Source organism: Typopeltis vanoorti, chromosome 18 (assembly GCF_054136105.1).
Source record: "Typopeltis vanoorti isolate ZY-2024b chromosome 18, IOZ_Tvanoo_1.0, whole genome shotgun sequence".
NCBI classification, from domain to species: Eukaryota; Metazoa; Arthropoda; class Arachnida; order Uropygi; family Thelyphonidae; genus Typopeltis; species Typopeltis vanoorti.
The window spans coordinates 72,701,218-72,773,306 of NC_143566.1; the positions used below are offsets into that span (position 1 = coordinate 72,701,218).

Below are 72,089 nucleotides of genomic sequence, written 5' to 3' on the forward strand. Positions count from 1 at the left end.
GGGAAATCCATAAAAATAATTTCTTATTCGATTTGATTCTTTAATATAATAATATTATACTCATAATATTATTTTTCACACACACACACACACACACACACACACGGGATATCAAAAACTGTAGTAGGTTAAATGAAACGCTATAAATTCTTAACTGTAGACGTACTCTAAAAGAAGAAAGATGTTATACTTAACGTGATACAATATTGCATGCTACGTTACGTTGGTATTTTTTCTACGTTACGTTGGTATATATATATATATATATATATATATATATATTACGTAGATCATTGTAGGTAAATAAAGTTAGCGTTATCTTTTTTTTTTGCTTCCAAACGATCTGCTATACTTTTTATAATTTTTATTTACAGAGATATTAATCTGTTTAATTTATAGTTTAATCCATTCTGTGCATTAATGTTTAATGCACAGAATGGATGCTTTCTCAGAGTGTATATTATCCTGTTTTCACACGATGCCTCGAACGTTACTATTTTTTATGTGTGCATGATCTAAATTTTCAGTCGTCTGTGTAGTTTACTTGCTATTATCTGGAGTTTGATATGGATGACTGAAGATGATTGCGGATTCCAAATTCAACTGTGCACAACATTTTGATCGAGAGTTCTGGCCTTTGTAAATTGAATTTGCGATTTGTTCCCCACACGTAGACCGACGACCAAAAAATGTATCGAATTGATCACTGCAAGGACCAATTTCTTTTTGGACCCTCTGTCCAAAAAGAAATTTATTTCATTGGAAGCCGAATTATAGCGCCAAGAGTGACAGTGTGTTTTGACGAACGGTCGGTAGTTTTGTCGAAATCATTGGTTTCATTTAATAAATGAAACCAATGATTTTATAATTTCTTTTAAAAATAATTATTACTTATTTAAAAGAAAGTATAGCTTTTGTTATGAACATTTATAACAAGGATTGAATTTCGATAAATTATAACAGATTCTTGGTGCTATTCAGTTATACATTGTCAATTTTTGTACTCTCTATAAAAATCACAATCTTCCCTGCAAATAAAAGGAGAGCAGGGTACACATGAACCTGTTAATGAAATTACGCAATTATTAAAGATATCAATGAAATATTATACAATTTTAAATAGAAATGTATTTAAATTATAATAGAAATAAAAATCGTAAATAAAACTGAAACAAAAAACAACCTTGATTCTTTCTAAGATCATTAATTATGTTATTGAAGGTAATAAAGGTTACTTACTATTTCAGAATATAGTGACAACTTCTGATCAACGTTTTCTGAACATTTGAAAGGCGTACCTTATACATTTAAAAGTCATGTGCTATCATTCTTCGTTCACGCAACCAGTTTGGATGGAGCCAGTCTTAAAAGAAACTTTGACTGAAAAGTGCAGGTCTCTCTTATAACAAAGATTGTTGTATACAGGAAAGTTTCTTTTGCACGTGAATTATCTGATAAAGAAACCATTGAAAGAATAAAGTTAAACACTGTCGTGTATGGCGTATTCTGACGCACTACTGTATGATGTATTCTGATATATTTAAAGAACGATATATCAAGTGTTTGTTTATTTCACTATAAAGCTTTACAGCTATAAAGAACTCTGAAACACAGGAGGATAAAAAAATTATAGACCTATCTAAGTGATTTGCACTGCACTGGCTTGTGGAATAAGAAATAAAACATAATCTACCTTCTACCAGGTATACCAAATAGTCTTATAATTCGAAACATTTCGTTAGGTAGAGGATCGCCATTTGTCATTGATTTGGCAAACATCTAATTCTGTCTAAGTAGAAGACGAGAAAATTATATATACTTTTCAAATGAAGGTGAGGTAACATATGAAGCTAGCGATCACAAGTAGTTAATAATTATAATACTGGCGTCACAGTCTTTGTTACTTCTGCAGTAATTATAGTCATCAACAAAACCAAACTTCACATTCCAACAAAGCCAAGTTTATCAGAGCAGCATTTTTCATCTCTTTTTTATTATTTGCATACACATTTCCAGTTAAAACATTGAAATATTGAATGTAAAGTAGCGAATTTAAATTTCCAATATAAAAGGAATGATTATAAGCGAATAAGTCGTCATAACCTAGAATGAAAAATTTCTCTCTTTGGCATAACCGCGAACTATGTAAATGTTATATGTATAAATAATAATAAAGACAGTTAAATTATTATTAATCTCCTATTTACCATATCAAACATTTATAAATTAACTAACAAATTCTTCATTAGTGATGACCTATATTAAATAGAGAACATAGTTTGAGAAAACCAAATGCCGAAATGAATAACATAGTTTTTGTATGTATCCAATATTCTAGGTTATTTTAATACATTTACCAGTATTTCACCTGCTACTATCACTCCGAAAGATACATTAGAAAAAGAATAATGATGCCAACATGATGACTGAGCGTTGCTATGGTAACAACAGGAGCAAGAAGAAAAGTAATTCAAAACGATGGGAATAAAATAACTGAATATTGTGGAATTTCCTAAATTATCTACGTGGTGTGTTTATGTTATTAAGGATTCTGAAAATACACCATTTAACTGGATATCAGAATTAGGTTACTTAGATAACCTTGACGATCAAACGAAATAATGCCACCTAATGTTCAGATTGTGAAACTTGTATTTGGTTCCGAATGTTTCTGCAGTTCACTGGTATACAGTAAGGTACCATGTTTACATTTAGGAAATATTCAAATATATGTCTGAAATTTGCAAACTATTTTTAAATTCATATATTATTATTGTTATGTATGTACATAACATATATAGCATTATAATAGAGTACCATAACTTTGCAGTTCCTCTCCCTTATAGAATGTATCAAAGTTAATCCTGTAGAATATAAAAGAATAAAATCTTTTATATTCGCACATAGTCCGCATTTTTTATAAACAAAATAAATTTGTTTTGTTTGCGCTAGAAGGTTTTATGACAAACAATCTATAAATAATAAATACATATTATCTAAACACAATAATATTGAAATACGTTATATTTCTCTTTTGTTTTTATACACCACGTGATAATCAACGGTACCAATCAAGGGGCATTATTTTATAGTCCTATTTATTTACATATAATTACCAAAAGTGAATTTTTATTTGTAAAATGGTAGTAACAGTAACTATAATATTTTATTTAATAAAATCAGTTTGTTAGGTTACTGTATGAGTTTATTGCTTAATATATTTCAAAAAATTATGTGTTTTTTTTGAAAAAAAAAAAAGTAAAGAAGAAGAACTAGGGACTCGCATATTTGAGAAAAATTTAACAAAGGGCTGGGGCGAGCCCCTTATAGCTCACCACTGCTCATATGTGATCATTTTTTCTTCGAAAATATAACTAAAACCACTGCTATCAATAATGATCTGATTAGCAATACCCGGAAATTAAATAATTTTGGATGGCAGTTTATTTGCAGACACAAATCTTTCCATAGGTTCTATAAATTCACAGATCCTATTTATATTTCAAGATGCAAGTAAAGAAAATTACCGTATTTTTCGATAGATAACGCGCGCGTTGTCTATACAAAAAAAGTCTAAATTCGTTAAAAATGAACATGCGCGGTATATATTAGAAAGGTATGAGAGATAAATCAAATGTAATAACACACCTAAGGTAGAAGAATTACTTAATATTTATTGAACATTACACTATTCAAATCCAAAAAATTCTACATCAGACTCAGTATTGAAAAAATCAATTGCGTTAAAAATTTCGTTTGTTGTTTCGTCAGCTTACTTCAGCTAGGTTCAGAACTATATAAATACGCAGGAACAAGATTCAAAGAAAGAATCTTATTATTTTTAAATAAAATTTATTCAACTGGTATGCTCCCCGAATAGAATGGAAAAAAGCAATTGTGATTCCTATCTTTAAAAAAGGTAATAGAGACCACCCTAAAAACTATAGAGGTATCAGTATACTAAATTCCTCTTACAAAATATATAGCAGAATTTAAATAACGAAGTAATAAAATATTCCGAAAAGTTTATTTTATTTACCTAAAATTAATAATAGACAAAAGAAGGGAATACAATTTAGAAACACATGTTGCATTTATTAACTTCGAAAAAGCATTTGACAAAGTTAAAAGAAACATATTATTTAACGTATTAAAAGAGAGAAAAATACCAAATAATATCCTAAAAGCTATCACAAGTATATATGAAAATAATCAAATACAAATAAGATTAAATCACGAGCTATCATATACGAGAGAGATAAACCAAGGGGTCCGACAGGGATGTCCCCTCTCAGCAACCCTTTTTAATATTTCCTTAAATGAAATAATAATAAAATGGAATAAAAATTTACATCAAGGAATTAAACTTTCTCCTACAGTTATCTTAAACACTCTCCTCTTTGCCGACGAATAAATAATAATTACAAATTCTGAAGATAAACTACAGAAAGCTGTTTTAGATCTAAATGAGATATCCAAAGGTTATGGTATGATAATATCAACAGAAAAATAAAAAACTATGGCCTTTAAAGGACAAGATCCAGCTAGAACTAAAATAGTAATAGATAACAAGATCTTAGAACAGGTGAATTCATTTAACTACCTAGGATGTATGATCACAAATGAAAATGAAAAAGTTATAAACGTAAAAATTGCAAAATATTTAAAAATGACAGGTGTAATTAACTCTATATTTAAACGAAACCTAGTTTGAAAACAAACCAGACTAAAAGTATACAATACATTAGCCCTTGTCTTATTCTATGGAAGGGAAATCTGGACAATAAAACAAAAATACAAACAAAGAATTAATAAAAGCAGAAATGAAGTTTATGAGAAAAACTGCAAAGTATACCCTATTTGATCACAAAAGAAACGAAGAAATTATGAAAGAGTTAAACCAAGAACCAGTAATAGAAAAAAATAAAAAATATAAACATAAATGGATGGAACACGTTCAAAGAATGAAAACTGAAAGATTACCAAAACAAGCCTTAAAGTGCAAGCCATTAGGGAAAACAAAACCAGGACGTCCTCTTAAACGATCAACGATGACTTCTAAGCTCGGAACAGGCCACGCTAGTCCTAAATCCTTGATATGCATTGATGATGATGATGATGATTTCTTCAGCTTCATAAACATTGTCACCGGACACCACTGCATTCCCGCGTGCTTTAATGAAACCATTTCTAACTCACTTACAGCTGCCCATCTTTCTACAATCCGCGTAACTATATCATTATATGATGTTCTTTTCATCTGCCCTGTTTTGTTATATTCATGAATGCCATTCATCATCCAGTCTTCCCACTTAGTCTGCAAATTGTCTTTGAATGTTTTATTTACTGCGAGATCCTGAGCGCCCCCTTGATTTAAAAGTAGCCTGTGTATCTGCGTGGATGTGGCGTTTGCACACCATGGCGCTTGACCGCACGAAGCAAGACTTCTTGGTTTCGAATCTAGTCAGCGACTAGAGGAAATTTTTTTAAGCCTTTTTTCGACCGGTTCCCGAGATAGTCGATCTCTGGCACAGGTAAGCGGGTTTTTATCTCCCGGAAACTCGGATTTTGTTTCCCGTAAACTCAAGAAAATCGACCTAATCCCACACTATTTCAGACATTAAATATATTGTGTTAGGGTTAGGGACCACGAGATGGCGGCACTTGTTGAACCGTCTCTCTGCATGCGTGCCGCTTAATTAGTGGTAGCTTTGGGCCAGCTATCTCTGATCATAGAGATATGACCAGTGAAGATTGAACTGCCCACTCAATCTCCAAACGTTATATAGGGCTAAACGGCCTTTCCTACTCCCTATACGGGAATAAAAGGCGTTATCTTTTATTTTAATTGCAAGATCAAGGGGTTGGAGTTTTTTTGTTCAACCACCTGGAATGACGGTCAATTTTGAATATTTACAATTGTTTTAACTTCTGCTGTCGTGTGTGCCCTACACGGATACAACACTAGCAAAGATTTTGAGTTGAAAATTGCCATTTTTCTCTTTTGCCACACATTCTCCAACCAAAATTTCATAACCTCAGAATTTATCCAACCTTTATCATTAGCAGTAAGAATAATACCTTTGGAATCACAACCTTTAGGAACAGTCTTTCTTTTAAAAATCACTATCGGTGGCAGTTTGGAACCATCTGCAGTTATGCAGAGAACCACAGTAAAATTAGACTTTTCGTGCCCTGTTGTAACAACTGAAACTTCTTTTGCTCCCTTCAGATTCACGGTCTTAGAACTAGACATGCCAAAACTTATAGGAACCTCATCCATATTCCCAAAATGACAAGCATCGACCCCACGCAAGTTTTCTCTCAGAAACAAACGAAATTTAGCTACTTTCGCTTCCCAGTCGCATGTCAAATTTTGTACAACACTAGTGGAGGAGCGCACACTTAAATTGTTTCTCTTCATAAATCCAAAAACTCAAGACAGGTAGGCCTTGAAATCCTTTATATTATCTTTTTGTGCAATTCTTTTCGATTCCTGTAACACACATAGTAGATATTCTCATACCTTTAGCTCTTTTACTAACAACCCAATCAAACAGTTTTTTTCTCTATGGTTGCCCACAAGCACCTTCTAAACCTCATAGCCCGTTTCCTCATATACTGTATAAACATTTCAGGACGGTTTCAGCCTTTCGCCATTCACGAACATTATTTTCTCCGACAATGAACAATCTACCAGCTTCACGATTCCCTTTTTCCTTTGCTACTTCTATCACTTCAAGCTTGAACTGTGCTATGTAGAATTTTCTCTGAGAAGTACTTCTGTCCTCCATGGGTAATTCAGATCTAATAACAAAATATAAACAAATGATTTACTTTATGAAATATTTTAAAACAGGATGTATGGAATAATCGACCACTGCGACTAGCAATGCACGTGATTTTAAAGAATTCCCCCTTCTCTGTCTTTCCATTCTCTGTCTGTACTTCCTAACTCTACCGCTAGTTGATGTATGCACGTTATCTATACATCAAAAGGAGCGATGAAAATGTTGTGGGTGCGCGTTATACATTAGGTGCGTATTTTCTATCGAAAAATATGGTATTTGCCTCATTTTCTTCTTGTTGTACTGCACGTGAGTATATTTTTTCAATATTTCCTATTTTAGATAAAACATAATTTCCAAATGATGTTTTAAAGTAGCTATTTGGCTGTGGTTTGTCGAAGTACAGAAAGAATACTTTATTTGTAGACTCAATATCAATGTGTCCATTGACGCTGTCTACAAATGAAAAAGGACACATCTGCCAATGATGGCACATTTTGTCTTTGGTTCGAGTATAGAATTGTGGGTATTTGTTAGAGCATGGAATCCTGGGTAATGGTACGAGTATGGAATCCTAGGTAACGTTAGAGTATGGAATTCTGACAAAATTGAAATGTAGATAAGATAAGAATTAGATAAGTGACATCACGTTGTGTGTTTTGTTCGTGTGTGGAATTGTGGGTAAAAGTTTGCATATGGAATTCTGGGTAATGGTTAGAGTTTGGAATCCATGGAATTTCCCTGGGGAAAACATCTGTCAATGTCAATGACGTCATGTTATGTCTTTGGTTCGAGTGTGGAATTGTGGGAAATGGTTAGAGTTTGGAATTCTGACAAGATTGAGATATTGATATGATAAGAATTAGATGTGACGTCCCACTGTGTGTTTGATTCGATTGTGGAATTGTGAATAATGGTCAGAACGTGGAATTCTGGGATGCAGTGGTATTTGTCAGTGATGTAAGATGAGTTTTTGTTCACATGTGGCAATATGGGTAGTGATTAGAGATTAGAATTCTGGGAGGATATTTGGTAAAGTGATGCGGTATTTGGCTCAATTGTGGAATTATGGGAAAATATTTGTCAATAGGTACCAGTACACATTTTCTGAAGTAATTAACACTTTCATTGCCAAGCTGAAAATTGGAATTTCGTGTGGTGGCCAAATTTTTTTTTAAATTTAGTTAGCGACGTCCACGCGATAACGCGTGATCGGCAGTTTGGTGAGGGCTCGCATCGCGTGATCGCGCGATATCATTCATTGCCAAGCTGAAAATTGGAATTTCGTGTGGTGGCCAATTTTTTTTTATTTTTTTATTTAGTTAGCAACGTCAACGCGATAACGCGTGATCGGCCGTTTGGTGAGAACTCGCATCGCGCTATATCGCGTGATTGGCAATGAACGTGTTAAGTAATGGATATCAGTGGTATCCCAATACCCAAATACATGCGCGCGCGCGCACACACACACACACACACACAATTTTTTTCTTTCATGCTCACATTTTCTAAAACAATTAATTACTGGAATCTTAATTACTGGAATTCTAAAGTTGTTATTTTTTTAATCTATATTTGAATGGTTTTCTGTTTTCTTCATCCTTATTATGTTATGTATTTTTACCAAACAAATAAATAATTATTTATTATTATTTCAACTGAATATTAGGTCTGCTGCTGTGATTTTCAACTTCACACCTCTACTACAACATCCAAAGATTATATTTTAGAACTGCCGTATTTTTCTTTAGCATTCGTAATATCTGACCACACATTTCCAAGTGCGATAAGAGGGTTGGAGTGGATGCTGAATTCGTTATTCACTGCGAGAAATGGTGCATAGAGCATTGAAGTTATAACAGATATGAAAACCAGAAAATAACATAACAGACACAGTTGGCATCGTAGCATGTGTCATGTAGACTGACCTCATGCGAGGAGTCATAAAACTACCTTGCAGCTATGTTATAATAACAACAATAATGATATATTTTTTTACATATATAGATAAAGTAATAATTATAACACATTACAATTATGAATAACAGATACTATATAATACATTATATAATACATTATATAATGTAATATATAGTATTACATTATATAATGTATTATATCCTATATAATACAGGATATAATACATTATACAAAACAAAATAATAATTTTGTTTTGTATAATGTATTATATCCTTTCTTAGGGAGGCATTTCTGACTTCTTCCTTGAAACTTAGCAGAACTTATCTGAGGAAGGTAATGGATGATAGATAGCGGTGGTTTCATGGTTATGTTTCTATACTGGTAGCAAGCCAGGTGTTGAGTTTACTGTTTGTGGGTACGTGCTTGGAAGACTTCAACTGCTATTACAGTTTAACTTTTTTTTAAAGTAGGGTTGGATTTAGACATGGTGCGTTTGTTTCTTTGTGCTCTTGTAGTGATGGTTTTTGAGAGGGGAGTTTGTCATAGGTTTAGTGTGTGTATGTGTGTGTGTGTGTGTGTGTGTGTGTGTGTGTGTGCGTGCGTGAGCGTGGGGGGGGGGAGAAAGAGCGAAACAGGTATTGCTCTAATTTTCATTCTCGCTATAATATTTATATAGCGCCTGTTTCAGCTCTCTGTATGTTCCTAGGTTTCTGTTGTCGAACGGCAGTTTGTTTATCATATCAGGTACGTAGAAGTTTGGGGTGGCTTTCCCGGGGTGATTATTGTACTTATATGTTATGTAGTTTGTTGACTGTGGTCTTCTTATTTGATATGTTGTTCTGGTTACTCTATAGGTTGGGCTGTAGTAATGTTTTTACATGACTCTGTAGTGGCATAAGTGTTTCACCTTAAATATTTTATGTTTTGTCCGTGCTTCCTGCATAAGAGTGGGTTGTTCCCAGAATATCAGTTTTACCATTTTATCTTGAAACCATTGTAAGCTGTTAAGTCTGTAGCCTGTGCAGAATGCATATGATTTGATTGCATATCTTAAAATGTTTTTACATGATGCTTTATTGATTAGTATTTTTATGTGGGTACTTTTATCTGTATAGTTTGCTTGCTATTATCCTAAGCTTGGTATGTAGGTAGTTTGTATGGCTATTCCAACGTTGATCAGCATCGAAGTGAAGTCCGAGATAGCGAGTTGTTTTCACCTGTGTGATGGTTGTGGTTTTAGGTTCTGCGCTTTTGTGTATAGGAGGGTGAATGTCGGATAATGAGATATTTAGTTTCTATGGTCAGAGTTTGGGGTTTTTTGAATATCATTAGCTTTGTTTTTTCAGGGAATATATATATGCCGTTTTCGGTTAACCAGTTAGTGATTTGATTGATGTCGTGTTGCCTATTTGTGTAAGCAGTATTTGCGTTGTTGTGAATGGATACTATGGCCGTGTCTTCTGCGTACTGGAAGATTTTACTTTTTAGGCGAAGGTGGCTTATGTCGTGTGTGTGTATATGTTAAATGGAATGGGAGATAGGACAGCTCCTTGGTTACTCCATAGGTTACATGTGCCTCTTTGCTGTACGCTGATCCTGTACGTGTAGTGTGCTTTCTGTTTTTCATGTATGCTTTAAACCACTGGCGTAGACGATCTCCAATTCGGATATGCGTTAGTTTCGTTAACAAGATTTTGTGTGTTAGTGAGTCAAATGCTTTTGTTAGGTCAATGAATACCACTTATGTTATTCTGTTTTTATCCAATGCAGCGTTTATTAGTTCTGGGAAATCTTCCAGGAGTGTTGCTGTTCCTTTATTTTTGAAAGCCATATTGTGTTTTGGGTATGATTTGAAATGTTTCAACATGTGTGGAGAGTTTGTGATGCACGATGCGCTCCATGATTTGGTTGATGACAGAAAATGTGGCGATAGGTCTGTAATTACTTATTATGTTTCTTTTTCCCTGTTTGTGTATGGGTGTGATTAATGCAGTCTTTAGTGTTTCAGGTCTGTGTCCCGTTTCGAAGATTTTATTTAACAGTTTTTGTATAACTGGAAGTAGCTTGGTTGAGTTTTTCTTGATATCTTTTGGTCTGATCCCGTCTATCCTCGGTCTTTTGTTAGGGTTAATTTGTTGAATTGCCAGTGATAGTTCTTCTTTTGTTACTGTGGGGAACCGCATCGACTGGGTTGCTCGTGGACCTAGTGGTGAATGTTCGATTGTGTGAGGAAAGGTTGTTTCTTGTAGCTTTTGGACAGAGTTCACGAAGTGCTGATTAAATTTGTTTGCCAATTGTTTGAGGGATTTGGGGTCGCAGGCAAAGCTATGTTTTATTGTTTCTGAGGCGGTCGTTCTGTGTATATTTTCCAGCATTTCATTAATCTGGTGCCAGGTTTCCTTTATGTCATTCTGAGCTGTTGTTAATTTGTTGCTGTAATAGTTTCTTTTTGCCGTTCTTATCTGTGTTGTTTGGAGATTCAGTTTTCTTTTGTATTCAACTTTTAAACGATATTGTTTGGCGATTTCTTAACTTTTTTCCATAGAGCATCTTTTCTTTGTATGTCTGTTAATATGTTGTCTGTTATCCATGGATTTTGTTTCGGTTGGGGGCGTATTTTTATTTTTGTTAATGCTTTGTTATAATAATAATAATAATAATAATAATAATAAATATAATAATAATAATAATAATAATAATAATAATAATAATAATAATAATAACAAGGGAAGCTATTGTTAAGATAAAAGAAGCAGCATCCACATCAGATGTGGTCCGAGGATTGTACGTCTCATATAGGGATGGATACCAGTTTTTTTTTCTTTCATGCGAAAGAAAGAGAAAAGGTGACACAAACTAGGTATTTATATTTATACAGGTCTAGTTAGTTTTGACACTCATGGCTATGTGCTTTTGATATCAGCGGAGCAAGCGATGTTTGTTACGGCGAACGAAAACATATTCCCAAATTGAATACACTCATTCTTTGTGCCTATTGACCTATATTTGATGGATACGCTTAACAAGATAATTTCCTTAATCATGATATGGCATGTGGTATAGTGACTTTGCTTGAATTCACTGTTTCACATCCTCCTTCGTGGCCATCCAATAGCCTTTCTGAGCATATTCGTTAAACGACTCATAACAGGAACATGCACTAAGTAAACTGTTTAGGTGTAATCCTCAAACATTATTTTTTTTCTTTCTTTTGTAATCATTATTATAATGAGTGGAGAAGCTTCCACTTTCCAACCTAAATGCTATTCATTCAAATCCCACTGAGTTCTTGGATGTGCTTAGGTCTTTAGGTGGTAGATGATTTTAATTCACCCGCACCGTTCTTAATCCAAGCGTCAAACGGATTAAAAATATTAAGATTAAGAAATCGAAGATCGACAGCAGTGTTTCTGAATATAATCTTTGGCTAGCTTCGGCGCTACAGCTTCATAATGTATGATTTATGACATTTCATAAAGATTGTTATAAATATAATAATAAGGGTTTACTCCTCTCTCTTTCTCTCTACCCCGTTGTAAAGGATTAATATATTTTGTATGTTGTTGCTGTGCTATCCACTCAATATTCATTATGAATATGAAAATGAATTAATAGTTGATAATCCATCTAGAGAGACGATATCACTTTAATGAGTGTGATTATTGTATATCTTTGACAAAGACACAAAGAAATAAATTATTTATTTTACGTTTTCCAATCTATACTGTAATATTCAGAAGGCTTTGTGAAGTAAAGTACTTTCGTGACAGAGATTGGTATAATGAGCCATACATACTCGAGTATTCAAGCACTTCTTTTCAGATGTATCACTATGTATGTCAGACAATCAATAACTGTATTTGTAATGATGCTGGTGCAGTGAACGTCCTGAACGAATAGATTCCAAATGAAGATGAAATAAAAAGGATTTTAGGAAAATATTTAAATGTCTAGTGTTAGCATTCGCTTCATTTATATGTTCATCTATGAGTGCATTTACTGTACTTATGACGTTTCTTTGACGAACTAAAACGAAAATGGACTGAATTATTTCGCGTCATATAAAGTCAAGAACCAAATATCAATAGCTGCTTGAATCCTCGAGTGGGTTTGTATGTTTATGTAAAGAAAATACCAGAGATCGAAATACCTGATGAATTCACATCACATAATTTAACCCAATTTCATATCAAAAAGTTCTGTTAAATGTTCCTGCCGTCCTAAAGAACAAACTCATGTCTTTCCAGTGAATGGACGTCGTCATTATTCTTTTGACGTTGGTTACGAATACACCTGACGTTCTCAGATGAATTGCACGAGAAATATGATCATGAGATACTCAGATCCCAAAATCGTTGTAGAGTTGTGGGATATTATTTAGGTGTTTTGTACTATGGAAAAGATTAAATATATAGTACATTAGTACCGTCGATGAGCAACGTTTATTATTATTATTATCGTTATTTGTTTTTATTATTTTTTAAATAAAGTCTGGAAAACTATATGTAATGCTGGAGTATTCCAAATGACAATAACATTCATATCGCACCAACGGACAATTGCAAAAATCAATTTCTCAGCGTTTGTGTGATTGCTGAAATCAGAGTAAAACAACTCGTATTAATATAATAAAAATGGCGGATGTTTTTGCTTGTTCCCATTCAGTCATGCAGTTATTTTTATCTCTCTCTCTCTCTCTCTCTCTCTTAAGAGATCTTCAGAGAAATAGTAAGCAGGATTTCGTTCGATGTGATTCTATCTGCCGTACAACAATATTATTTTACTTAATTTAAGATAATTTTCAGTTTTGGTAATTTAAAAATTATTTTCGTTTGTTTGTTCAATGATTGATATGCATATTTTGAATTAATTTCTGATCTTATGGGAAGAAGAAATGTGTTTTGTTTAAATAATTCTAAAACTCAGTTAACCTTCCAACGTCTTCTTTCAGAGTTCAATGTCTCATTTCTGAAATCTCCTGATGCCTACATCCGTATTGATTCATCTGAATAAAACACAACCACCTCTCTCTCTCTCACAAATTATGAAATTCTATTCTTTCTAAAATAACCTGCTATGCGTTTTTAAATTTGCTTAATATTGAAATATAAAAAAGGACATTTATTTTCGTAGTAAAATAGGATAAAAATAACAACGGTGCTAATTCCTAATAACTTATAAAAGCTAAAACACTCTCTTGAGTGCTTTTATTTTTATTTTTATTTTATTTGTGTGTGTGTGTGTGTGTGTGTGTGTGTGTGTGTGTGTGTGTGTGTGTGTGTGTGTGTGTGTGTGTGTGTGTGTGTGTGTGTGTGTGTGTGTGTGTGTGTGTGTGTGTGTGTGTGTGTGATATTATCCCGATTGATTAACATCTATTCTTGAGACAGTTTGTGTATTTTAGAACATTTTCAAGTTTACATAATTCTCCTGAATACATCGTAATTTCCAGTTTTGTAGTTAAGCATGTAACCTGTCTCAAATGGAAACTTCTATACTTCGCTACTTTCCAGGTCAGGACGGTACGATCACTGTCACTAACAGGTGACAAAACAGTCACATCCTTAAATGAGAACACTCATAACTCTACGATCGAATCGAACATACTATTTAGCTTCGATGTCCTGCTGTCACGTGCTGCTTGATGACGTTCTCTCTCTCTGTCAACAGCTGAATACATTCCCATTCATTCTTATCATTAGCTGTGTTAGTGTTCACATAATGGAAGTAATTTATAATAATTACTTCTTTACTACTTATTTGTGTAATTTGGCGATGCATTTACTTGTCCCTAAACTTTAAAGTCCGTAGCAAACACCCATTATATATTTCAGCATGTGTGAAATATTAGCTATCATTTCACTCCTGATAACCTCAAGTATACTGTTGTTATTGTTTTCATGAATTTATACCCTAAGCTGATTTAAATAATTTGATAACATTAGCATAATCCCCTTCTCCTTCTACATCTTGTGTAATTAATAAAAATACTCTTCCCCCCCCCCTTAAGATTCGATTTTAATTACCACATCTGATTCTGTGAGAGTCAGGTTTCACTAATGGCAATAATATTAGGACATAATGCCGGGGTAACAAACTCGACCACTTTGTTACGGATGCTACTGGTATTTGTGTATTTATAACAAGTTACCTGCTGGCTTTTTAGTAAACTCGCATCTACAGTCTGCTTGGTCCAGTTCGGCAGAATTCTCTTTTCCGTTTCTCCCCCACCCACACGCATACGCTAAAAAAAGTTAGAAAGGAAGCTGCATTTAAATATGATAACGATATAAAAGTCTATTAGCATAACTATGAATCCAATAAAGGAGTCAACATATATGTACATCTTATTTGAGTTTACCCCCACCCCCCACACTCACACATACACACAGTCCTCACCGTTTCTAACACATAAGGAACTAGTTTCCTCGAATTTTTGCATTATTTGCTTCAAAGAAAAATTTCTTCAGTCATTTTATGGCAGATCCATTGAAGTGCAGTGCCATTGCTTTTGTTATTCTTTCCTGTTTCTTGATTGCATTCGTTACATCCTTAATTTATCGTTGTCTAGTAGAAACATTACAAACATCTATTCCTAAATCATCCGATCAAAATAAATCGCCAAACGAACCCACAGCGGATGAAGTCAGTTTCCAAAACAAACCGTTTTTCATTTTAATAAAATGTTTTCCTTAAAATTTTGATTAAATGGATAATCTTTATATATTAAATGAAATATACTTTTATTTACTTATCTCTAATTCTTTTTTTCCCTTTTATTTTTATACACCTCTGATAGTACCATATCTTGGAATTCTAAATAATATTAATATCTGTTTTGATTCTGATGTTTTGTTATGGACAGTTTCAGATATATTATTGGATAACTGTCCTGTATGTTTTGTGTTTTCAAAAGAAAATTACATTGACAATTTGAAATAAGTTCTTTTTATTTTAAATTGAAAAATATAACTATTACGAAAACATGATGGTAATATTGAATTGAAAATAACCACATCCACCATCAAATTTCAATTCTACTGATGCAAAAAAGAATTAACCATAGATACTACACAATTTTCATATGAATAATGTAAAATATACCCAATAGATTACAGAAAACGTTGTAAATATGGTAGGAAAAAGAACTCGTGAAATGTTGTCTAAACGATTTCGATTCATTTTCTGACATTCTGGTGATTCAGTCACAGCATTACAATTCCGCTGATTGTTGGAATCTGGATTTCTTCCAAGAATAGAAATTTTATCTTTAGGTCTACTTTGAATCTTAATTGCTTTGCTGATGTTGCCAGCAGAGGAGGTTTTCTATAGAAAATGGAAGTAAAACTGATTTTGCATGTAAGAAGAACTTAATTAAAAATGAGTTTAAAATTAATAATTTTGCTTTTCGGCATAAAATGAAATTTTACTAATCAAATGAATATTTTAATATATGAGTCCAAATATCTTCACTAACTTAAAGCTGCTACAACTTCAACTTTCTCGAGATATTTAAATAAAATAAAAATAAATAAATAAAAATAAAAATAAGAGAAACAGTACGTCCGATTTTGCTGCATTATTACAGTAGATGTGTACATGGTGTCTGATTTCTATTCAGTAAACGTTCGTTGCTTATGCGTGCCTGCATTAATTTGGAGTAGAATAATAATTTGTAACAATGAATTCTAGGCACGAGACTGAGAGAATTATCAATTGTTTGCTCATGCTTTGTCGGCTTTTATGTCATGCTTTTATGTCAGAAAACAGAACTGTTTTCTGGCATAAAAGCTTTTAAAGGCAAACTATGTCTGTGGAAGAAATACATGATGGAAGAAAATCTACATCATTATATGTTGCAAATCTGCATCTAAAGTTGGACGGCAAACGCAAAAGGAAACTTTTGTTGGTATTACTGAAGATTTACAAACGGAATTTTCAATAAGATTTGTGGATTTTTCATAAAAATTGCATCGAAATACGATTATTTTTGCACCCTTTTAATCGACATTGATGACGTACCAAACTGACTATAGAAAGTTTTTGGATTACAACTCAATGAAACATTAAACAACATTTTTGTTAGAAAATATCCAAATATTTTATCGATGCTTACAAAAAAATTTGAACCTTTAATCATTTTCGCAAAGAAGATGATAGGCGCATTTGGAAGCACATATATAAGCGAAAAAACATTTTCTGCCATGAGTTTTTTTTTTTAAAAAAAGGAACTTTTCTTCTCGACTTACTGATGAACATTAAGCAGAGAGACACACATACTGTGATGCATAAACTATATTATTTTGTTTTCACGTGATAATAAATTTTCATTGAGTTTTTGTAAAAATTATTGAGTATATTGTAGATTATAAGGACATTTTAAAAAATTTCAATATTTCTAAATATTATTATTGATGGATTAGTAACATTTTTTTAAAAATTATTTACTTTTGCAGATTCATGCAATCTAATCTATTTATTTTAATAATTTATTTAAACACCTACTAAAACTTTGCTTATTAAAAATATAACTTTCGGCCTTTGGCTAAGCTGTTTAAATTGTGGATGGATAGAAAGAATTGTAGACCCTGAGGGTAATGAATGGCAATGCTGTAGCCAATGGAGTTCTAACTGAGGATCGGCTATTGCTGTTATCCTCCTGCCGTGATCAGAGCTTTATACACAACTCAGTACCACCTTACACTGTCCCCTACAGATAACGGGGAAGATGAAAAGCATTCTTGCTTTGTTCCTTTAAGCCAGTCCTTATAAGGCTAAGCTGTTTATGTATTTATGTATATAAGTGGTAGTTTAAGTGACGATTATCTTCATTTTCGGGTATTGTATCCTGAATTATTATTGGTGCATTTCTCTTTTATTTTTGGTGAGAACTAATTCAGAGATAAGTCGACTTCGTTATTCTTAATGTTAATATTCAAGTATGGAAACAGATCAAAATGATGAATCAGATTTCGACCAAGTATTTAATGAATTTATGAGAATCGGGAGTATTAGATAACAATTGACCTGACAAGGTCAAGTTTCATGAAAAATTTTCCTCCACTGAAACAAAAGAAGACACCAACCACAGCTATTCGTTATAAAGTTATCAGTCATCCGTTTTGACTGATAACTTTCAGATCCAAACTTGTTGACCTTAATGTAGAAAATATCACAAAAATCCCACAACAGTTTATAACCCATCCACTTTCTGGTGTACATCAAGATCAACATCCCCCTAATGATAAAAAATTCAAGGTATCAAAAAAAAAGGAAGAGGGAGAAGAAGAAAAGCTGCTTCCTCAGAGATTCACGCAGCCTATTGAAGTCCGACAACAACACAAATCTCAAGGAAAGAATACCCCAGTCATTCTTTAGTCAAAGCAATAATGGATGGCTGTAGCTGGCAGTCACGATCCTGAATAACGCCTTCAAAAAAGCCACAAAGTTACTGAGAACAAAATTCCTCGACAGCAACTTCTCATATCTCATATCACACATTCTCATTAAACATTTAAAAAAATCTCAAAGTTTTACCGAGAGGAATTATGCCTATCAAAGTCTGCCGCATGTTCAGGGCAAACAAATTCCATATCGTTTAATATTAGTCGAAATCAGGAAAGATCAAAAGACACATATATAATCTCGAAACAGTCTGTGACCTGGTTACAAAAACAGAATACCTAAAGCATTAAGCCTCCATCATGCAATGTCATAGGTGCCATCGGTTTGGCTATGCTAACGTTGCTGCAAGGCGGAGTATAGATGAGTAATATGTGGAGAAAGGCATGCAACTGCTTCTTATAAAAATCCAATAACACAGAAAAATATGCTAACTGTGGAAGATCACACCCCGCCAACTACAGATGCTGCCCTTATTTCCCACTTAACCGAATATCTGAAACCAGTGGCGCACCCAGGGAGGGAGCCAAGGGACCTTCCTCCGCAAAAAAAAAGAAAAAGGAAAAAACACTAGACAATTTTCCAAAAATCCTTTCCTAATTAAAATATTTTTTTTTATTTATGTTGCGTTGTGTCTTCTTTTTCTATACTACTTATGAATTAGAGGTCACACAACGTGTGAATATCCTATAGCTGTTGGAAATCACGGCCACTGTTGAACGCGAGGTGAATGAAGTATTGCAAAATTGGACAGAGCGTTACTTCGTTTGCCCGAGCGGGGCCAAAGGAGATCATGGGTATCATGTATTGGCGATTACTGCAGATGCTCAGTCATAGGTGGTATGCAATGCGTAGTGTGTATTCTCAAATTGTCTACTTAACTCGCCCCCCCTCTCCAAGATTAAATCTTGAGTGCTTGGCCCCTCACAAGATTAAATCCTGGGTACGCCACTCTTTGAAACTGTGTACAATTGCAAAACATCCACAGCTGGACACAAATACTTCTCTTCAAACGATACTCCCATCAGAATCCAAAATAACCAGAGAGAGAGAGAGAGAGAGAGAGAGAGAAAGAGAGAGAGAGAGAAAAGAGAGAGAGAGAGAGAGAGAGAGAGAGAGAGAGAGAGAGAGAGAGAAAGAGAGAGAGAGAAAAGAGAGAGAGAGAGAGAGAGAGACCTACTCTGAAGAAGCAACCGTCAATGCAAGATTAACACAACCTATCGTCCAATACACAAGCAAGTCCAACAACACACTACCTGTGAGGCAAATATAATAGAAGTGTTGATTGATTTCAGCAGAACCAACCTCATGCAAGAATCTAAAAAAATATTCTCAGACATACTCAGATAATTTTCTTCGTATTTCTCAATGACCTAGCCAAAACAGAAGACCCAGATTAATAAAGATTATCAACACTAATGCAAACGGCTTGCACAAAGCTTTACAATTACAAGAATTTGGCACAGCAAATCAATCAGACATCATACTCGTTAACGAAACCTATTTTAGCCCAGTAGATAAACCCAGAAGCAGGAATTCCATCCCTTATCGTAAGTACAGACTGGATGCTAAAGGCAGAGGCACTGCGATATTCATCTTTCGATTAATATCGCAGTGCCACTGCTTGCAGTACATCAAACCCGTATCTCAGCATATAACCCTCCCACCAAAAAACGTTGACTCCGATCTGGAAGAAATTAACAATTTCTAAGATAGTAATGGCTGGTGATCTGAACGCTAAGCACAAAACCTGGAACAGTGGATTCCCCCAACTACAACAAAAACAACAACGCAAAATTCTCAACACATTCGCTGTCACGAGGAACATGACAGTGTTCGGCCCATGGAACCTACTCAATTACGACTGCACAGGCAATCCCGACGTACTAGACAGCAATACTGAAAAATGCAGTACACAACCATCAGATACAAACAGTTAATGACCTGAAGTCAAAATATATTCCCAATTTCTTACAGATAGGCAAAGTGAATACTTTCACTGAAGATACCACCTTCGTCATTAATTGGAATCATCTTCCTTCGGTTATTCAAAAAATATCGGACCAGTTCCATGAATAACTACTATTGAAGAAATAGAAAATTCCACATATTCTTTAGATACTCAGTTAGTATCGAGTTCCATGACTACTACAATTACATGCATATCCCCAAACTAGTTTCGCGACTAAATAAAACAGCACATTCGGGAGAGAAAAAAAAAACTAGTTAAGACGCCAGTACCACAAAACTCTGGACCAGGATTTACGCCAAGTACTTAACAAGACTACGCATCAGGTTCGTTATGCACTAAAATACTACCTCAAAAAAAAAAAAAAAATGATGGGATAAAAAAAAAAAACCAATACCTGAATACTCGGACCAATCTCTTTGAAAATGTATGAAAGTGTTCCGAACTAACCGCAGGCCTCTTCCTCCTCATAATAATAATAATAATCATATGATGATACACGGCCGTGAGTTACCTTTACTGGGAGGTACGGCACCATCTCAGTCCCCCCAAATTTTATCCGGGCTCCGAAACCCGCATAGGCTGACGAATCAGACTATGGTTGCGTCAGTATTCCTGACTGTAATCCGTGTGTCCTCAGACCGGTTTGCCTGCTTGCTGGATGAAAAACACCAGATAAACTGGCGGAAAAAACCCTGCTGTCCACGCCCAAGACCGGCTAACTTGACTATGGCTGAGGAAGATCCTAAAGTTCCTCGCGTCGTCAACTGGAGTCGAACCTAGGACACTTCTTCCACTGGCATATGGTTGCGAAGCGCAAAGCCATTAGGCTAACCTCGCGGACCTCTTCTTCCTGTTAGCGGAGAACGGGGAATTGCCTATAATCATGATGATAAAGCAGAAGCTTTTGCAGATAGTTTAGAAAAAAAAAAAGTTCACTCGTAACTATAAATATGCAAATTTAAACGTCACAGAAAAGATGTCGGGTACGTACAGAAATCACAACTTCCGACCTTCTATACAGAACTAAATCTGTATCACTAGTCGAAGTGTACCTAATTATTGGGAACGTCACTACTAGAAATGTTCCGGCACAAGACGGGATCTCACACAAACTATTCAAACTTCTTTGCAAAGACATCACGCGTCTCGCATACATATACGCTGGAAAGTAGCAGTTGTGTTTTTTACTCCCCCAAAACAGGAAAATAAATGCAACTCCCTCATAAACTACTGCCACATTAGCTTAATGTTTTGTATACGTAAAGTTGCAGAAAGCATAATCCTCTCGAGACTTCAAGAAGCAGCAGAAAATGTTCAAATAATCTCAGATGAACAATTATGATTCCGCCAGAAGACGAGCTAAAAAAGCTAGCAACTGTTCATATGTTCAACAAGTCCATACCCTGGAAAACCTCTGCTAAACATCTAGTAAAGGTTCAACAACTAAAGCCAATCAGACTTTCGCTCAGCTCGATTCTATCTTGAACAGAAAAACTCACCTAAATAGAAGAACATTCTGCTTTATAAAACAGTGATAAGACCTCTCCTAACTTACGCTTCACTAGCCCGGGATACACCACTGATAGTAATATTAAGACGCCACACATAATTCAAAATAAATGCATGAGGATGACACTAAACACACCCTGGTTTCCCAGGAATAAGCAGCTTCATCGCACATTAACATACCAAACATGCGATTCTTCCTAAAACCTATCGCCGAAAAGTTTTTACAACAACCGACAATCACCACCACCACCACTACAACCGACTAATCCGTCAACACAGAAGACCGAAATCAATTCTAACAAACACATCATCAGCATTTGCCAAAAGCTTACAAGCAGCGAGCCGAATGCCCACTCTCCACTCCCCATTCAAAGCAGTGATCACAGATGTGGGGATTAACAGTGAAAGACTCAGTTCATCCACCAAACAAGTTAACAGAGTTAACATTATGCTATTCAATTTTTTTTTATCTTTCTTTCCTATTGGTGTTTGACATAAGCAGTAATTGATCAGCTTCGGATGTAATTGAGAGAGAGACAGAGAGAACGACCGTCTTAGTTTATTCGAAAGTATTTAGAACTTGGGCAGCCTTGAACGGCCTAATTTCTAGTCTCTGAGAGCCAACAGTTCTAAACAGCTGTCAGGCCAGTAAAATCTAAAAGTACTAATAAAACGTGAACATACTGGCACTTCAAGGATATGGCAGAATTTCTATGACCAAAGTTATATTCTCCTAAACTCTGTGGTAAATCTCAAAACTTATTAACTTGCTATCTTATCTGGCCAAAACTTTGATGGATTTATAATATTTTTTATTTATAATTTACTACGCCAGAGTAAAGCCGCTTAGGCTCATTATTTCAATTTATGGAGAATAATTTAAACGACAGAAGTATCATAGCCAACTATTTGTAATGAATAAAGTGTTCATAAAGACGTTTCTACTCACCACTGTTGTGTCAATGTTGTAAGCAAGAGCATATTCGACAAGGCTAGCAAATACCATAACGACACACATAAACAGCCAAATATCCATTGCTCGCAAGTAATTCACGGGAGGAAGGCCTTCCTTGGACTGGAATATGAAGGTGGTAAGAGATAGCAAAGACGTAACTCCTAATGTCACTCGCGCTGGGGCTGCTTTAGGATCAATCCAGAACGTAACCCAGGACATTATAACCACCAGGGAGGACGGGATGTAAGTATTCACGATGGTCCCTGTTAGTCGACGATCAAAAGCAAATTCCGTAACCAAATACGTAAAACTTCCTTAAAAATGCGAAAAGAAACATAGTTATCCACCATTCGAAGTATTTTTATATATTTATTGCTTATATCCTGAAAAAAAATGCAGTTATATTTTTCTATTTTTTTCGAACGTGCGTAATTATGATCCTAATTTAAATGTCAGTAATACATTACCATTATTTTAAGCTTATGTCGGTTGTATAAGACGACCTCCCAATTTCTTCTTTCTTGTATTAATGCAACGTCAGGTATTGTTGTTATATCCGTTATTTTTATATCTATGCATATCCGTTATTTTTTTGCATAGCATAGACTTAGAATTTACGCGAATTACCCTAATTAAAGTGATTAGCCCCAATTTTAATTAATTATTAATTTTGCAATTTTTTTTTTTAAATTTTAGGATTATTAAAATTGTTATCATTTAAAATCATGGAACCAGCAACAAAACGAAGAAAGTATGAAGCTCGATTTAAAATAAGGTAATTGAAATGGCAAAGCAAACCAATAACTGTTCTGCTGCAAGAAAGTTTGACTTAACCGAGGAGATGGTAAGAGAATGGAAGAAGAAAAAAATATTTTTAAAAAATTGCCAAAGAAAAAATGTGTGATGAGAACGGGGATCACGCGATGGCCGCAACGTTGCAGAATGGGTATTTGAACAAAGGCAGAATGGTTATATTGTTACAAGAAATGTGATTAGAGCATATGCACTAAAATGGTCAAGATTGAATCCGAATGAAAGTATAGAATTTCAAGCTATTTCAGGATGGTGTAATCGTTTTATGAACAGAAAAAATCTGGTAATACAACAAAAAATTAAAATTGCTCAAAACCTACCACCAGATCTTGACCACAAACTTACCAGTTTCCATAAATTTAAATTTATTATTCAGTTGAGACAAGAACGTAAATTTCTGTTGTCAAATATTGGAAATATGGATGAAACTGCTATGAGCTTTGATATGATAAGCAATAAAACAGTGGAGTCTAAAGGTAGTAAGAGTGTGCTAGTTCGATACAGGTCATGAAAAAACAAGACGGTTGTATTTTCATGTTTGGCTGATGGAACAAAGTTAAAACCAATGATCATCTTCAAACGTAAAACTAAACCTAAGATAAAATTTCCTTCAGGTGTTTTTGTACATTTTCACTAAAATGGATGGATGGCGGAAAATGGTGTGAAACTATGAATAAATAATGTGTGGAACACACGACCAGGCGGTACAGTGAAGAAACCAGTTTATTAGTATGGGATATGTTTCGTAGTCATTTAACTGAGAAAGTTTTCTAGAAAAAAATAACACAAAAATTGCTATTATACCAGGTGGTTGAATTTCTATATTTGAATCACTAGAAATCTGCTTGAACAAACCATTTAAAGATCACATGCAAGAAGGGTGGAATAATTGGATGATTAAGCTTCCCTTTTTATACTCGCCGTATAAGACGACCCATGATTTCGAGGGGTTTTCTGTAGTATTTGAGAGTCGTCTTATACGCCCACATATACGGTATTTATTTTTCATAGTTTTATGTAGTTATACAACTCATATAAAGTATTATTTAATTATTATGCTAAGGTAATACGTCTTGTGTTTTTCCCTCGACATTTCGAAAGAAAATATAATGACTTACTAAGTAATAAAAGTGTTTTCTCTTAAAATGTAAATTTTATTATTCCTGGTCAATACATGGAGTGAATGAATTTAAATATTTAAAGGTTTCATGCAAGATTCTAAGGAAAAACAAACTGTAAAGAGCATCAGAAGAAATAACAATTTTTCTATGAGAATAAATCCTATCAGTGGTATTAACAGGCACTTAAACGCCCACGACTTTTCCAAGTATTTTTGAACTTCGCAACAGCAACCGTAACTCGAGGATAAGGTGAGACCCTATGATTCCGCTGTGTCTTATGTCTGTAGATGGGTGTGTTCACTGGACCAATTTGCCTGTTCTGGGGGACGAAAACCAGAGTTTCCAGATGGAAAAAAAAACCCTATATACGTATGAAACCGGCTAATTTACCTTTCGTGAAAGAGACCAGATAAAGGTTCCTCCCGTCAATGAGGAATCGAACCCAGGTCTTTTTTCGGGCGAAAGGGCTTCCTCTATGAGAACAAATACCAGACAAAAACCCAATAGCAATTAACGGTGTTATCATTGAACATATTTCATATTTTGCCTAGCGTTTTCTTTGTACTTGAATAAAAGATTTATATTTATATTTAGTATAACTTTCAGAAGAAAAATTGGGCTTAGAGCCGATATCGAACTACAAAAATTAGTCGGGCGACTTTAGTTAGGGATAATCTTCTTCTTGTTTTTGTTGTTGTTCTTCTTCTTCGACCTTGTGGTTCTGTCCACTGCTGGACGAATATCTCCCTCATGATTTTTCAGATCACTCGGTTTTCTGCCTCTCCCATCCATCTCACTCCTGCAATTTGTTCCAGTTCATCCCTCCACCTTCTTCTCGGTCTTCCTCTTTGTCTTGCTCCATCCATTGGTCTCCACTCCGTTGTTTTTCTAGTCCATCTCCCGTCACTGCATCTGGCAATATGGCCAGCCCATCTTCACTTAGCCTGTTTAATGTATTTTACAATATCCATGGCACCTGTTTGAGATCTTATCCAGGTATTTGTCTTCCTATCTCTTAATGTTATTTTTAGCATATTTCCATGCGATGTTGTGTTGTTCTCAGCTTTAATAGCATCATAACAATGGAAAAATCATACACATCGTACTGGCCGGTCTATATCGAAGCGACTGTGTAAGCACTTTTCCTTAATAAATAGAGTGCCATATGGTTTATAAAATTAAATGATTTTTTATAAGCTTTAAAAGAGAAAAAACTGTGGGAAAAAATTTGAACCTTTTACACCAAGCAGAAATATTAATAAAGATTAAATATTAAATCAGGATAACATGTTTCGCTCAGGATGTTATAATATTGGAAATCTGAATTTCCTCTGCGTCTGGCTCCCACTGATCCCAGGAGTAGAGCGGTTCTACTTGGTGGCAGGTTTTTACCTGTTACTGAGTGGCGCCACCGCTGAGTTTCCTATCTTGCGGTGATTCAGGTCAGGAATGATGAGTTTATTGATCCTTTAGGGTCACTTGCTGAGATTGTGAGTGATCTTCTAGGTTATCCAGAGTTTTTGGAGAGGTATCTGGCACTTCAACATACCTTCCTGGTCTTCATGTATATTAATGGACAGCCCAGAAATTTTCTGCTATATATAAAAAGATTATGTAAAATAATGATGGGAACCTGCTATATATATTTTATACAGCAGATCTGGTTGGCCGAGTGGTTAGTGTATCCGCTCTTTAGCCAAAAGGCTTCGGGTTCGAATCCCGTCGTGGGCATGGATGTATGTGATTGTCTAATAAAATACTAGAGGTAGTGGTGGGCGGTAGATGGCGTTGGTACTTGTGGTTCATTGGTGGATTGAGAGATAGAGAGTTGTAGAGTAAATGCTCTTCCTCGATGCGTCTTTGGACTCCCTGGAGATGTCAAGTAATAATAATAATATTTTCTCGAAAGATAATAGTAGTTCTTTCGAGAAGTTTAAAAGATATATCACATACTTTGCACTTAAAAGTGGCGTTGGATAAATATTCCAATTATGGAGTCCTTGCTGCTTACAAAATTCATGCATTCTTTAACTTCAAAGTATACAAATTACCTGTTAAATCCTTAAGAAGTGATTTTATTTGAGAATTGTACTGTTTATAAATTATTTCTGTGTTTCAATTTAAAGGAATTATTTCAATTGCTTGTGTACGCATGCTATTTATTTATTTACTTCAGGTTCCCCTCTTTCCTCCCAGTCCCTTAGGACAGGTTGAGCCCTCATAATGAAGGATTGAGTATGTATCTATGAGTGTAGGTCCGTGTGTGTTACGCATGTTTTAAACTGTGTGTGTGTGCGGAGGGGGGGGGTGCTTTCTATCGACTCTTTTCACAAAGGTAAAAGTTTTTGAGTAACTTATCAGACCGTAACTAATCTTCCCTAGAAAGAAAAAAAAAATGTATAATGGTACGGGAATCGAATCAGAGATCTTTCCATTCAAAGAAATCGTTTTCATATTATGTGTTTGTGTGTTGCATAATAACCCTCATCATAAAAATATTTAAAGTTTAATCGAAACACTTTTATTCAAAATTAATCACTATCGAATATGTTTAATCATAAATTTCATGGCCGAAACAATTAAACTTAAGAAGGGATCTGCTCTAAAAACTTAAACTTCCAATCCATTCACTAATATTTTCTGTAAATAGCAGTCTAAATTAATTCAATTGAGATTACTTACCTGATGGCCACGTTTCAACACGTGTATACGTTTTAGGAATTTGAAAGGAAAACTGAAGTGGTTCAATAATCTTTTTAATTGTGAGATTTCCGGCAAATGGAAGAGGACTGCAAGGCTCTCCTAACCAATGCAATAAAACCGTTTCATCAGTATTCAGCACTGCCAAAATATGATATGAAAATAAAAAATAAAAATAAAACATTAATCATTCATTTATAAAAATGTTCTTTGTATCAATTAATAAAATAAAAATGAATTCGGAGATTTATCATTTTTTTAAATACGAAAAGTGAAATCAGCTTTAATTTATACGATCTGAGTTTGGATTATTCTTAATGGGATTTATCAGGGATTTACAACTGGAAAGTTAGTTGGCTGATCTCATGCGGAGGTGGTAGGTGTTGTGTTCCCTCCTGGAAATTTGTGATTTTCATCCCGTCAAACACGGAAACCAGCCCTTCGAATGCATGTTATTAACAGACAAAATACACTGGCCTCATGACCTCAGTTGCTTCGGACGTAAATCCAAAATAACCTAACCTAATGTATAATAGGATTTAATTTTCAACAGCTTGATAGTTTAATGCTTCCTTTTTTTTTTTTTTTGATTTTCTCCTTATTTTTTTAAATAGTCGTTTAATAAACAGACAATGGTCTCTTCACTGTAATTAATTTCTATAGAATTCTACCTTAAAATGAGTTTGTGGTCAAAATTTATTTTTACTGACCATTAACTGTTATTTCAATATTTAATAAATAAATATTCCCAAAAGATAACTTCATTGATTATATTAATAAATTATTAATTGTTATAAATTTATTAATTATTTTTAATAATCTTATAAATCATTATTATTAATATAATAATAATTATTATATGTGATATATTAATATCCACGAAATCGAATTTCTTAAATGAATAGTTTTTATGGTTATTATACTCACATAGGCTGACATTAAATTGGCAGATTTGTCTATCAAAGGGATAAATATGAAAATTCATTGGACAAATCACGTGGAAGGAATATCTGAAATACAAAACACAGAAATGATCTGAGATATGACAAATAATGAGTTTTGTAATGTAACTTATTTTCGAGAACCAGAAGCAATTTTACCAGTAAAAATATTGTTCTGATTCTATTCAAATTTAAAATACTTCGAGAGATACTGCTAGAAGTTCAAAGTGCTAATTTTCATCAAAAGTTGTCCGTCTAGGTTAATAAATGCCACGGACTGATTAATATAACAGAAGTTTGTTAAGGAATAAAGGAGAGAGTGAGAGAGAGAGTACTAACCTTGTAGATTTATATAAGTAGCCATTTGGTTTCATTCTGAACAGGAAATTAGGGACAGATTCCATGAAAGTCACCACTCGCTTAGAATTTTCAAACACAATATCGGGCGTCCAGAGCTTGTCTTTTGCCTTCTGTGGTAACAAATAACCCTTTCCTGTGTTTTCTAGGCGCAGTCGGTGATCTTTCCAGTACTCCCCTAAATACAGGTGCAGTCGAAATTGCTGTAAAACAAGTTTAACGATGTTTATGAAAAATATTTTTCACGGATCACAGCTCAAAAAACAAAAAAACAGCATTTAGACCACACACACACACACACACACACACACACACACACACACACACACACACACACACACACACACACACACACACACACACACACACACACACACACACACACACACACACACACACACACACACACACACACACACAGAGAGAGAGAGAGAGAGAGAGAGGGAGAGGGAGAGAGAGAGAGAGAGAGATTTGGTACGTAACTATGATGTTTCCATGCCAATAATAGGCCTAAAATTAAAATAGCAACCGTTTACAATTGCAATTACAGACTTATGTCATATTGGATCATTATACTATTACTACTACTACTACTGCTAATAATAATAAAACAGCGGTTGTACCATGTTTAGTTCGTCAATTTCATCAATATCCAATACTTGAAAGTTCACGAATACATCAACAGGTTTATCTGAAAAAGAAAAGAGATTACTTTCTGAAAAAATAATAAATAAATAAAACCTAATAGTCAAACAATAATCAATGGGGAGTGTATTTGCAAAAACATGCACGCAGTTAATACAAATAAATAAATAAAACTGTCTCACCGTCCTTTTGGGGAGCTTTAAACATATCATAATTGTCAGGAATAAAGTCTTCCCATGATTGATTACCGTAGCTTAAATGAAAAAAAAAAAAAAAGAACAATCGTCAATCGGAAACCTTTCATGCGTTGGAGCGACATAAAAATAAAATAAAATGAAAATACATCAATCAAACTGTCCTAAATAATTGATATATTTCAACAAATATGTCATCTTGCAATGTAGTTCGTATCTTAGACTCACGTCACTCTCAGAAAACTTCCTATTATTAATGCATTGGCGTTATGGTCAATCATATTTACTTAGCTTGTCTATGCGTGCATGTAAGGATGTCTTCTAAGTCTTTTGAGAAAAATATCTGATAATAATAAACATTTCTGTATAAAACCGACAATCTTGATCTCATACGGAAATGCATTCGGTTTCGAAGCTTTCACTGTGTTTTCTGGTGACGGGATCAAAATACCGGTGTTTAAAAACAGGACATATGACATTGGAAATGGGTAGTCCTATTGCTGTTACGGTAGAGACATTTACTATTGAAAAACATTAATTTTTTCAGTAAATACAAATATTAAAAACGTACCTGTTCCTTCTCAGAAAAACTATAATGAAGCAAATTAGAAGCATCCGCTTGATCATTATCCTGCTCAGGAAAGACTGATATTTGCTCTCAGCTGGATTGTCCATGTACAGACATTGACCAGATTTAGGTAATTGGTCGTGAAATATTGACACTCTCTCACTCGATCTCCCTGTCGCTATAAGCGACGTACTTACTCTTTGTGTGGACAGCGTATACGAAAGTTGTATGCATTGATGAATTGGTAACTTAGCAACCTACGAAATTGGAACAAGAAACAGGGATGTCCCCGATTGTGTCTATTGTTATTTTTCACCATCAGGTCCTAGACTCAGTTCTGCATTAACATTATCACATGAGAAATGCTGACGCGTCACGCAGCAAATAAGGGATTTAGAGATTTAGTAAATAACACGTTTCCAATAGTGGGATCTCTCAACGCACCCTAATATTAGGTTGGCTGAATACTGGTAAGGAAACACCACATTATATGAATACCAGCAGAATATATTGCTCTAAAAATTACAGCAGAAATGCTGCATCTTGTTTTCAATTTTTTGTTTTTAAATTTTAATGTGTCTTTTATATAATAGTCATGACAGTCGTCCAAGAAAAGTTTGTCAGGAACGAGATCGCCGTCGTCTGAGAAGGCTTGTACGGACAAACAGAACTTCCAGTGTGCAACAATTGACCGAAGCATTTAATGAAGACTATTTTCAACTCATATCTCACCGAACTATCCGCAGAGAATTGAAGAGGATCGATAATGGAAATCAGATAGCTATACGGAAACCACTGATTTCTTTGAAGAACCGGAAAGTTCGTCTACAGTGGTGCCACGAACACCGTCACTGGACACTGGAAGACTGGAAAGAAGTAACTTGGTTCAACAAGTATTGGTACACCTTCTTCTGTACCGACTGAAGGCAGATAGTTTTGTGGGAGCCCCATGAAGCGAAGAACCAGCTTAGCTTGTCTTTGTAAACAAAACTTAAGATTCTGGAGGTGCTACTTCAGTGTATGGCATGATCTGTTGGTACAAAACAGGTTTCTTGATATTGCCGGAAGGTCGACTGTCCTCCAAGGAATATTTGAACATTCTTGCCGATCAAGTCCATGTTGCAATGTTGACTTTTTTCCAGCAGGTGACGGTGTTTATGGACTACAATGCTACTATGAATCCAGTAAGAATTGTTGAGCAGTGATTTTGGGAGAACGACAGCAACTTCCACCATCTTCTCTGGCCAGCACAAAGCCCAGATCTGAACTCCATTGAGAATGGATGGTGTGCAAAGTATCGTGTATTATGCAAAGTCCTCTTCTGTCAAATCAGAGCCAATTAAAAGAGGGTCTGGAGAACGCCTGATATGATGCAGAACTTAGATGCAATCCACCATCTTGTGGGTTATATGCGAACCACATATGTGTTGTATTTCTGGCTAAAGGGGGTCCAACACGATTAAATAAAAATGTCTAATTCAATGACTGTGTTTACAGAGACATAAAAACAAATAAATGATCGTCACATAGCCGGCAGCTTACGCTAAGTCGTTGCCTATAGACAGTGGTGAGCTGTGTAAATTTTAATAATTTTGTACGACGATTAAAATAAATTTTAATCGTCGTACAAAAAAAGCCGTATTTCACAGAAAAACGTTTATTAATAAAGGTTGTGTACAAATGCCAATCAGAAAGTATTTCTTTGATTATGAGGGGACAATCAACCTGTAAAGGCTATCATTTTTTAAACAAATATTTCATGATCTAAACATGAAACATTTGCACACAATCATCTGTGTTAATTTATCCTACATAAGAAAAACATTTTTTAACTATCAAAATATAATAAGAATAAAATCTTTTACAATCGCACAAATGAAATAGTCCGCACTTTTAATAAACAAAATAAATTTGTTTTGTTTGCGATAGAAGTATTTATGACAATTAATCTATAAATAATAAATAAATATTAACTAAACACAATAATATTGAAATACTTTATATTTCTGGATATTATTTCTGGGAAAAAACCCATGTTACTCCTCTTAACAAACTTATATTTACGGCTATTTGCCTGCTTCTGTTTAGGAGTGCCGATGTTTAGGAATGCAAATGCAAAAAACCCGTTTTTTTTTCATTTGTTATTTCAATTCTCTCACTTGCCAAAATCCCCCCCCCCCACACACACAGTCGTTTGGACAATGCGAAAGAAGAAGAGCCACAACACCCAGAAAAAAGGTATGTGCAAATTTCGTGTGCTCTATGTAACATATATTTATTGATAAATATACATCTACAATGCCCTAAGAATCTGTGAGAAAAGAGCCAATGACATTTAAACTGGGGCACTCGTAAACAGAAGCAGGCAAATAGCCGTAAATATAATACTTTATATTTCTCTTTTGTTTTTATACTTCAAGTGATAATCAACGGTTTTACCATACGATTGGCTACCAAATGGGAGAAGGGTAAATATAGCGCATGCGCTTATTTTATTTTCAAACTTGGGCGCATTCGTTATAGAGGAGTTGAAACAATAATTCCAAATCTAATATTTGTATTAGGTTACCGTATTAGGTTACCATTTTTATTAGGTTACCGTATGAGTTTGTCGCTTAATATATTTCAAAAAATTATGTTGTTTTTTTTTTTTTTTTTTTGAAAATATAAAAAAAGTAAACAAGAAGAACAAGGGGATCGCAAATTTGAGAAAAATTTAACAAAGGGCTCGCGCGAGCCCCTTATGGCTCACCACTGCGGATGGTGAGATGGAGAAATGAACTCATCTTAGATGAGTTCATTTCTATCGATGATTTCAAAGAGTTTGGAACAAGAGTACTACAGACAACTATCGTATCTCGTGTTCCTAAACTCAGCTTATAATACTTATAATAGTTATTATATGAGACAGTATTAGTGAGATCAGGTTTCTAGTCTCTTGTGAATTGCTGTCTTAAAAATCTACTTGTCTGTGAGAGAAGTCGACTAATTTCGAAATTAGATGGCGGCTATAGAAGGCGAAATGTTTAGTACTGATGTTAAAAGCACATTAGGAGTTCCCCCCCCCTCCTTTTATTTAAAAATCGTACTGAGAACTTTTAGATTGTTGGTTGATTTCGCTGGTTGTTTTCAGGATTATATTTATAATTTAGAGTCATTTTGCCTCGAAATCATAGTGTTTACCGACCCAATATCATAATAAAAAGTACGTGAGTGCAGTTAAACCTAAGGCCGTTTGCAAATTTCAGGTATTATATGGACCATTAACAACAGAAAAGCAATACGTCAATGAACACCAGACAGATAAACTAAATTGACTTTCATTAATAATTCAGCTACCCTACGTAGAAATACAAGCAGAAATGAAGTTGAGACCATTTTACTGCTCCAGTCATTTCTGCAAATAAACATCATTGTCACGCACGTTCTAGAATTCGTTACCATGACTTCGATGCTATATATTTTATTTGTCATCATCTGTAAAGCGCAAGAATTAGAAATAGGTTTCTATCAAGCACTTGTGAAATATTAACTTCTCTCTCTCTCTCTCATTAAATGTAAACAAAAGCGAAGGCTACAGATAAAAACAAGTAGTGTCACTACGTACGTTTTTCGATTTATTTAAGTTTTAATCCAACTAATAATGAGTTACTATAAATCACCGCTAGATGGCATCACTTGTTTCATGGAATAAAGTAATAATTTTTCTTACTTTAAGTGTGAAGAAATTTTATACATTTTTTTATATAATCAAAAATACTTCCAGAAAATGTGTTTTTCGATCCTGTTGCTAAAGCAGTGACTTATATTCATAGTTATATTTTACTAATAATAACATTGTGTTTAAAAATCAGACGGTTTGTCGAACTTGGCAGAGATTTAACCCTTTATTTCAACAATAATCAAATAATTAGATTTATTTGATTGTATACTGGCTAAGTTGTAATAATGGAATGGAACTATTTTCACGTGCCCAATGTAAAGAAATTATTTTCACATTTCAAATGCAATTATGAATTATTTAACATTGTTCTGTAATAGCACAGGTACATTTCTTTAAAAAAAATAGTACTATGGTCTTAAAACAAGTTGTAATGGAAAATAAATTTTACACAACTTCTGCTTATACTCATCTAGGTGTTTACAAATAAAGCTAAATTTATTCTTAACAGTCCGTGTTAAGTAAGCTTCTTTGATTTAATACAAAAAAAAAGGAATTAAAATGCACATTTTTTCTTTTTTGCTAGATTTGCAGCTATGTGTAATTTTAAGATTGTTTTGAGTCCTTAAATAAATTTAAGGAGTTATTAACATTAACTTCACGATGTTTGCCTCATATGAAATCCACTTTAAACAATTATTTTAATTGTCATGAATTTAGTACCATGATATAGCTCTTGAAATGCACTTGAATTTTTTATTATAAACACTCACCGAACACATGTTTTTTTTCTCAGCATCTCCACACGCGATGATAACCACTTCAGATAATCAACTTGACAAATATTATCATGCAGGGGGCTTCAAGCGACAGATAAAAGAATGAAGGTTAGCATTTCAAGGGCAACTGATAATGCTTCACATTAATTCGATTTCTGGTTAATAAATTACTAATTAAATTCTCTTTAATAATATACACTAATATACAATTTAAAATAAATAAAATATAAAACAATGAAATGTCATGGACATATAAAATTAAAGTTTAAAAACAATTACCTTGTTTTAGGTACTGAATTGTAATATGGGATAAATCTGCGATATTGAATGTCTACTTGTGAAGGTTTCAAACATTTTTTTCAAAAATTCGTATTACCCCATTTATATAATCAGAATAAATCCTAGGATTGGCTAGAGTGTAGTAGTATAAATGATGTAAAATTACGACAAATGTGAAACAATGCAATGTATTAGAACGACCATACAGAAATAGCAGAAGTTCTTTGGCTATATGTTCTGATTTACTAAGAGATTCAGTCAATGCTTCTCTACAGAAAACTTCTGCTATTTCTGTTTGAGTCAATTGAACTCACCTTCGGCTAAAGAGAGTTAAAGTGCCTCTAACAGCTAAAGGTTATGCGCTACTTTAGAATTATTTCATAACGTTTACGATCATCAGATTTTTTTTTATCATATTACCGATTTTTTTTTCGGGGGAAATCCCCCCCCCCGCCGCCCGAAAAGTTGTAAACCTATTGTACATGTGAGGTTACCAATTTGACAAGAACAAAGAACCGAACTTTTTTAAATCCTTCAGGCCTGCTGTAAACGAGATAGTAGTCACAATAATCAAGAAATTCACTTCCAGAACAGAATTCGAATCCGCGTCGTCTCTGTGTACCTGTTGAAGATAGTAAGCGCTATTTACTCGGCCAACAAGGCTGGTAGCTGCATGACTATGAGCCTCTAATTCTGCAAAAACAGTCTCAATGATGTAAAAGCAATTCTTAAACTTACACCATGTAGGGAATACTCCTGCATAATATGATAGAAGTTGAGTCTCTTGAAAGTTTCAGTCTATTTTTTAATCATGAGCTAAAGACAGAAACCAGCTCCGTCTCAAAGAAAGCAATTTTAAGAAAAAAAAAGTATCATAATCTAGAACTGTAGAGGTAGCGAAAATCACCTGTTTTTTGTTTAGACTGCAAGTGATAAACACCTGTTTTGGTACCACAGCAATCTTTATTAGATTATAAATAAAATATTTACAGAGGGGATAAACGATAGCCATCTGCAAAATGGGAACTAACTTTCATCTGCCTATTATTTAGGCAGATAAAAATCTCTACAACTAATGCATGTTCCTATCTCTCCCTGTCTACAAATATGTCTTGTTTTTATCAGTTAGTCGTTAAGTGGCAGTTTCTTGGTTATATATAAGGCATCCTGCCCTTACACTATCACATTTTCTTTCCTGAATCTCCGTCCGAAGTGAATTCATCTGTGTGCGAGATCTAAGACCAATTAAGCAATGTATCGCCGTACGATGATCCTTTTGCTGATTGTCGGCATTGTATTAATGCCTTTAGCTACCGCTGAATCAGGTAAGACAAATAGTTCTATTCTTTCTTTCAAATATTTTTTTATCTAAATATATAAGACAGCTTGAAGATTTTGTTTGTATCAAGCTATGCAGTGCATTTTTTTCTCTACTGAATAAGAGAAGTTAGGGAAGTCATTTAAAGTCATTCGTAAGTTCCAGTCTAGCCTTCGACTAGAAACTTATACAAAATCTTTCTTTTACCGGTTCCTGGGTTAGTCGATCTCTCGACGGGCAAGGTTTTTTTTTTTTTTCCCGAGAAACTTGTCTTTTTCGTGCTATAATCTGGGGAAAATCGAGTAAAAGCACACTATTTTCAAACAGTAAACAGTGTTAGGAATAGGGATCACGAGATGGCGGCACTGTCAGTCTCCTCTCTTCACCAGATGCCATTTGTAATTAGTAATATCCTTGGGCCAGATATCTCTGATTAGCTCTCAGCGGAGATCGAGCTGCTCCCTCAGTTTCCAAACGTTAGGGGCTAAAACGGCCTCGCCTACTCCCTATTTGGGAATAAAAGGCGTTAGCTGATTGATTTGATTTTTAGACATTCCAGAAATAATGTTGAGTTATGCAGTATATTGTCGAGTCAGTGCTCAAATATCGGATGAATTCATTATTTCTGTGAGTTACACATTGGACACTTGGAAATTAATTACCAATTATATATTGAGAACTGTACGAATTGGTCGCACACCTTTGTGAAATTTGTCAAGTAATGCCTCTCAGGGGCTGTGATGTTTGAAAGATTACAGTACAAATCAATGATTATTTGTTTCTGCGTTAGCTGCTTAAAATGTTAATTTTATGCAGATCATGCCCAATCCAATTGCAACACAGTTTTTTTTCTATTCTATCGGTGCGGAGATTTTTATATTGCAGTAAAAATATTACCATATTTTGACTTTTTCCAATAATACCCATGAAGATTTATTTTTATGTGACTCCTACCATACAAAGATTGTACAGTTTTTAGTGTATGAGTAAATTGGTATCGTGGATGGACTAAGGATGTCTGCTTATTATATTTTAATGATATTTATGTTTGACATTGTTTTTTATTTATACATAATCCGACAATCAACTGTAAAGACCAAATATGGAACTTGATGTTTCAAGTCTCTTTAGACACACGAATAAATGGGATGGAATTCTTATACCGGAGGATGAAATTTATCTCATTCGTAATGGTGGGGTTTGATTTCCTAAACGATAATCACAATTTCTAATAAATGAGCTAAACTTGTGCGTCAGTGACAGCAAATATATTTTTACTTCAAATTTGCTCTTTTTCCTTCAATATAATATAACTCGTTTATTAAATGATCAAGAGGAACAAACTTTTCTTAGACCAATCCAAAACTTTATTTACTTTCAAATATATTTGTCTTAAGGGATTCAAATCTTTTTTTTTTTTAATTCCTCAGGACTTTTCCCCACAAATCTATCTTTATGGTTGCGATACAGAACTAGATTGATAAGCACTCGAATCTAAATAGGAATGAATACTTGAGGAGATTTTTATTTAAAAAAAAATCTTGTATAATCAGACCGTACCAGTGGCGCACCCAGAGGGGGGCGGCAAGGGGCCCTGGCACTCCCAAAGAAAAACAAAAAACACTAGAAAATTTTCCAAAAATCTTTTCCTAATAAAATTCATTTTTTTTTATTTATGTTGTGTCGTGTCTTCTATTTCTATACTACTTATGAAATAGCGATCACTGCAGATGCTCAGTCATAGGTCGTATGCGATGCGTAGTGTGTATTCGCAAATCGTCTACTCAACTCCCCTCCCTCCAATAATAAATCCTGAGCGTCCGGCCCTCTCCAACATTAAATCCTGAGTGCCACACTGGCCCGTACCAATCAATTTACGACTCACTTAGTGCTGCCTCTGTCTGTGACTCTGTAGTTGTTCAAGTGCATGAAGACATGTTCACACGCCAAACTGTAATGATTTCCATTAGCTTGGGAAACTGATGAGTTCGTGTTATCTGGTGGATCCACAGATAATTATTCAGTGAAAATTTGGAAATTGAATGAATGTTAAAATTTGATTACTATGAGTTTTTCAAAAACAAATAAATAATAGAACAGTAGAGTGAGATGTGGTTTATTTATTTTGTTTCATTTTTTATTCCATAGATATTTACACTGTGTAAGATCGTTTTTCCGTTATAGAAAAAATCATACTTTTTTGAAAAATTTAAATTTGCGATACTCAAAAAAAAACAAAAAAACATAAAATCGTGTGTGAATGCGTGCGCTTTTCTTGCATACAGTTAATTCACATAAACCTGAAACTTTCAGCATAGGGCCTACCTAACTAATAAATTTAAGTCATTAGGCAAAGGACATTGCATTGCATACTGCACTAAAAGATGCTCACAACTGTTTACTGTTGATTTCCGATATTTTATTAGATTCATGTATAATTATTCAGATTTCGAAATTGAAACTCTCATAAAATTATTTTTAAACTGTCAACATACATTGTAATGTGAATACAAATAGTTGTATTAAATAAATGCCCGAGTACATTACTATTTTACTTACTTTAGATCCTCCGAAGAAAGAGTGTTCAGAATATCTCGGAGAATGCATGTCATGGTGCGGGGAAAAAATACGAGTGAATGAAGAAGCCAATTGTCCAGAAAATCAAATGTGTTGTGTATTAATGAAGTAAAATTTGTACATTGAACTGTTTGTATTAAAGAATTTTATATTGTGATTCAGACAAGGATTATTTGAATTTAATTAATTTAAACTGAATTTAATAATAGAAATACAGACAAAGTAAATCTGAGAGTCGACATTTATGTCCAATGACTCATCGAGGGAGTGCACCTACTTTACAAACCTCTGCCTCCACCAACTACACAGAATACCACTATCATCATCTGCACACAACGCCATCTACCGCCCAAATCCAACAGTAATATTGTTTTGTCTTAAATAGCGTGTGTTTTCATGGTCGATTTACCTTACACGCGGGATCAAAAACAACAGTTCACGGGAAGAAAAAATAAACGTTTTATTCGTGTGAAATCCGCCAACTCACTTGCAATTGAAAAATTGGTTACACAGATTCTCCTTGTCACTACGAGAATCGAACATAATCTGTTTTGAGTGGAGGGGTTGATGTAGTGTAGTTCTTCCAACTACGCTACGGAACGGTCAAATCCTTTACTAATAATGGTTATTTCCATTTAGTGGAGTCACTTCACTGACATTAAACGCATTGGTTTCGAAGAAATCCCAAGTTTGCAATCAGGAATTTAGAATATTAACATAACATTTCATGTTCATTTTCTTATCTCAAATCTTATTGAATCAGGAGAGATAGTCACTCAGACAATACGCCGCTGCTACCACGCTCACCATGCGAGACAACATTCACGTAAATAAAGGTTTCCTGAAATTTTCATACATATATAAACATATCCATAAATTGTTTGAAATGGTGATTTGTCTCTTCAGATTAGAGATTTCCAAGGATCTATCAGCCTTCACGACGAGCTAAGCACAGAAATCGAAATTATTTTACAGCCTTTTTGGATCCACTTTTACCAATTGGAAGGGGGAAAACTATTTACTCCGTTCCATGGAAAACATAGCTAAAATGGTTAAGTGTTTAACCTTCTAGAAAACGTCTGCATAACCTATTAAACTCGTGTGCAGCAGAATTTACTAATTATTTCTTCGCGGGAATCACACGCATTTCATTTTTCAGTAACCTCGTTCCTTTCTGCAGGTTTATTTAATATGCTTGATTGTTCCTTACTTTCTTCACCCTTTCATTAATGCAAGTTAAATTTTTAATTGGTCTCAATATGCAGCCAACACATGAGCTGCATGATGATTAGTATGGATGACTTTCCATCATTCTGCTGAAAGCCATTTCGTTCTAAAGCACATGCCATTAACGGTACTGAATACAACTACACATATAGCCCGTTTACGGTGAGTATAACTTTATGCGTTCGTTATGCTAAGTATATTTTATTTCGGTTGTTCTCAGAAAAAATATACTTCTTACATTTTTGCAACACTGTGTATTTTTCAGCTACGAAATTGTTCTGCAGAATAACTTTTAAAAAAATGGATTTAAAAAAAAAATTGATATTCTTGAAAACCTTATAATTTTAATAGAGTGCACAGCATTCAAAAAACCTGATAATTAAAAATAATACTTTTCGTATGAGTATGCGTGAAAGAGAGGGAGAAAGTGGGATATATACAGGGTGGCCCAAAATTCATGCAAGATTTAAATTTAGCGCCATTTGTGCGGTAAAGTGTTGCCAACGAAAAAAAAAGACAGCGTGATAGCTGACAGTTCAGGGTTATTAAAAATGACCACACACAGCGAAGAGAGTTCTTTGAATGGATTATGGAACAACAACAAGTGGATGCTTATATTTCGAACAAAATCATCTTCAGCGATGAGGCTCATTTTCATCTTGATGGCTTCGTTAATCGACAAAATTGTCGCATTTGGGGTTCAGAAAATCCACGAGTGATTGTTGAGAAACAAATGCATCCACAACGTGTCACTATTTGGTGCGGATTTTGAGCTGGAGGCATCATCGGTTCATTCTTCTTCGAAAATACAGCTGGTAAGGCAATAACAGTTAATGGTACTCGCTATCGCGACATGATAATCCAGTTTTTTGTGCCTAAATTATAACATATGGATGTGGACGACATGTGGTTTCAACAAGACGGTGCCACATGCCATACAGCCCGAGAAACAATTCAATTACTGCATGAGTCATTTCCTGATCGTGTAATTTCCCGTTTAGGTGATCAGAATTAGCTGCCCAGATCATGTGACTTAACACCGTTGGACTTTTTTCTTTGCGGTTTTTTGAAGTCTAAGGTTTATGCCAACAAGCCCACGATCGCCAACGCCTTGAAGGAGGAAATTGAGCGCTGTATCAACGCTGTATAAACGAGCAAAATGGTCATGGAAAATTTCGACAAAAGATTGCGTATGTGCCAGCAAACCGTGGAGGCCATTTACCCGATATGCTATTCCATGCATAACCCTATACTGTATACTTTATGAATCAATAAGAAATTACAATTTTTAATTAAAAACCTGTGCTTTCTATATATATATATATATATATATATATATGACAGATTGATCATTGACTCGGTTAACATACATAGTTTTATGAAAAAAATTGAATGACTAGAACCGAGATTTAATTAAAAAGGTTTTAATATAAACACACTACTAGTTTCGGCCTGTAACAGCCTTCTTCAGGTGACATTATAAAAGAAAAAACACTAAACATTGAGGGTTAAAAGACTGTGAACAACATAAACAGTCTTTATACATAATTAGCATGAAAACGTTGTAGTTGTATTTGAAGCTGTTCTTTCATTTGTTGCATTGTTGGGAGAGTGCGTGCTTGCTGCATCACGTGAACGCCAGTACATGATTACAGCTGAATGACTATCCGGGAGGTTGTAGCTTAAGTTGTTATTTAGATGAACAGGATTGAAGATGATTTCTCTCGATTCCACAATTTTTCTCTCTATTTCGTCACTGCAACGGAAGATGTTTGTAGATTTTTCCCAGCAGACTTTGTGACTTTGGTTATCATCATTAGGATTAGCCGAGAAGAGGATATGACTTGATAATGCACTTGCTCGCTGTCTCTTGTAAGTAATGTCTCTCATGTGTTCTTCCATACGCATTTCGACGGATTTGTCTGTCTGCCCGAAATAAGGAATATCGCAGTCACATAATATTTTATATACGCCATGGTATTTGAGTTCATGATGAAAAGGTTTTGGGTGGCTAATTAAGGAACGGAACTTTGGAAGTGGAGTGAACAAGGTTCTGATATTGTATTTTTTTAGAACTTTTGCTAATTTATGTGAAACAGTACTTATGTAAGGAATAGATATATTGCTTTTGAATCTATTTGTTTCTTCTGAGTGATGTCTGGGAGGATTAAGAAGGAATTTGTTAATGATTTTCTTGGAATATCCATTAACTTCGAAAGAAGTTTTCAGATGGTTTATTTCTGTAAGCAGTTCATTTGGATCATCAAGAAGAGAACGGGCTCTATGTCCCAAGGTGGAAATTATTCCAAGCTTATGAGGAGGGAAATGATGGGATTGACTGTGCAGATATCTGTTGGTATGTGTGGGTTTTCTATATATATCGATATTTTTAGTTTACCAGCAGAAGAGCGAGTCAGTTTGACATCAAGAAAAGGCAAGGAATTATCCGTTTCAAGTTCAGCAGTAAACTTAATACTTTGATGTCGGCTATTGAGATGTTCGAGGAAAACCATAAGGGATTCATGTCCATGGCTCCAAACAATGAAGACATCATCCACATAACGTTTCCAAACTTTAGGTGTTAAAATAAAGGAAGAGATAGCCTTGGTTTCTTTATCTCCTGTTCTTGCAAATATTTACTTAGTGTTAAAATTTCTTTTAAATAGTTCCAAGATGAACTGTCTAGAGAATGAGATAAACGGGTTTCATGATAGCTCTTCTTAGAGAAATAAGTGGAAAGACAACGTTTGGTGTCACAATTGCGTTCCGATAAACAATCCAGTTTTGCTCTCCTGTAAATCCATTGAGCTCTAGCGGTTTTTATCGATTCTTAAAATTAAGGAAGCGTGGAATAATAGAATGGCACTTACATCTTTTGAGAAATACAAGTTGATGTATAATCCAATCTGAGATTCTTCTGATACTCTTTGACCAGTGAATTTAATTCCTCGTCATCCGTTAATATCTATTATCAATAAGTAACTTAAGCTTTTATGAATACTATTATCTTAAAACTAGCCTAGATGGGAAAGGCACGTGTGCAACTTTCGTTTAACGATTCAATGATAGTAATAAATATCTGATTTATTACTATACGTGAATAGTTCTCTGTATTACCAGAAATTAACAATAATGGTTTACCACTAATTTTGCAGATGTGCGTTTTCATTGGCCATTAAACGAAAGTTCAAACCACGTGCTTTCCCCATCCATCCTAGTTTTAAGATAATAGTATTCATTAAAGCTTGAGTTATTTATTGATAATAGATATTAACTGAAATTACTTCGGGTAGTAAATAAAAATAATCATAAAAAAATAAATAATTCAAAAAACATTTTTATGGCAACTGAAAGATCATAAGTTGAAAACACTGCAGCTAATCAGGCACAGATTCTAGCAATGATCTGAGAATCGTTTTTAGAAAATAATGTTTAGCCTCATGTTCTACTAGGAATATAATTTGTGCCAAAAGAGAAGACATTTATTAACCTGTATTATATTGCAATAATACAATCCGAAGTCCTAAATTTATGCCAGCTTCATGTATATGAGAATATCACACAATCAGACCACCGCGCAAGACAACGCTATTCCACGGTAGAAAGGTGAACTGCGTTGGTTAGAAGCATTAGCTCATTAAAGTACTTTTGGTGTAGACAATTAGAAGGTGACTAACGCAGCATTGCATGTAGGATGGTTATTTTATCAGAGATAGAAAAGTTCTGTAAAACCCAATAAATTGCAACAAAAGCGATGTTTTTTTGCATACAATTTGGCGATGCAGAATATGTGACCTCTAGCTATAATAACAGAAATTATCAAGAAGATTGCCGCTGTCATCCTTCATGAATCTGACATTCCTTCTTAGAGCATTTGACTCCCTCGGTTCAGTGAATGTGTATAAAGTGCCTCTGATCATGCAAGTTTGGGCAAGTGAAACGGCAAGTTCTAAATAGCTAATCTCAAAAATAAATCATCTGCAGTAACTATGATTAATACATTATACACAAAGGAAAATTTATATGCAATTCATTGTTAAGAAGAAAAAAAAATAGAACAGCATGTTTAATAAATGTATAATATATAACGATAATTTTAATAATAAAAAATCGTTAAATTATCTATTATTATTATTATTATTATTATTATTATTATTATTATTATTATTATTATTATTATTATTATTATTATTATTAACAAAGTTAAGAAACCATTAACACTAATATACACATCACAAATCACTAGCATCCAAGCAACAACACAAATAGTGAAGGCTAAATCCCACTCCCTTCATAAAAGCTAACCCAAGCTTCGAAGTAGCCTCACTCATCTACAAGTAATCCTTATAAGCAGATGCAGAAATTTGTATGAATAATTACTCTTTCTCAAACTTTAAAAATAAAAAATAAAAAATATATATAAATAAAAATTAATGAGAAATAATAATTGTTATTATTACTATTATTAATTGTTATTATTACAAATGAGAAATAATAAAACGATAAACATTTTTAAAAAAATGTTAATTAATAATTAAAAAACATGTGTAATAATCATCATTACGAATATTATAATAATATACGTTATAAACAGTTATTGTTGTTATTATTATTTAAAAAAAATCTTTATGTACGAGAAAGTATTTGTTATGCATGATTGTGTTCATATAATGTATGTAATTTATCTGAGAAAAAAAAATGTACGTAATTTTTATAATCTTTAAATTTTGTGATTTGTATAATTTTATAATCTAATTGTTATATGTATGCAAGACATAAGAAAATTGTTTAAAAAATTATAATAATAACAATTATTATTATTATTAATGGATTCAAATTAAGCGTTCCTTTTAATTTATCAGTTTGATCTCAATAACAGCCAGATGAGAGACCTCAACTCAATAATATGATTCTATCGTATTATAGATTGAACAAGAAATAAAAATAAATAAGTTCCCTGTGATGATATTGCGTTCCCCCCTTTTTTTACGGTACCATTGAGTCCCCCTAAATTTTTTCCGGGCTCCGGAACCGGCATAGGCTGACCAATCAGACTTATGGCTCGGTCAGTATCCTTGACTCTAATCTGTGTGTCCTCAGACCGGTTTGCGGGATGAAAAACACCAGATAAATTGGACGAAAAAAAAAATCTGCTGTCCGCTCAAGACCGGCTAAGTTAGCTATGGAAGATCCTTCAGTGCCTCACGTCGTTGACAGGAATCAAACCTAGGACACTCCTTCCGCACGCATATGGTTGCGAAGCGCAAATGCACTAGACCAGTGCTTCCCAAACTTTTGGATGTCAGGGCCCCCTTTGCAAAAATTAAAATATTTCACGGCCCCCTCGAAAAAAAATCGTAATAGAGAGATATATTATTATAATATTTATTATTTATATTCAATACAAAACATACCCAGCGAATATTGCAAAAATCAAATGCATATATTACATTTATTGTCTCTCACCGTTTGGTTCTGAAGACGATGCGGGCTGTTCTGGTAAAATATGAAATACTATCCTTTATTTTGAGTCTGTTTCTGCTTCTTCTAATTATTCGCGATAACTTTTTTTATTTTTTATCAGCCACTGATCCATCTCAGGGTTAAATTTTTTTAACGTAGAATAGATCAAATAATATCACCACTTACCGATACTGGCAAACCACAGACTGATAACATGAAATTAGTGAATATTACCTGAATAAGGGAATCCCCGGACCAGGAACATTTTTCTCTTTCGTAACGTTTCTCCCTTTACGGTAATTAAGCCTAACGCGAAACAGACAGCAAAGGTAGATTATTAACTAAAGATCGTCCAACCGAAAGATAAAAGCATAGCTGACAATTGATTTGAAATGCTAACTCTCTTCAACCGAATTTCATATGTGAAACTGCCATAATATTTATTATATATATATATATATAACATTCATTATATATATATATATATATATATATATATATATTACTTAGTTTTAACACTTTCACGAATTTTAGCACGTCCGGTTGAATTTTATTGCTGGCTTGGGAAATCGAACTCACACACATCTAATTAATAACAATAGTTTTTAGTTAGATACTGTGTTTGCCCATGCAACATATGGTTTTGTTTCAGTCTATACAGCATAGTTTCTGTATGAGAGGACATGTGATTCATTAATTAGTGTGTTTTTATCCCAGTTGTCTCTAATTGCACTATTTGTTGAGAAATATATTACACAGACTCCTCATACCTTATTCACTGGCATAATAAAAGTACTTGTTTTTATTGCCTCGGCAGTATAGTGCCTGTTAGGGAGGGTGTTGTTTACCACTGCAAGCAAGTTACTATCTCCCCACACGAACTTGTTTAAGCTTTTTTCATGTGTGAAGTATATGCGAAACTTTTATCGGTAACAGAAAACAAGCTCGGATGACAGTGATAATATAAAACGAGTTTTGATATGTATATAAAGTCAATATCAACAGTCCCTGATTACGAACGCTTGTGATGAAAGGGACAGGAAGATTTGGAGCTTCCCTGGAGAGCATTCGAAGTAAATACAATTAACCACTGCTTTGAAATGAAACATATGAATAAGCAATATTTACTAATATTCATTAAGCGCCGAAATACACAGGAAGCAAATTTGTGAACAGAACCAACACCAATGTGTGAATTTTTCCATTAAAATATAAAAAATAACGAAAAAGAAATAATAAATAATAAAAGTTAAATACGTTTCTTTTAAAATAAAAAAAAAATCTACTTAGTCTTAAAACATTTTAAATTTGTTTTCATTATTTCACGGTCCCCCTCAACAAAACCTATGTCCCCCAAGGGGGCCGCGGCCCACAGTTTGGGAAGGGCTGCACTAGACTAACCGCGCGGACTGAAAAAGAGATCAAACGTAATTATATTCCAAGCCTGAATTAGAAACTTTAACTCGGCCGCCTAGTAGTGATTATAAAAATTATTCCGTTAAAAAATTAAACAGAAATATTGCCAGGAGTTTAAGATGAAAAAAGAGGAGAAAATTAGAATATTATGTACTTATAAATGATAAGTACGTGAGAAAAATTAATACGAATCAAATTGCTATTCTGTGCGTCAGTTTTGTTAGCTTGCTGCTAACAATACATCAGACTGTACCGAAACACACGAGGTTGTAGAAAGAGAGGAATTCTGCATCACTGGAAGCAGAAAAATGCATACGAAATGAGTGTATAATTGACAGAAATATAGTCTGTCAAAGTGACATTGATGTGTTTCGTTTAATGAATGTTTCCTGTTGCATGTTAATGTGAGATACTTGCTCAATGTTGGCTCGGACCTTGAATGAGTAATATTCATTTCGACATTAGCTATCGATATGTGTTGCCATCTTCCTTTGAAAACAAGCGAGAAAGAAGTAACTAGGAATAATTCAGTAATACAGCTACTCTATCCTAGGAGGAAAAGCAAACGAATTGGAAAAATACAGCTTTCATTTTCTGTTATAATACTAAGAGGTCGCCTTACATGAACATGTCACCAATTCTTGAATTCAATTAGAGATAATTCTTCTATTCACGTTTGTTATTTTTTGCTTTTATTTTGCCTTTCAAAAGTTTTATTCATTGAGAATGTAATTAGATGAATCTCTCATAATCTCTCTCACTCTGTTAGAATAATATGAATATTTAAATGATTATGATAGCAATAGGATCTGCATAATATATGACAACTATCATACTTGTATGGATTTTTTTGACATCTATATGCTTATACACAAGTTCTGCTTCAATCATTATCTGCATTCGTGCATTTTTTTCGTGCATTTGTTTATAATGTAACCAAGAATAACAGTAATAAATACATAATATGGTAAGTTTTAATAAATGAGAGTAGAATTATGAACATTTATTATGGCAGAACAGAGAGAGAGAGACAGCGATAACTATTATTAAAGCTAATGAATGAAAATAATGAAAATTCCATTCTGAAAGGGCATAACGTTAGCAGCCACCCAGGAAAAGTCACATCGGAGATGGCCTGCCGTTTTATTGCGATAATTAAAAGACGTAATGTCGGCCATGAGCATGAATGTCTCCGACTTTCATGCTCATGGCCAAGCATTTTATTAGTGGTTTTGATTTAAACTTTCATAGTGCTATTGGAGAGAGTTCGATTGTTTTTTTCTTAAATACAGCAATACAAAACCAGAACAACTGAAATGTTAAAGGATGTAATATCATTACGCCACATTGTTTTTCGAAGACAAAATAAACAACCCAATCATACTTGACCGTGAGAGAGATTGCAAATGCTATTATTTCGTGCAATAATGTACCATATCCTATGCGTATCAACTCAAATGTCATATTTTATAATTTAAAAACAAAACAAAACTTTAGTTTCCCTCTCACTATTTTGCTTCAGTCATATTATTTAAAAAATTGCATGTTTACCATTCACTACGTTTTTCAAATTCATTTGCATACCAAAATTACAATAAAGATGAGATTCCTTACTTGTTTATATCAGACAAAAAAGTAAACAGACGTTTTTCCGATTTCTCATTTCAGAAAACATGAAAAAATCAATAGAAACGACTAACCATTGTCTGAAATTCATACAAATGTATAAAATCTGGAGACATTTCAAAGAGAGTGACATTTCAAACCTTGAGATATGTTTTCCAGGTCTTACTCACCTCTTAAAACATCGCGTAGATGCAGTTTCGTGATTGCAAAGAAATACAAGAGAAACAAGAACTGTTTCCAAGTTTACTCACTAGGCGGCAGCATATAATCAGGATTTTCTTCCCTACCTCTTGATTTTTATCTAGAATATGGAAATAAATCATAATCTAATAGCACCTCATTTTCCCTGTTTTAAGGGTTCGAAGCACGTGCTGAAATATATGTATTTAAAACAGGTGGCTCCATCTGTTTTCATTTCCAAAGCACGTGCTGAAAATTTATGTATTTAAAAGATTCGCTCTTCATATTCCGAGAAAGTCGTACTGAACTCCTAGAGAGAGATTCCTTTGTATTTCATCCATTCCGAGCAACTGATTTCTATATTATTATCAACGATGAATCCGACAGTTGGGCGCAGTATTACGATCCTCTTTATGTTTATCGGAATGATGTTACTTGTTACCGACACTTCAGGTAAAATAGAAGGCGTTATGAAAATATATAATGTTTAATAATATGAAATAAAAATATCGGTTTTAGCTTATCCGGTTTCATAATTTAATTTCATAAAAGTGATGATGTTATAATCAGAATATAGCTTTGATGTACTTTTTTATGTACTTTGTTTTTTACTAGAAGTCAGACCAGTAACAATAATGTTGATTAAATCATTTTCACTTTGGCATTTTGTTGAAATGTAGCGTAGTTTGTCTTTGTATATATTATATGTTAGTCTAGTTTATAACCTTATCATGAAGATTTAAAATTCTGAAAACTAAAGTAGTTACTATAAGCACGCTGGTATACTCCAAATTTAGCGAATTGAATTCTACACTTATAGGTTCAGTAAATAGAGTTCTTGATTAACAAACCTATTAATTGATTTCACACATTATAATGTGTGAAATTATAACTATTTTTTTAATAAAATCAAACTGGTTTATTTATAACACTGATAGGATTATCTCTAAGTTTATATAAAGAAAGGTTTTAGCAAACATGTAACATATCGTAAATTTCTACTGGTCAACTTTAATCTGTCTTTGATATACTCAGACAACAAAAAGCTAGTATCATCATTATTATTTATTTTATTAATGAAACTCTTCAAGGAATTTATAACGTTTAAGCTTCCGAAGATATTTTGAAAAGACAAAGATGGAACTATTAATAATTGTAACAATAATATCACTATTGTGTTACATTATTTTTCCCAATATCAAGAAAGAAATCAAAAGTGATTTTTCCACTGTAGCAGCAGATCAAATAAATTGAAATATTTACATGAATATCGATGAGTGATTTGTAATTGGTTATTAAATCAACGTAATATATCTAATCAGGTAGAGTATCATTATCTCTGACATATTAACAAAACCTACTTATTAGACTTCTGTACGAGTATTACAGTAGGAATTTCCAGATGTGATTATTATTATTATTAAATGTCTGCTCAAAGCATAAATGCTAATCAACCTAATATTTAATATTAAATAGTTTATCATACAGGCATAACAATTTTCTTTAGAAAACATCAAACGGTTCTTAACTGTGACTGAAATCTGGTATTTTAACTTCTCGAAAACTTTTCTAATAATAAATAATAACGACATGAATTCGACTTCCAAAGGTTTCGGAATGAACCACACGCCGCGGGCGGAAAAGAAAGAGAGATGGCACGTGAATTCAACACTAGCAATTAGAAAATATAAAAGACCCTTTCGAATTTAATTATTTGTAATTGGATTAATAATTAGTTTTTTAAGGTGAAGTATTTATATCCTCGCTTTATCTGTATTCTTTTATTTCGTTTTAAAGACTTATTCGCCTTTTTTATACATACAATAATTTATATTCTGACCTGCATTACATGATATGAATCATTTTACTTTTATCCTATCTTGATTAATGATATTAACCGTTCCATTTTAGGTGAATGTGTCCATGGTACGGAATGCGTTTGCGCAGAAGAAAGCATTAGATTTAAGTGCCCCATAATCCATGATTCATCGATATGCAACTGTACTTGTCCAGGGCTCGTTTGCTACGACATCTCAATGGAAATAAAACAATAAAAATAATATATTTATCTTTGATATTGATTCCAATATATCCACAAAGATATTTAAAATAAGAAAAGTCTGTTCGCACTGCAGCCACTTTGAAAATGTTTTACTGCAATTAATGTATCAGAATAGTAGAAGTTTATTTAATTTTATCCTACTTGGCATAAAACTGTACTTTTGAATGAATAAAAGCATCAAATTTTGTTATTAGAAAAAATCTGTTATGTTCGATTCCATAGAAGAGCACACTCTCTCATCAGTGTTTCTTTCAATGAAAGTTTTATATTCAACAATCTTAAAATATTTAATGTATGAAGCAAAATACATCATCGCTTATACTTTAAAGTCTAACGTTTTAATGTCGATGAATTTTTTCAACTTGCTGTGTTAAGAGAAACAGTAAGTTGAAAACAGATGATATTTGTATACTAATTTTGTTTTTTGTATTTCAATGTAAACATTACAGCCTCGTAGCTCAGATAGTATAGACGAATGTCTTTGGTCGGAAAGACCTGGATTCGATTCCCGTCAGTGACGTGAGGAACTTTTATCTGGTCTCTATCGACTAAGGGTGAGTTAGCCGGTGTCTTACGAAAGTGGGGAGCCCCGCCGGGAAATATGCTTGCTCTAGGGGTTTTTCGTCACTCCCGTGAGCACTCATTAATTGCAGTCATGAATACGTGTCAGCCGTATGACTGTCCCTAGCCCGGATAAAATTGGAGGGGGGGGGGTTAGTGATGAACTACCTTGTAGAAATCTCCCCAGGAATACTTTGTGGGCAATGCCTGCAAGGTCACCTAGGGTCGGAGGCAACTGAAAGGGAAAACCAGGCATGTAATGTTTATACTGCAATGTTTATACTGCTGACCAACTAACCAGCCTTCATGTGTTTACACGTTAAAGTCTGTTAGGCGAACAGCAGCATGAATTATATTGATGCGAAGTGCTCCTGAAGTAACATTTGGAAACTATTGAAATAGTGTGGATACTAAACATAAATTAATTGATATAATTTGATCCGCATGCGCATTTGCGTGGTTAAATCCAAATTGTTCTTTAGCGTATATAGGGCGATTTCTTAAAATATGTACGACCTTTTTTGCAGTAACAATATTTGCCGGTATTGGAGATACTGTATGTTACGTGCTGTCCCTTTCTAAATCATTAGAGATTTAGAAAGGGAGAATCTTTAAAGTTTCCAGTTTTTCTAAATTTTTAATCAAAAACATTCAAAGAGTAGGTACGAAAGCTCAGATATGGAATGTTTAGTATTAAAGCGTCGTTTCTATTTTATGAATGCCCACTCAAACATTATTGTGCCGTATTGTTGTAAACATTTGTCTTGACTTTCAAACAAATATTGATTATTGGATAGGTCTTGAACAATATTCATCCCACCCAGCAATGGCTCTGCGGAAGCAAGTTGGTATGATCAAGCAAAAAAAAAAAAAAAAAAAAAAAAAACTGATGTTTCTTTCTAAAAAATTGGAAATTATAGCCTTCGGTAACACATTATGTGTCCAAAAACAGAGGTGGAGGGAAGATGAAGTTGATTCCATAAGTGTGAACCGAACTGTGCATTTAAACGTTTTCATGAAAGAGAAGGGATAGCAGTTTCAGTCCAGTAGCAGCAGAAACCTGTGAAAATAATTAGGCAGAAAGAGAATATCCGTGAGTATATGATTGGAGAGAGTCAATATGAGTGGAATTAACTATTATCTATTCTCCTCTGATTTGTATTACGCAATTTAGGGAAGTTTATGTGCATCTTCCAAATTTTGAGAACAATATTTAAAACTGACATTTGCACCCCCTGCTAGACCTCTGGAATACACTCTTAAGTCCGCGTCTACTCGACGACTGCAGAAACTTATTCTAAACCTTTCTTCGACTGGTTCCCGAGTTAGTTGATGTCTGGTTTTTCGCTCGGAAATTCGAGTTTTTCGTCCCATAAACTCAAGAAAATCGACCGAAGAACCCATATCATTTTCAGACAATAAATATATAGTGTTAGGAGTAATGAACGCCAGATGGCGGCACTTGTCAGCCGCCTTTCTTCGACAGATTCCGGATGTTGTGATTGATAGTATTTGGCCAACTATCTGTGATTGGCTATTGGTGGAAATTGAACTGCCCTCTAAGTCCTCAAAAGCTAGGGAGGTTAAAAGGCCTCGCCTACTCCCAATAAGAGAATAAAAGGCGTGGATCATTTGAGCCTTGAATGATTTGTTAAACGGAGTAGAACGAAGAATATGAAAAAAATATAAAGAACTCTCGCCTACACCACTAACCAGACTGCGGATAACTGAATTAATAAAATATCCACAGTCAGGCTAGACAGTTTTGTAATAAGCCAATATTTTTGAACTCGTTTCAAATGTCAATATATTAAGATTATCAGAGAGCTCATCGAAACTTTTCTACAAAATATATTATTACTCAAGTTTTTCATGAAGTTCCTCTAATAATTCAGATCAATAGTTCTTTACTCTTCCTAGCTTCCCTCCTGGCATTACGTTTCGGTGTTGTGTGGACGACGTGTTAGGTATTGGAGACTCAACACGCATAACCTTCCTACAAACCTAATTCAACGATTTCAGCAAAATTCTTAAATTTAGCTTAAGTCTCTTACTTACTGCAATCGAAGAAACGGAACTTAACAAATTTGCAGATTTCCTTAATTTAATTGCAGTCCGATCTGACGATAAGTTAGATCGGAAAAAATCACTTATTCTTTCACAGTTCACAAACGCATATGAATTTTAAACCAACAATATACATCGTAACAATGGGAAAACAACAATAACACATCAAGTATCTTCAAGGCAACTAATAAATTACTGATACGTAGCTGCCAGGTTTCAGTAATCGACTACATCAAAAATGGCGTCAAATAATAAAATTGCTTTTAATTCAGAATATACATACAGCTTTAATCTACATATTGTTTTTAGAAATTCATCGGAATTCTGAATAGCTTGGATAATACGGACTAAAAATTAGCGTTACCACTAGTAAAAGCGTTACTACTACTACCACTAAAATTCATTCTTGCAAAGATATATTTGAATACCAAAGCGTACTAAACGGATTGTAATATTATTTATACAGGCTTGACAATCAGATCCCTCTGGTCGCCCCTGCTAGAGCACTTTTCGGACTATCTGAAATAGGGAATATTGCTTATTCCCTATTTCAAAGGGAATAAGAAATATCGAAAAAAAAGAATTAAAAAATTAATAAAATATTCCATTGGAAAATCAGAAATTAAAATTCACACGTTACGGAAAATTTCCCCTGAAGCATGGATTGCAATTTCTGATTTAACAAACAGATTTTATAGTTAAAGTATTGAACTAAACAGACAATAAAATACAGGCGAGTCCTATAATTTGAACTTCATAAATATACTAATCGAAAATGATCTAGAGAGTATAAAAGTCAGCTTAGTAGATCTTGTGAAAGAACTCTTTGATAAACAGAACGAACAAATAATAAAATCTACTAAATATGAGAATTTGGTCAAACAATAATATAGCACTGAAAGAAGTCTTGCAAACGATAAAAAAACGTTAAAATCAGCATTAACGCACGAACTGACAGGCAACACAATTTGAAGAAAAAGACATCCAAACTCCATTAACAACTTAATTCCCTAAAAGTACAAAACGAACGTTTAAATCAGCAACAATACGAAGAAGATCTTGTTAGAAATGGTCTTCCTGAAACTCCACTCTTACAGTAAACCTCAGAGATGTAATTTTAAAATTTAGGCCATGCAATCAACATCCCTCTACATCATAAACGACATTCAGACCATAAATCGGATTCTCTGGAAGAGCAAAAAAAAAAAATTGCCATAACCCGCACCTGTCGTAGTTTACCTTACAAGCAAGTCCACAATAGACAATCTCATAAAAGCCAGTAGACTGAAAAAAACCAGTTTCCAAAGGCTTGAATGCACTGCAAGACAATACACCAATCTACCTTTCAAAATATTTAAAACTATCCATACAAAAACTGTTGCACCAAGAGAGAAAAGCAAAAACAGAAACAAATCCAACTTTTTGTGGATCAGGGATTCCAAGGTATTCTTGAGGAAGTCACAAACTTCAAAGCCGATACAAATTAAAAGCTCAGAAGACATAGAAATTCTGCCACAGTGATACAATATGTCCGTAATTAGTTCAAAAAGATGGCCACAATAAAAAATAATGTGAGCCATTAAGACATCTGATGACCTGAAGATGTCTTCAGGAGGTATCGTGAAGAGGGTTCAAGTATCAGTTTTAAATATTCTTCTCAAATTTTGGGGGTGATGCACATAAACTTCCCTAAATTGCTTAATACTGTCCAAAACAAAGGAGAATTGATAATAGTTAATTCCACTCATACTGATTCTCTCCAATCATATACGGACGGATATTCTCTTTCTTATTTACTGCTGCTACTGGACTGAAACTGCAGTCTCTTCCTTTTTCCTCAACGTTTTTAAAAGAACAGTTCGGTTCACACTTATGGAATCATTTTGTCATCTTCTGCCTACCTCTGTTTTTGGACACATAATATGTTACAGAAGGCTGCAATTTCCAATTTTTTTAAAAAGAAACATGTTTTTTTTTTTTGCTTGATCATACCACCTTGCATGCGCATAGACATTCTTGGGTGTAATGAATATTGTTCAAGGCCTGACCAATAATTAATATTTGAATTTGAAAGGCTTGAAAAATCTTTACAACAATACGCCGCAATAATTTTTGATACGCATTCACGAAATAGAAACGAACCTTTAATACTAAACATTATGAGCTTTCAAATCTACTTTTAGAATATTTTCGATTAAAAGTTTAGAAAAAGTGGAAACTTTAAAGATTCTCCCCTCTAGAAAGGGACAGCATGTAAGATGTTTCCAACACCTCCAAAAGTTGTTACTGCAGAAGTGTCGTGCATATTTTAAGAAATTAATCTATACACGATAAGGAACAATTTTGATTTTACCACGCAAATATGAATGCGGATCAAATTATATCAGTTAATTTATGCTTTCTATCCCCGTTGTTTCAATAGTTTCCAAAGGGTACTTCAGTTTCGATGTGCTCTTCGCATTAATGTAATTCATGCTGCTGTCCACCTAACGGGCCTTTACGTGTAAACACATGAAGGCTGGTTAGTTGGTCAGCAGTATAAATATATCGAAAAATTTCAATCAGAAATACATTCTAATAAATAGAAAATGCATCCAAATTTGCAAAAGTATTCCTGGCCAAAATATTCTTTTTGGCTCCAATTTTATCCGGGCTTGGGACCGGATAAAATTAGAGCCAACATTTCAGTCAGGAATACGTCCCAGGACTGGGACGTATTCCTGACTGAAATCCATGTGTGTTTGTTCATGGGGCCAGTTTGCCTGTTCTAGGGGGACGAAAATCCCCAAAGGCAGGCATTTTCCCCGGGTGAACCCTTCCCCCTACCTTCCTGTGAGACCGGCTAACTCGTCTTTACTGGAACCAACTTTCTCCCTCTGTTTCACGCATATTAATACGAAAAATATTATTTTTTGATTATCACGTTATTTGAATGCTGAGATCTCTACTGAAACTATAAGGTCTTTTAGAATATCGACATTTTTTTCTTTAATACATTTTTTAAAAGTTATTCTGCAGAACAATTTCGTAGCTGAAAAATACACAGCATTGCAAAAATTTACGAAGTATAGTTTTTCTGAGAACACCGAAATAAAATATACTTGGCATAACGAACGTATAAAACTATACTCACCGTAAAGAGGATATACGTGTAGTTGTATTCAGTACCGTTAATGGCACCTGCTTTAGAACGAAATGGCCTTCAGCAGAATGATGGCAAGTCATCCATATTAATCATCATGACTCATTTGTTGGCTGCATAATCAGATCAATTAAACATTTAAGTTATATTAATGAAATGGGAAAAAACGTAAAGAACAATCATTCTTAATGAGTGATACTGAGAGATAAAAAGATGTTTCTCTTTAGGTTTACTAAGCATTGAACGACGTTTTTCTAGCGTAGTGAAGCAAGTTCTGAAGTTAAACTTCTTGAGAATTTTTGCGAGTTTTGGGGAAAGAGAGCTGATGTAAAGCAAAGCGATGAAGGTTCTGGCTTCAGAAGTAGTAGAATGACTGGGAGAAAGAAATTTGTCAAATTTCTTAGGAAATAAACCATTATTAATAAACGTTTTTTTAAGAAAAAGGAGTTCATTTTCATTTTCTGCTTCGGTGAGCTATGGTGGAAATAATGCCAAATTTTTGTGTGGGGGGGGGGGGTAGTGATGGGACGCGTCATCAGTATGACTAGGCTTTCTAAAAATTGAGATTTTAATACTCTCAGCACATCTGGTAAGTTTTAGGTCTAGAAAGGGGAGGCAATCATCGGATTCCACTTCGAAGGTAAAAGAGATTTTTCATGACAATTGTTTAGTTGGTCTAAAAATAAATTGAGGTGGTTGACACCATCTTCCCAGATGAGGAAAATATCATAAATATAATGATACCAAAATTTTGGTTTAAGGGGGATGGAGTTAATAGCTTTTTAGATATCACTGTTTAAACGTTCCAAGACTTTATTATGGTAATCAGACTTGTTTAAGATGACAGTCGCATTCCCTTTGTTAGCCGGAAGATTAACGATATTATTATTATCTTTTAAGGTCTTAATAGCTGCTCTTTCAGAGTAAGAAATGTTGTCTGGTGGAGTCTAGCTTTATTTATGGTTAATATGGCTTCCATACGGATGAGGTTGATTTCTTTGTTTGGTAATAAAGAGGCTGCCTTTTCTATCTTTGATAAGAGATGTTCTTTAGGAATGGATACAGGAGTGGAGACAAAGTTGAGACATTTATCGAGTATGCTTTCTTAAGCCAAAGATAGTTGATGGAAAGACGTATTGATAACAACTTTTTTGAATAAGTAGAGTCAAAATGAGACGTTTACTATCCTCTATATATTTAAGACAATCATATTTTCTAATGAGGTTGATTTTATTTAAATTCTGTATTTTGGTAGCTTTAAGAGTACTTTTTTTTTAAATAGTTCCAAGATGAACTGTCTAGAGAATGAAATAAACGGGTTTTATGATAGCTCTTCTTATAGAAATAAGCGGAAAGACAACGTTTCGTATCACAAATGCGTTCCGATAAACAATCCAGCATTGCTCTCCTGTAAATCCTTTTAGCTCTAGCAGTTTGTATCGATTCCTTAAAATTAAGGAAGCGTGGAATAATACAATTGCACTTACATCTTTTGAGAAATACAAGTCTGTTGCTGTATAATCCAATCGCTCTGAGATTCTTCCGATATTCTTTGACCAGTGAATTTAATTCCTCGTCATCAGTTAATATCTATTTTCAATAAGTAACTTAAACTTTTATGAATACTATTATTTTAAAACTAGCCTGATGTAATCAGAGCGTGTGAGTAAAGCAAAGACACAGGACTGCTAAATTCATATTTCATAATGCATCCTAAACGGTTGTTCGTATTAAATTAAATAAAAACAAAAAAAAAAAAACTTAAGAGTTTAACTATTTGTTAGGTTTTCAATAAAAATATTTTTTTCCGCTATATTTTTAACCTGTGACTTTCTGCGCTTCTTGTTTGAACAGTCCGGCAGCTCATAATATTCTAACGTGTTTAAACGACGTTGTAATATTCGTTTGCTAACCTTTAATTAGTTTTACTTTCTAAATATCTGATTCATTACTATCCTTGAATCGTTCTATGTATGAGCAGAAATTAAAAATAATGGTTCACCACTAATATTGAGGATGTCCGTTTTCATTGGCCCTTAAACGAAAGTTGTAAACAACGTGGATTTCCCATCCATCCTAGTTTTAAGATGATAGTATTTATAAAACCTTAAGTTACATATTGATAATAGATATTAATTGAAACTACTTCCGGGCAGAAAAATAAAAATAATCATAAAAAAATAAATAATTAAATAATCATATTTACTGACACCTGAAAGATCATATGTAAGAAAAAACTGCAGTTAATCAGGTACAGATTACAGCAATGATCTGAGAAACACTTTTTAGAAAATAATGTTTAGCCTCATGTTCTGCTTGGAAAATAATCTGTGCCAAAGAAAAGACATTTATTAAACTGTATTATATTGCAATAATACAATCCGAAGTCCGAAATTTATGCCAGCTTCATGTATATTAGAATATCACACAATGAGACCACCGAGCAAGACAACGCTATTCCACTGTAGAAAGGTGAACTGCGTTGGTTAGAAGCATTAGATCATTCAAGTGCTTTTGGTGGAGACAATTAGAAGGCGACTAACGCAGCATTCCATGTAGGATGGTTATTTTATCAGAGATGGAAAAGTTCTGTAAAACCCAATAAATTGCAATAAAAGCAGTCAACATATTCTGGCTCGCATATAATTTAGCGAGCCAGAATATGTGACCTCTAGCTATAATAATAAAAATTATCAAGAAAATTGTCGCTGTCATCCTTCATGAATCTAGCGGTCTTTCTTAGCGCATTTGACTCCCTCGGTTCACTGAATGTGTATTGATAAAGTGCCTCTGGTAATGCAAGTTTGAGCAAGCGAAACGACAGGTTCTAAATAATTAATCTCAAAAATGAATCATCTGCAGTAACTATGATTAATAAATTATACACAAAGGAAAATTTACATGAAATTCATTGTTAAAATCGAAAAAAACTAGAACATCATATTTTGTAAATGCATAATATATAACGATAATTTTAATAACAAAAATCGTTAAATTAACAAATACCATTATTATTATTATATGTATGTAATTTTTATAATTTGTAAATTTTGTAATTTGTATAATTTTATAATCTGATTTTTATATGTATGCAAGACAAAAGAAAGGTGTTTAAAAAATTCTAATAATAGCAATTATTATTATTATTAATGGATTCAAATTAAGCGTTCCTTTTAATTAATTAAATGGTTTGATCTCACTTACTTGCTGATGAGAGACCTCAACTCAATAAAATGATTCTATCGTATTATAGATTGAACAAGAGATAAAAATAAACAAATAAATTGCGTGTAATGATACTGCGTTCTTCCCATTTTTTACGGTACCAACTAGTCCCCCCCAAATTTTTTCTTGGCTCCGGAACCGGCATAGGCTGACTAATCAGAATTATGAGCGGGTCAGTATTCCTGACTCTAATTCGTGTGTCCTCAGACCGGTTTGCCTGCTTGCGGGATGAAAACCACCAGATAAACTGGCGGTAAAAAACCTGCTTTTCGCCCAAGACCGGCTAACTTGGCTATGGAAGATACTTCAGCGCCTCACGTCGTTGAGAGTAATCAAACCTATGACACTCCTTCCCCAGGCATATGGTTGCGAAACGCAAAGCAACTAAGCTTACCATGCGGACTGTACAAGACGTCAAACGTAATTGTATTCCAAGCTTAATTAGAAACTTTAACCTGGCCGCCTTGTAGTAATTATGGAAATCATTTCGTTAAAAAATTAAACAGAAATAGCCAGGGGTTTAAGATGGAAACAGAGGAGAAAAAATTGAATATTATATACGTATAAATGATAAATACATGAGAAAATTTAAGAATTAAATTATTCTGTACTTCAGTTTTGTTAGTTTTCTCTCATCAGACTGTACCGAAATACAGCAAGAGAGGAATTCTGCATCACTGGAAGCAGAAAAATGCATACGAAATGAGTATATAAATAGCATAAATATAGTCTCTCAAAGTGACATTGATGTGTTTCGTTTAATGAATGTTCCCCGTTGCATATTAATCTGGAACCCTTGCTCAATGTTGGCTCGGACCTTGAATGAGTAATATTCATTTCGACATTAGCTATCGATATGTGTTGCCATCTTCCTATCAGAACAAGCAAGAAGGAAGTAACTAAGAATAATTCAGCAATACAGCTTCTCTATCCTACTGAAGGAAAAGCATTTGAATTGGAAAAATACAGCTTTCATTTTCTGTTATAATATCTAAGAGGTGACCTTTCATGTACCCGTGACCCAATTCTTGAATAAAATTAGGGATAATTCTCCTCTTCATTTGGTATTTTTTCTTTTATTTTACCTTTGAAAGGTTTATTTATTGCGAATGTAACTAGATAAATCCCGCTTAACCTCTCTTTTAGAATAATATGAATATTTAAATGATTATAATAGCAATAGGATCTGCATTACTATATTACAACTCTCATACTTATAGTATCATACAACTATTACACATTCTATATTTGGATGGATTTTATTCACATGTATATGCTTATACACAAGTTCTGTTTCAGTCTTCATCTGCCCACGAGATGGAGAGAGGGGAAGAGAGAGAGAGAGAGAGAGAGAGAGAGAGAGAGAGAGAGAGAGAGAGAGAGAGAGAGAGAGAGAGAGAGAGAGAGAGAGAGAGAAGAAGGTAAACACATAAGGGCATATTCCAGGTTCTTCGATTCCGTATGGAATTAATAATAAATATTCGAAAGAAAAATTGGGTTTAAATAAAAAAGATATTTGGTTTTTCATGTTTTTGTTTATAATGTAAGGAAGAATATCAATAATAAATAAAGAATATGGTAAGTTTTGATAAATTATAGTAGAGTTATGAATATTTATTATGGCAGAACAGAGAGATAGAAAGAGAGAACTTGAGAAAGAGAGAGAGAGAAAGAGAGAAGTTGAGAAAGAGAGAGAGAGAGAGAGAGAGAGAGTGAGAGAAGACTTATTATGGAGAACTCAGATAAAAATAAGAAGGATTATGAGAAAAGGCAGATGAAATACAAGACAAGAAATTCAAATGGATGAACTAGGGTATTCCCCCACCGGCATGCCTTCTTTCATCCATTTATTTCGCTTTTAGCTAAGAAGAATACATTCATATGCAATCGCGCGCGCACGCACGCACGCGCGCGCGCACGCACACACACACACACACACACACACACACACACACACACACACACACACACACACACACACACACACACACACACACACACACACACACACACACACGTTATAGAAGGACATTTAGTAAACTAAAATATGCAAGCGATGTATAAGATGATACAATAGTGTGGGGTAAAACTATAGTCAATACATGCATATAAAAATATGCATAAATATCCATAGTCTTTGAGATAAATTATGGCATAGAACAGAGAGAAAAAGAGAGAGAAAGAGAAAAGATTTATTATGGAGAACTCAGATAAAAACAAGAAGAATTCGTTGCCTTATTTATTAATTTAGCTTTAAGTATGAAGAATACATTCATATGACACCACCCGCGCGCGCACGCACGCACACACACACACACACGCACACACACACACACACACGTTAACAAGTTCATTGGCAAGCTGAAAATTGGAATGTCGTGTGGTGGGCAAATTTTTTTATTATTTTATTTAGTTAGTGACGTCCATGCGATAACGCGTGATCGACCGTTTGGTGGGAGTCATCTCGCACAGTTTCAAGAACGACAGTACACCATGCAGTTCGATTGGAACAGGACTATGTTCGTTTCTCGGTGTGACAAGAAGAATATTTGTAAGGAATTTTTCAATTGCAAGTGAGTTCGACGTTTTCAAACGGAGGTATCGGATTTTTTCTCCCCGTAGACTGTTTTTTAATCCCGCGTGGAGGTAAATAGACCTTGAGAACACACGCAATTTAAGACAAAACAATGTTAGTGATGGTTTTGGGCGGTAGATGGTGATGTGCGCAGATGATGATAGTGGAAGCGGTTCTGTGTAGTTGGTGGAGGCAAAGATTTGTAGAGTAGCTGCCCTCCCTTGTGAATCATTAGTCTCCTTGAGGTATCGTGCAATGATAATAATATTAACTCTCAGATTTACTTTTTCTCCATTTTTATTATTAAATTCAGTTTAAATTAATTGAATTCAAATAATCCTTGTCTGAATCAATATATAAAATTCTTTAATACAAACAATGGAATGTGAAATTTTTACTTCGTTAATACACAGCACATTTGATTTTCTGGAGAATTGATTTCTTCACTCACTCGTACGTTTTGCCCGCACCATCACATGCATTCTCCGAGATATTCTGAAAACTCTTTCTTCGGAGGATCTATAGTAAGAAAAATAAGCATGTACTCATATATTTATTTAATACAACCATTTTTATTCACACTACCACGTACGTTAACAGTTTAAAAATAATTTTATGAGAGTTTCAATTTCGAAATCTGAATAATTATACATGAATTTAATAAAATATCGGAAATCAACAGTAAACAGTTGTTCTGAGCATCTTTCTGTGGAGTATGCAATGCGTTATCCTTTGCTAATGACTGAAATTTATTAGTCAGGTAAATCCTATGCTGAAAGATTCAGATTAGTTTCAGTTCCACGCACTCACACAAGATTTTTTTTTTTTTTTGTATTTCGCAAATTTAAATTTTTCAAAACAGTATGATATTTTCCTATAGCAGAAAAAGAGAGTCTATCAAATTTGTTATTTACGTTATTGTGAGGATAATGGAATGAACTATTTAAGAGAGGCTTTTAAAAATATCCGAAAATCTGTTGCTTAAGTTTCTTCTAAAACAAACATTTAAACCTGAAGATTTTAATACTCTCAGCATATCTGGTAAGTTTCAGGTCTAGATAGGGGAGGCAGTCATCGGATTCCAGTTCGAAGGTTAAAGAGATTTTTTCATGACACTTGTTTAGGTGGTCTAAAAATAAATTGAGGTTGTTGACACTATCTTCCCAGATGAGGAAAATATCATCAATATAATGATACCAAAATTTTGGTTTAAGGGGGAAACAGTTAATAGCTTTTTCTTCAAAATCGTAGAGACATATTTCTGCGAGAATCGAAGAGAGTGAGCTGCCCATGAATAGACCTGAGTTTTGTAAGTAGATCTTATTGTCATATTTGAAGTACTTGACTTTATGCAATGGGAGAGTAAAGCAAAGAGTTTTTTTTTGATAATTTGTTCTTGAGAAGATCTTGGACTTCTTGAGCAGGCACATTTGTAAAGAGAGAAACAATATCCAAACAATATGGCCATTAAATCTGTTTTTTTATGTTTGATATCCTTGATTTTTGAAACAAAATCTGCAGAGTGTTTAATACGTAATGAGGAAATTCCAGGAAGATTCCTTAGAAAACTCGCGAGATATTTGGAGAGGGTGTAGGTAGGAGAGTATATACCTTCAACTATAGGTCTGAGTGGGCAGTTTATTTTGTGAATCTTGGGGAGATCATACAGTCAAAGGATCAAGCGATGAAGGATGAAGTGATCTAAGAGAAAGACGAATGTTTCTTTGGTGGTTTTTAATAAATTATTAGTTCTATTGTGTAGTTGAATCTTAGGGTCAATATTAATGTCTGAGTAGGTATCACTGTTTAAAAGTTCCAAGATTTTATTATGGTTATCAGACTTGTTTAAGATGTCAGTCGCATTCCCTTTGTCAGCCAGAAGTATGACGATGTTATTATTATCTTTTAAGGACTTAATAGCTCCTCTTTCAGAGTAAGAAATGTTGTGTGGTGGAGGTCTAGCTTTATTTATGGTGAAAACGGCTTCCATACGGAGGAGGTTGATTTCTTTGTTTGGTAATAAAGATGCTGCCTTTGATATCTTTGTTAAGAGATGTTCTTTAGAAATGGATATAGGAGCAGTCACAAAGTTGAGACATTTAGCGAGTATACTTTCTTTTGTCAAAGATAGTTGATGGAAAGACTTATTGATAATAACTTTTTTTAATAGGTAGAGTCAAAACGAGACGTTTACTATCCTGTATATATTTAAGACAATCATATTTTCTAATGAGGTTGATTTTATTTAAATTCTGTATTTTGGAAGCGTTACGAATGTTAATTTCTTTTAAATTGTCCCAAGATTAAATGTCTAGAGAATGAGATAAACGGTTTTCATGATAGATCTTCTTAGAGAAATAAGTGGAATGACAACGTTTGTTATCACAAATGCGTTCCGATAAAAAATCCATTATTGCTCTGCTGTAAATCCTTTCAGCTCTAGCGGGTTTTATTGATTCTTTAAAATTAAGGAAGCGTGGAATAATACTATTGCACTTACATCTCTAGAGAAATACAAGTCTGTTGATATATAATCCAATGGCTCTGAGATTCTTCTGATACTCTTTGACCAGTGATTTTAATTCCTCGTCATCAGTTAATATCTATTATCAATAAGTAACTTAAGCTTTTATGAATACTATTATCTTAAAACTAGCCTAGATGGAAAGGCACGTGGTTTGCAACTTTCGTTCAACGTTTCAATGATAGTAATAAATATCTGATTTATTACTATCCTTGAATCGTTCTATGTATTACCAGAAATTAAAAATAATGGTTTACCACTAATATTGCAGATGTGCGTTTTCATTGGCCCATAAACGAAAGTTGGAAACCACCTGCCTTCCCCACCCATCCTTGTTTTAAGATAATAGTATTTATAAAAGCTTGAGTTATTTATTGATAATAGATATTAACTGAAAATACTTCCGGTTAGTAAATAAAAATAAACATAAAAAAATAACTAATTCAGTAAACATTTTTATTGACAGATGAAAGATCATATGTAGAAAACACTGCAGCTAATCAGGTAGAGATTATAGCAATAATCTGAAAAACGTTTTTAGAAAATAATGTTTAACCTCGTATTCTACTAGGAATATAATTTGTGCCGAAAGAAAATACATTTATTGAACTTTATTATATTTGAATAATATAGTCCGAAATTTATGCCAGCTTCATGTATATTAGAATATCACACAATCAGACCACCACGCAAGACAACGCTATTCCACGGTAGAAAGGTGTACTACGTTGGTCAGAATCATTAGCTCATTAAAGTACTTTTGGTGGAGACAACTAGAAGGTGACTAACGCAGCATTCCATGTGGGATGTTTATTTTATCAGAGATTGAAAAGTTCTGTAAAACCCAATAAATTGCAACAAAATCGATGTTTTTTTGCTTACAATTTGGCGATGCAGAATATGTGACCTTTAGCTATAATAACAGTAATTATCAAGAAGATTGCCGCTGTCATCCTTCATGAATGTGACTGTCCTTCTTAGCGCATTTGACTCCCTCGGTTCACTGAATGTGTATAAAGTGCCTCTGATAATGCAAGTTTGAGTAAGCGAAACGGCAGTTTCTAAATAGGTAATCTCAAAAATAAATCATCTGCAGTAACTATGATCAATACATTATACAAAAAAGGAAAATTTATATGCAATTCATTGTTAAGAAGAAAAAAAACTAGAACAACATGTTTTGTAAATGCATAATATATAACGATAATTTTAATAATAAAAAAATCGTTAAATTAAAAAATGCCATTATTATTATTATATGTAGGTATTTTTTATAATTTTTAAATTTTTTTAATTTCTATAATTTTATAATCTAATTGTTATATGTATGCAAGACATAAGAAAATTGTTGACAAAATTATAATAATAACAATTGTTATTATTATTAATGGATTCAAATTAAGCGTTTCTTTTAATTAATCGGTTTGATCTCACTAACTTGCTGATGAGAGACCTCAACTCAATAATATTATTCTATCGTATTATAGATTGAACAAGAGATAAAAATAAATAAATAAATTCCGTGTGATGATACTGCGTTCTCCCCTTTTCTTACGGTACCATCTAGTCCCCCAAATTTTATCCGGGCTCCGGAACCGGCATAGGCGGACCAATCAGAGTTATGGCTGGGTCAGTATTCCTCACTCTAATCCGTGTGTCCTCAGACCGGTTTGCCTGCTTGCGGGATGAAAACACCTGATAAAATGGCGGAAAAAACCTGCTGTTGGCCCAAGATCTGCTAACTTGGCTATGGAAGATACTTCACCGCCTCACTTCATTGACAGTAATCGAACCTATGACACTCCTTCCCCAGACATATGGTTGCGAAACGCAAATCCACTACACTAACCGCGCGTATTGAAGAAAAGATCAAACGTATTTATTTTCCAAGCTTAAATAGAAACTTTAACTTTTTATAAAAATCTGATTATACTGATTATAAAACTGATTATAAAAATATTTAAGTGATTATAAAAATCAATCCGTTAAAAAATGAAACAGAAATATTGCTAGGAGTTTACGATGAAAACAAAGGAGAAAATTTTGAATATTGTACGTATAAATGATAAATACGTGAGAAAAATTAATACCAATCAAATTGTTATTCTGTGCTTCAGTTTCGTTAGCTTGCTCTAATCAGACTGTGCCGAAATTCTTGAGGGTGTAGGAAAAGAGGAATTCTGCATCACTGGATGCAGAAATGCATTCAGAAATATTGTCACTCAAAGTGACATTGATGTATTTCGTTTAATGAATGTTCCCCGTTGCATGTTAATGTGAGATACTTGCTCAATTTTGGTTCGGACCTTGCATGAGTAATATTCATTTCGACATTAGCTATCGATATGTGTTGCCATCTTCCTATGAGAACAAGCGAGAAGGAAGTAACTAGGAATAATTCAGCAATACAGCTACTTTATCCTACTAAGAAAAGCATATGAATTGGAAAAATACAGCTTTCATTTTCTGTTATAATATCTAAGAGGTCGCCTTGCATGTACACGTGACACAATTCTTGAATACATTAGATATAATTCTTCTATTCACGTTTCGTATTTTTACTTTTATTTTGCCTTTGAAAAGTTTTATTCGTTTCGAATGTAATTAGATGAATCTCACTTAATCTCTCTCTTAGAATAAATATGAATATTTAAATGATTATGTTAGCAATAGGATCTGCTAAACTATATTACACACACCATATTTGGATGGATTTTATTCGCATGTATATGCTTATACTCAAGTTCTGTTTCAATCCTCATCGGCACACGAGTGGGATAGAGGAGAAGAGAGAGAGAGAGAAGAAGATAAACACATAAGTGCATGTTACAGGTTCTTCGATTCCGTATGGCATTAATAAAAAATATTCGAAAGAAAAATTGAGTATAAATAAAAAAGAGATGTTTGGTTTTTCGTATTTTCGTTTGTAATGTAAGGAAGAATAACACTAATAAATACATAATATGGTAAGTTTTGATACTTTAGAGTAGAGTTATGAATATTTATTATGGCAGAACAGAGAGAGAGAGAGAGAGAGAGGAAGCGAGTGAGAGAAGACTGATTATAGAGAATACAGACAGAAACAAGAAGAAGAAGAATTATCAGAAAAGGCAGATGAAATACAAGACAAGAAATTCCAATGGATGAACTAGGGTATTACCCCCATTCCTTCTTTGATCTATTTATTTCGCTTTTAGCTAACAAGGATACATTCATATGCCACCGCGCGCGTGAGCGCACGCACGCACACACAAACGCATATGTTATAGAAGTACATTCAATAAACTAAAATATGTAAACGATGTATAAAAGTATACAATAGTGCTGGTGACACTATAGTCATGTATACTTATAACAATATGTATATATGTCCATAGTCATTGAGATAAATCATGGCATAGAACCGAGAGAAAAATAGAGAGAGAGAAAAGACTTAATATGGAGAACTGAGATAGAAACAAGAATTCTTCTTGTTTCTATATTACCTGATTCCTTGCTGTTGTTTTATTTATTTAGATTTAAGTATGAAGAATACATTTATATGCCACCGCGCGCGCGCACTCACGCACGCACGCTCACGCACGCACGCACGCACACACACACACACACACACACACACACACACACACACACACACACACACACACACACACACACACACACACACACACACACACACACACACACACACACACACACACACACACGTTAAAGAAGGATATACAGTAAACTGAAATATGTAAAAGATGTGCAAAAGGATACAATATTGCGAGGTGACACTATAGTCATGTGGACATATAAAAATATATATATATTTTATATGTACACATGTCCCTAGATATTAAGATAAAACATGGCATCGAACAGAGAGACAAAGAGAGCAAGGGAGAGAGACAGAGAAGACTTATTATGGAGAACCTAGATAGAAACAGGAAGAAGAATTATGAAAAAACGCAGCAGAAATATTGTATAAGACACAAAATTCAAATACACGAACTAGGGTATTTCCCCATTCCTTATTTTATTTATTTATTTATTTAATAAAATAAGGAATGGGGAAATATTTAATAAAATTGCGCGCACAAACACAAATACTCGTTAAAGAAGAACATACAATAAACTAAAATATGTAAGAGATGTATAAAAGGATGCAATAGTGTGAGGTGACACTATAGTCATGTATACATAAAACAATATTTAATAATTTAATTGAAATGATTAACTCTGAGATAATATATAATAAGTTTTAATGAGCACACTACTAGTTTCGTTGGTAATCCATATATACATATTTTTATAAACATAAAAATATGTATTAGAATTCATATTTACACATAGAAAAACATGGAATTTTTCAGAGTGTTTTTGTACAGGAGATATTCCATTAGAAGGAGAAACAGAAAAGAGCATAAAGAAAAAGGGAAAAATAAATAAGTGCATATGGCCTTTCTTGAACCAGACAAGAAACTTGCCGCTATAGAGAAAATACCAGATGATGCATATATAAAACGAATCAATAATATTATGAAACATCTATGTGAAGACGCAGAGTATAAAATAAAAATAGGAAATAAGGTATTACGAATTTTGAAGTCAGGGAAGAATAAAATTAAGATTTCACTGATCGCGAACTCAGTTTTAAAACTGACTGTGCAAAATGAAGAATTGAAAAAGGAAATGTGAAATAATTGACATATGAAGTTAGAATAGGTGTATATTCGTTGTGTACTTCACCGATCAAATACTAAATGAGCAGTAACTAACAGGCAAGAGTGAGAGAGAGAGAGAGAGAGAGAGATTTTATTCCATCAAAATGGATAAAGAGGAGCAGCAGACTTTTGAGCTGAAAATAAACTTTCAATAAATACGTTAACTAAATAGACATGGAAAAAATGGAAAACAAGACCTCTCTTAGGTAGGGAAACGATAGAAAAGTGAATATACCCAAGTCTAGGATCATTTACACAAAAAAAGATGCGTCTGTCCAGTAAGTAAGAACACTTTCAGAAGAACCGAACGAAGTCTAAGAATGCTCTACGTGTTGTGGAACATCTCTATGGAAAATAAGAAATAAATCTCTTTAAAGAGTGTGTCCTTTCACATATGAATTTGAGGGATGCACACTTGCCATTAAAAATTAATTCAAAGATAAATTAAGGCGAGATGTCACACACATTGAGAACTTACCGAGTGAAAAATATGATGAAATTTAAAGAACGTTCCCTGTAGAGGAAGACATATGTTAGATAATAAAAATTGGAAAAACAATGTAATAGTTTAGACATATCATTAGGATAAACGATGAAATTTACCAATCAAAATAGAAAAATTTAAACGAATTGGGTGAAATGGAAGTGGGAACATAATAGAAAGTACACGCATGAATGTGGGAAAATCAGCATTAAAGAGGCTGATATAAGATTAATTTTAATGAAAGTGGTTTTCAAACAACTCGATTAAGAGAAGAGTATAGAAATAGCACGGATTCGTAACGACAGATTAACGTCTCTTAATAGTTAAAATTAAGCCCAGATTTTAACAGTGGAAAAACTGAAATTAAACATCGTGATATCCACACAGCCACGTATGGCGCCATCTTAAAAGTAAAAACTTATTTTAGAAAGCTAAAATAATATATGAGATATTGTTTATATTTTTAACACTTACATTACATATAATATAATGATAAATGCATATCACAAAGCCATAAAGTGAAAGTAATATGCTTGTTAATAAAAACGTAGAAGAAATACACGTTAGTAAAATCAGTTTTAATTTTTTTTTAACAATAACTATTTTAAAGCTAATGCATGAAAATAATGAAAAATCCAGTATGAAAGGAAAACGATAATTAGTAGCCACCCAGGAAAAGTCATCATCGGAGATGCCCTAGAGTTTTATTACGATATCTAAAAGCCATAATATCGGCCGTGAATATGGATGTCCCACTGATATTGTGGTTTTGATTTAAGCTTTCATAGGGCTCTTGGAGAGAGTTCGATTGTTGTTGTTTTTTTAATACAACAATAAAAAACCAGAACATCTGAAATGTTAAAGGATGTAATATCATTAAGCACATTGTTTTTCGAAGACAAAATAAACAACCCAATCATACTTGACCGTGAGGGCGATTGCAAATACCATTATTTCGTGCAATAAGGTGCCACATCCTATGCGTATCAACTCAAATATCATATTTTATAATTTAAAAACAAAACAAAACATTAGTTTCCCTCTCACTATTTTGCTTCAGTCATATTATTTAAAAAATTGCATGTTTACCATTCATTACGTTTTTCAAATTCATGTGTATACCAATATTACAATAAAGATGAGATTCCTTACTTGTTTATATCAGACAAAGAAGTAAAGCGACTTTACTGAATTCTCATTTCAGAAAACATGAAAGAATCGATAGAAACAACTAAGCATTGTCTGAAATTCATAAAAATGTATAATATCACGAGACATTTCAAAGTGAGTGACAGCTAAGCTTCAGATAAGTTTTCCAGGTCTTACTCACCGCTTAAAACTTTGAGTAGATGTAATTTAGTGATTGCAAAGAAATACAAGAGAAAAAAGAACTGTTTCGAAGTTTACTCACTAGGCGGCAGCATATGATTTGTTATCTAGATTATGGAACCAAATCATAGTCTAATAGCACCTCCTTTTCTCTGTTTTAAGGATTCGAAGCACGTGCTGAAATATATATATTTTATAACAGGTGGCTCCATCTGTTTTCATATTCAAATCTCGTGCTGAAAATTTATGTATTTAAAAGATTCGCTCTTCATATTCTGGGAAAGCCGTACTGAACTCCGAGAGAAAGATTCCTCTGTATTTCATCCATTCTGAGCAACTGATTTCTCTATTAGTATCAACGATGAAACCGACAGTTGGGCGCAGTATGAGGATCCTCTTTATGTTTATCGGAATGATGTTACTTGTTACCGACACATCAGCTATAATAGATAGGTGTTATGAAAATATATAATGTTTAATAATATGAAATAAAAATATCGGTTTCTGCTTATCCACTTTCAAAATTTATATTTTATAAAAGTGATGATGTTATAATCAGAATATAGCTTTGATGCACTTTTTTATGTACTTTGTTTTTTACTAGTCAGGTCACTAACAAAAATGTTGATTAAATCATTTTCACTTTGGCATTTTGTTGAAATATAGCGTGGTTTGTCTTTGTATATATTATATGTTATTCTAGATTATAAACTTATCATGAAGGTTGAAAAGTCTGAAAACGAAAGTAGTTACTATAAGCACGCTGGTATGCTCCAAATTTAGCCAATGGAATTCAAAATTAAAGGTTCAATAAATAGAGTTTCTGATTAAAAAACTTATTAATTGATTTCACACATTATAATGGATGGATTTTCAGTTGCTGATTTTTTAAAAAATTAAAAATCTTTATCTCGAAAATAATTAAACTTTTATTTTGAGTTATTTATCAAGCTGTTTTACTGCATTTCTTTTTCTTTGCTTGCTGATGGAGTAAAGTAAATAT

The 72,089-nt window shown here is 33.8% G+C and overlaps 1 protein-coding gene and 1 long non-coding RNA gene across 2 annotated transcripts; one reads left to right on the top strand and one right to left on the bottom strand.

Moving 5' to 3' along the window:
* Positions 1-15,785: 15,785 nt before the first annotated feature.
* On the bottom strand, positions 15,786-30,017 carry LOC150096799 (gamma-aminobutyric acid receptor subunit rho-2-like). The gene is made up of 8 exons (XM_090408081.1): positions 29,886-30,017; positions 29,303-29,373; positions 29,099-29,166; positions 28,458-28,678; positions 28,105-28,187; positions 27,160-27,318; positions 22,538-22,857; positions 15,786-16,031 (listed from the first exon to the last, which is right to left on the bottom strand). The coding sequence occupies exons 1-8, from the start codon at positions 29,987-29,989 to the stop codon at positions 15,786-15,788; spliced, it is 1,272 nt and encodes a 423-aa protein (XP_090264207.1). The 5' UTR covers positions 29,990-30,017.
* Positions 30,018-35,788: 5,771 nt separating this feature from the next.
* LOC150096800 (uncharacterized) lies at positions 35,789-38,653 on the top strand. Its single transcript, XR_016549777.1, has 2 exons — positions 35,789-35,926; positions 38,484-38,653. It is a non-coding gene; the product is annotated as an uncharacterized LOC150096800 (long non-coding RNA).
* Positions 38,654-72,089: the final 33,436 nt, after the last annotated feature.

Bases quoted from the DNA above. Each gene is read 5' to 3' on its own strand.
- LOC150096799 (XM_090408081.1), bottom strand. From the start codon at position 29,989: ATGGACAATCCAGCTGAGAGCAAATATCAGTCTTTCCTGAGCAGGATA. The intron at 28,679-29,098 runs GTACAACCGCTG...CTTGTTTTACAG, and splicing joins AAATTGACGAACTAAACATG to CAATTTCGACTGCACCTGTA. The intron at 22,858-27,159 runs GTAAGTAATCTC...CGCATTTTTAAG, and splicing joins TGTTGAAACGTGGCCATCAG to GAAGTTTTACGTATTTGGTT.